Source organism: Cryptomeria japonica, chromosome 4 (assembly GCF_030272615.1).
Source record: "Cryptomeria japonica chromosome 4, Sugi_1.0, whole genome shotgun sequence".
Taxonomy (NCBI): domain Eukaryota; kingdom Viridiplantae; phylum Streptophyta; class Pinopsida; order Cupressales; family Cupressaceae; genus Cryptomeria; species Cryptomeria japonica.
Window position 1 is genome coordinate 241,745,894 of NC_081408.1, and position 72,089 is coordinate 241,817,982.

Sequence of the window (72,089 nt, forward strand, 5' to 3'; positions counted from 1 at the left end):
CAATACACATCGGTTGTGTCTTCTCTGCACAGTACTGGTTTCCTTCTTACACCTTTGGCTCTTCACTCAACCGCTCACCTATCCCTCGGCACTACACTCTACCAATCCTCAAACCTTCGGCTCTACACTCTGCTGGTCCCCTAGCCTTCAGCTCTACACTCTGTCGGTCCTCTGATCTTCGACTCTGCACTCTGTCGGTTCTTTGATCTTCGGCTCTGCACTCTATCGGTTCACTATCTCTCGACTCTGTACTTAGTCAATCTACCTCAAAAACACTCTGCTATACTAATACCTTTTAGCACTTCCTCTCTCTCTGCTTATTGACTTTGGATTGCCTTCAAAAAATTCTCCTTGTTGCAATTTTCATGATCAAACTTTCTGAATGAACTTCAAGAACACTTTATGCATTTTTTGTCGACACCTTCAGGCATTCCCTCAATCAAACTAATCATTGATTTCGGAAGATTTCAAATTCAAAATATACCACTCTTTCTCTGCACACCTTACAACAATTTCGCCAAGTGTTCACCAAATTATGCCACCACATCTCCCAAAGATAGAAACTTCTGAGTCGTGTTCATCCAAATAAGTGTGAACCATAAAATCCGCATGTAATCATGTCTGACTGCATGATAACTGAAAATTGACCTTACCAACACATGATTTGGTGTAGACACAAGCTCACCAACTCATCCTTTGCCACCGCAACTGAATAACTGATCACCACTTTGAGATTTATGGTGATCACCTGTCTTCCTTTTGTCATACCGGTGTACCGGTATGCCACTATACTTCTATATTACCGATTCATCCTTTGATTGCCGGTTTGTTGTGCTAGCACCAAGTCTCTTCCCCTGTTTACCAATGAGTTACCGGTTTGTTTAAACAAACAGGTTTTCTTTCCTGAGTCACCTTTTGTGACTTCACCATCACCAAAGTGATCGATCTTCCTAAATGATAGACCGGTTGTTTTAGTTTATCCTTCCTTGAGTTGATTGAACCTTTGATCATTTAATACCAATGTTGTTTCCATGTATTGTAAGTCATCACTTTTTCTTATTGAAAAGAAACACCACTCTACCTATACCACTTCACCGGTAAGTGTTGGACATCAATGACAAACCTTAACACATATACCGGTTCTCTAGATTGACCGGTTTTGTCAATGCTAACAATCCAACACCTACATCATCACTCAAGCATTCAAGCACTTCCTAGCATAGGTATTATGAGTGAATATATTGAATTCTAAGCATTATGGAGTAACAATTTTTTTAAATATTCATTTAAGTGGTTTTTCCATGTTTCAAGATCTTGTCTTGTCTTCATGTCATGCTATTGCATCATCATTTGTGGGTCCTATCCAAAGATAATTTCATCATCGTCAACAACATCAAGCTTGACGTAATATTATGGTGGTTCATTGTATTACTTCACATTTCATATCTTTTCTATCGATTCATCATTATAGGGTTAATTCAAACTTGGGCCCCTATCAACCCAAAACCATTTTTCCTCTCTTGTGTGTGTCGATTTTAGATTTAGCAAAAAAGGAATATAGATTCATAAAGTACAAACTGAGACAAAGAGCCCCATATTTTGAAGAAGTAAAAAACCCTCCATAGTGACAACTATTGTTAGTGTCCAAAACTTTTCCAACAAAATTTTAGGAAAATTCTCAAACTGACATCTCAATCTCAATTTGTTTTTTAATACTTAAATTGGACACCTTGAGGACAATGACGCCTATTAACATAGTCCATAACTTATAGGCTTAAATTATATACATAGGTTCCTTTTTATCTATGTTTCTAGATTTATACTTAGAATTTTTATATCTAATCTATAGCTTATTGTTTATGTTGATTACTATGAATTTTACATCATTAGACCTAGGTCTCATGTTCTTTTATTAAATCCAATCATCAAACATAAATAATAAGCAATCATTAGTGCCCATCTCACCTAATAGGTCTAAAGTTAGGCCTATTGATTATTCTTGAATGTATTTGTTTAGGTGAATGAGTTTGATTTCTAGTTTACATAATTAGACTAATGGATCCCATTTACCCACCTTACAATAAGTAATAAAAAAACTGAAGATCCCCAATGGTATAACCCATCTCTGATACCAGATGTAATGCCCCATCTGAAGGACCAATACAAAAAATTGGTAGATTTTTTTTTTTTTAAACACAACAAATATAACCCCAAAAATGTGATACAATATGTTGCACTTAAAAGGAAAAATACACACAAGTGTCACAAGGAACACTATGAAAAAGAGGTAATGAGAACAAAAGAAGCTATTCCACTTCATATGCAAGGAGGCACTAGTGAAAGAATAATTATTCATGGGATAACTCACCATGATACAAATGAGAGAGTGGATGACACCTCAATGACGATTGAGTACTAACCTACAATCATGTTCTTTCACCAAAAAAACACAAGTATGGGATGACAAATCATCAACCTCTAATCCAGATCAAACAATGCTTCACAACACTTAAGTAAATACCTGAAGACTAACATTGACAAAGAGGTATCTAGTAGCCAACTAGATGATGACCCTACCGATTTTTGAGACAAGGAGTAGGAGGAGAATACAATCACCTTAATCCACTAATCAACAACCCAATACTATCTCAAACAAAGGCCAACCTACACTAATAGTTTCCTAACAAGGAGGTACAAACTCTCCAATGAATGGAAGGATCAGGATTCATAAGTTTATAAGAAACTTCATGTGTCCCAAGGCAAGGAGATACCCTAATTCTTGGTACAAAAAAAAATTCAACACCATGATGGCTTGAAAAAGATCTAGAGAACAAGAGGGACAACCTTCATACATAGGGTCACCTTGAGAAATAGTAGACAAGGGTTTATTAATGATGAAATAAAAAATAGGCAATCCGAGGACACTAGCACCGAGATAGGACACTAGCACCCAAATGGAATACTAGTGCCTAGATAAGACACTAGTGCCCACACACAATATTCCTACTCTATTGATAGATCCCTGGACTAGTGTGGTTTCATCTGCAAGCACTAGCATCCTAACATAGCATTGTAGTCCCTATGATACATTGGTGTCCAAAAAAGTGAGTAATACCAAGCAAGGGTATGATCCTCAAGACAATCCAAACATTTCAGACTAGCCCAAGAGTTCCCTTAACAAATACAAAGCCAAAAAATGATAAAAAAGGCACAAGGTTGAATGAAAAACTCCATCTCTCTACTGTATAACAACATTAATACATAAATGAGAAGGTAGGAAGATTCACTAAGACCATACCCACACTCTTATGCACTACCCTAAGAAAAAATACATAAGGGTCTAACGGCATGACACATTACAACTCTTACAACACTTTATAAGATGCTACAAGAGGTTCTAATTTGGCCCAAAAACTTCACAAGATCTTACAAAAGAGCATCTAGGACCAAGGCAAAGACATGGTGGGTACACAACACATCCTAAGATGAATACAAGAATCATTACATTCATTTTAATCCAAATTTGAATATTCCTAAGTTCATTTTATCTAATTTAATAAAAAATTAAAAGACATAAAAGAGATTGCATGTACTCGGTACTAACATTGATTCATGTAAAATAATTAATAAAATTAGTAGTACATACATGTGGAATAATTACAATACTTCAAATAAAGAGGTCCAATAAACATTACAATTACAAGACAACGAGATTCAAATATCCTTGATTGCACTTTTTACATAGGAATTAAATTAATTTGATAAAGTAAATGCAAGAATGGGAGAGGAATCCAATAACCAACTCTATCTATAATCTTTCAGTGTTTTGTCCCTAGTAGTTGTTTCCAAACCACCCTACCATCTGGAATCCAAAGATCCACTCCCACCATGCTAGGAGGTATCATAAGGCCCAATCACACACAGAACACATGGGCAAAAGGTAGACATTGACACCAATAATGGATAGACATATAATTAAAATCTAAATCACAACCACATTAGCAATAAGAGTATAAAGTCTTTCTCAACATCCAATGATATAACTTCAAGAGGTGGGAAGAATCAAAGCCATCACAATAGTCTCACATACTTGCGAAGCAAAGTACCACTATACCTCTCACAAGAAACTAGGTAAGCTATTATTACAATTATAATGAGTCACTCAATGATCATGAGAGGTGAAAACTAACAAAATTCCAAAGATTAGGTCAAGGACAAAAGACCGAATCAACAAAAAATCCCATTTCCAGACTAGAAAGCGGTACAAAAAGTAATGCACAATAATTTTCACATTCAAATTTCATAACATAATTTTATTTGGTTTGATTAATCATTTCATGAAGGAAACTCTGATCTCCCATTAAAATTATTCATGAACCTCTCACGATTTCAAGTTTTCTAAAATATTTTCAGTGAAAAGCATATCCATTTTGTCAAAACTCTATTTAATAAAAGCTTCAAAAATTAATTTTTATATCTCAAAAATATGAAGATACCCTTTTTCTCTAGACATGCCCAACATGCATTCTACAATATCAATTTCAATTTTAGGACGTTTCTAGAAATTTGGACAAATAATTCAATATTTGAAAAGTTTAAAAAATTTCTCATGTAAAATAGTAAAACATTTAATTTTAAATTTGAAGTAGTGAGGGCACTTTTCCTAAAAATTTTATCATGTAAAATAGTAAAACATTTAATTTTAAATTTGATGTAGTGAGGGCACTTTTCCTACTTCCCCAATCATATTCAAATAATTTAGGACCAAGAAAAAGGAAAATTGAGAAGATATGAACAAGTTCCTTAATCTTGATAAAAAAAACTCAACTGGCAAATTCTTTGAAAAATGTTCATGCACCCATGTAGAAAAAGGATTCCATGTAGAGAAAAGTTCGTGTATCCATTCCTAAACCAACATAATTAACCTCACTCAATTCCAGTCAAAATTCCTCATCCAATCAACAAAATAATTTTCCCGGGTTTGCATACACATTTTTTTCAAAAACAAAAGATGAACAAAATAGCAAAGCCCCTTTTCTTTAATTTATCCCCTATTCCAAATAAAATTAAATACTATAAGTTAATTTTCCTTCCATTTCATCCCTGAACCCAAAATAGTCATTTAAATATTATCATTGACATTCAACATTATAATCTATCATTTATGCACATATAAGCCTATTTTAATATTAATTTATGAAAAAACATAATTTAAAATCATGAAAGATTATTTTTGCAAATTAACTATAACAAAAATTCTTGATCACAAAGTCCTTTTGAAAAAAAATAATAATATAACTTTACTCATGTTTTTTTCACTCAGACCCAACAATTCATTTAAAACTATAAAAAAACATGTTTTCATATTTAATGTATGGAAAATACTAACAAATATTTAAAAATGCATATATATTGGCACTCACATAGGGTTGGGTCTTTCAAAATCCTACCAAAAAAGTATCTAGTTCTATACTTATAAATAAATAAACTATCACACTCATATTGAGTATGACATGTAAGGTAACTAATTAAGGTGAATGTGACACCTCTAAATAACCACCTTGGGGTATGTCCAAACCCGCAGAGCCAGGTGAATTCAATACTATTGAAATGCTAGTAAACCCATAATGAAGTTGTAGGCTTGAAAGGATCAACAAAGAAAGATACCTTCCACAAGAGAGTGTTGCAATATGAGCCTGCAAGAATATTGAGAAATGATCAATTGATATCAAAATGATTGATTGTGATGTTACAATGTACAAGCACCTTGAATATATAGAAAAGGTGTGATGAGATATGACAACTACCTTTGATACAAATATTGAATTCTCAATGCAAAATAATCACGCCTAAAGAAAATATTAAATATCTAAATCACTAAAATAAAATAATGAGACATGGCCCCAATATAACTAAATTCTAGAATGTAACACCTAGGATATAAGAAATGCTAACTTAACACCTAAGTAAACTTAACATGTGAATAGGTTCCCACTAATAACTAGATAGGAAAAAACCACATTCACACTAACACCCTTGTTCAATGCAACATAGGGAGTGAAATTATTATGCAAATGATGCAAGATACAAATGAAAACGCAATATGGATCCCAATAGCTAAGCCATTTTAGGTACCCATGCACAACTAATCATGCAACCAATCTCTCATAAATGAAGAAAAGTAGAAAACCTTGTGGAATAAAACTCCTCTCCAAAAGAGAGAAAATGTAAATCATGTTCAAGTGATAGAATAGTGATGTATGGTGGTCTCAACATCAATACCCCCCAAGAGCTACATCCATCACAAGAATACAATACAATAATTTCTCCAATGAAGGGAAAGATAGACACTAGATTTCCCTCCATAATGAAGTATCATCAAATTCACTGAAGAATGTTTGAAGCCAAAAAAGAATCCATTGATTAAAAACATCTCCATGAAGAAGTAAAAAAGAAGAAGTCTCACAAATGGAATCTCTTATCAAGAGTCAAGTGCCTCTAAAGATTTCTCATCAAGATTAGGAATAACCCCAATCAAGGAAGGAACAATGAAATGAGGAGACTCAAGAACATCCTCCGATGTTAAAATCTACAAAGAGGATAGTTACCCTCTCAATCATGTTGGCCATAGCTAAACTAGCTCCAAAACGACACAAAAAGTCAATAACATGAAATTTATCAAAAATTACAGATCATTGATCGTGATCAGCAGATATAGTTGTGGCTTTGATTTTTTCGATTTAAAAAAAAAAGTCAATATCATGAGTTTTATAACCATGTTTTGGAGCATGTTTAGCCGCATCCCAATCACACCCTCCAAACATGTAGAAGAAAAATGAAAACCCAAAGTTTGAAATAGCTTAAATAAGGCCATCCTAAAACCATAAATTTGAAAACCAAATATGTCCTATTGTGTTGAAGTACTAGAATCTATGTGAACTCTCAAATCTGATGAAGTAGGTAATGGGGGAATCATGACAAGGTCCACAAACACATTAAGAGGTACTAAATTACTCCCCATAATGGAAGAGGGAGATCAAGGAACATAAGGAACATAATCATCATTCCAGTGGGAAAAGGTATACACCTTAGAGCTAATATCAACCCTACCCGCTACAAGAATTGCTCCTATCTCAGGACAAATGAATATGGAATCAAATTTGAACTCAATTGTGTTGCATTTTTGTGTGATCTGATAGAATAAAAGAATATTATGGTAATCTTGGGAATGAAAAGAACATTAGACACAAAATGTGTACCCAAGTCAATATCTTCAACAATAACAACATTAACAAACTAGATAGATGTAGTCAAAAGTTAATTATAATGTGGTTCTCTGAGAGATCCTAGAACCATGAGATCTAATGAACTATCAATATGTTCCAAAGCACCTAAATCAATAATCTAACCAATGTCCCTATTTATACGAGTGGTAAAAATCCATACACGATGAGAAAAAACATACAATCTCTCTAGTATAAATAATTGGCAAGCTTGCACCTAAGCTTATAAATGAGTGCAAGTCACTTGATCCTATAACTGTACAACAATCTACATAGTCTAGAACATCAAATTCACATATCAACTAAAAATATCTATAAATAGTAGAATTACCTTGATTACCTTATCCAATTATCAATTTAAACCATTGCACAATGGTTTTTGCATATGTTAGCTTAGCACCACCTTCATACTTTAGTTCTTCTCTAACAAGGGCTCTTTTTATACATGCACCTGCACCATCATACTCTCCCTTTCCATGTCTAGCCTCACTAAAATTCAAAAAATGTTGTACACCAGTCCTCATATGCATCCTACTCAACCAATAGAACATTCTTACATTCTTGAATTGTGATGTGTAGTTATCCAACCATATGATGTGTTGGTTGTATCTAATATTCATTTCACTTAAATTCTCATAGTAGATTTGAAAGCATCCTTGCACAAACTTTGTCAAATGACTACATTCGTCGCATATGTAGAAGTGATATTATCTTACTATCTTTCTATCCTACTTTGTGCTATCATGTGCATGCATGAATGCTATGTGTACAAAAATAGATACTTGTTGTGAGTGGTAATTTATTGTAATTGCACTTTATTTTGTTGTAGCATATAATTCTCTGTAAAATCTACAATAAATACAATGTTACGAAGAGGAAATATATCCTTACATTTCTTGAATTTCTCATCCAACCACCACACTCTATGTGTAAGAATCATGTAGTCATAAACTAGTTTCTCCTTAAAAATATTCATAAACTCTGCTATAGGTATATCTTGACTCACCAACTCACATCTCTTCAACTCTTTTTCATCTTTAACCCCATATGTGATTGACTTGTATTTTCCATAAGAGACTAGTGTCTTTCCAATTTCATGTGTACTCTCTAAATGTATACATCTTTGCAACTTTTGCAAACCACTACATGTAGCACATGAACCTTTCAAACACATAGTCTTATAAAAGGTGCATCCATCATCTCTTTGACATAATACACTTGAAAAAAAATCTCTTAATGACTTTGAAGGTAATTGTATACCACATTTCTGCAAAACATCATTAGTGTGCAAAGTACAACATTTATGATGATATATATCATAATGCATGGAAAATTCAATATGCATTCTACAACAACATGTAGTACGAGCATGATTTATCTTAACATAAAAGGGTTTTTCATTTCAAAAAACCTTAGACTAATTCTTATTTAAGGATATCTTTGAATGAATTTCTCATAAAATTGTGTTTGGGTCATATCCAAAAAGTGTTTCGGATGTGGCTCATTATTTCTTGATCCAATTCACCTTTTAACAACATCTCTTTGGTTGGGTGAAACTCTTGGGTTGTCCTACCAAAAATTTTCAATTGCCTTAACGCATCAACAACAACCTTGTCTTTTTGTGGAATTCTACTCGAAAATTCCCAAAGAGAATAATTGTTAGGATCCTCAATTTTTTCACTCCTACCTAAGGCATGGTGTAGTGTTGATCTACTTATCTTTAATGACTTGTTTTTCTTATTAAATGAGACTTTTTAGTTTGCTTTCTCATTATGGTTGACATAAGAACACGTTGAGTAACATTTGCATCTTTAGAGTGTGATGTTGAACCAATTGCTTGATATGCATCAAATATATTTCTTACTATAGTTTTTTCACTATTATTTTTAGATGAACTTAAGCCAATAATTTTTATTGTCTTTATAAAATTCATATTTTTATATTTCAATAATTAATTGGTATCTCATGGTTTGATTTAAGCTCTCAAAATATTTTTCCATAATTTATTAGCCATTCTTCGACAAGTGCGTTCATAAATTTAATCGAGCATTGGCTTCAAAATATTTTCATCAATTTCAATTATATACTTTGGTTTTATATGAATAATCCTAGGAGGTGTTAATATTGGTGCATGTTCCTAGCTTGCATTAAGTACATTTGTTTGATCATTGATAAGCACTTGTTCTTGGTTTGTATTTGATTTATTTGATCCATGCAATTGAGTTGGTGTGGATGGTGTACCTTCTCCTCCCAATTTTCTCATTTCACGTAATTGTTTCATTTGCTCCCTCTACCTTTCCATTGTTGCCTCTTGTGATTCGATGGATCCTCACTTGTTCCTTCCCATTGTGAATATGAATTGTTCTAAATAACATCATATATGTTAGTAAATATTATACAAATTAAAAAACCAAAACATTTCATAAAACTATGAAAATTATTGAATTTGACAATCAAAAGCATAAAAGAAATTAAAAAACATTAAAAAATCAAACTAATTATGCATTTCTCATTTGAAAGCATATAAAATAAAATTCATCATACACTATCTGATAATTTTGTTGGTGAAGACACGGTTACAGTGGATCCTTCACCAGAAATTATGTTTTTTTGCCCATTATGAAACCACCTATAGTGACAAAAACCCGATTGGATTTTTATCATTAAAAAATTGATCGAGGTATTGACATTATAGAGAGAGAGAGAGAGAGAGGGGGGGGGGGAGATTTTTGTAAAATCTATTGTGATAGTAACCTGATCGTGATTTTGACACTATAGATGAAGGGAGAGTGTTGCAACATCTATAGTCACACAAACTTGATCAAGGTTTTGACACTATAGACAAAGAGAGAAAGGGAGAGTCTATAGTGACCAAAACTCGATCAGGGTTTTCACACTATAGAGAGAGAGAGAGAGAGAGAAGGCAGAGGAGGGAGATATAAGGGGAAGGAAGAGAGAAATAGAAAGATACAAAAGTTGAGAAAGGGAGAGGTTAAGAAACAGAGAGCTTGGGGTTGAGGAGATAAAGAGGGAGAGACAGAGAGAGAAAGAATGAGAGAGGGAGAGAAAGAAGGAGAGAGAGTGAGGGAGAGAGGAACGAGGGGAGAGAGAGGGAATAGAGAGGAGGGAGAGTGAGATTGAGATTGAGAGCCTGAGAAAGTGAGAGATTGAGAGAGACTAAGGTTGTGTGTGTGTGTCAAAGAGAGAGAGAGAGAGAGAGAGAGAGAGAGAGAGTGAGGTTGAGAGCTCGAGAAAGAGAGAGGTTGAAAGAGGGAGGTTGAGAAAGAGAGTTTGAGAGAGAAAGATAGAGAGTGAGAGAGTGAGGGGTTGAGAGATAAAAAAATTAGAGAGGGAGATATAGGTTGAGTGAGTGAGAGAGAGAGAGAGTTTGAGTTTGAGGGAGAGAGAGTTTGAGGGAGATAGAGAGAGAGAGAGAGTCTGAGAGAGAAAGAGATAGAGATTGAGAGAGGGGGAGAGGGGGGGTTGAGATAGATAAAAAAATAGAGAAGTAGATAAAGGTTGAGTGAGAGAGAGAGGTTGAGAGAATCTGAGGTTGAGGGAGAGAGAGAGAGAGAGAGCTTAGGTGAGAGAGATAGGGATGGGGGAGAGAGAGGAGTTGAGGAGAGAAAGTGTGTGAGAGAGAGATCTGCAGGGAGGGATAGGAAGGGAGAGAGAGGGGTTAAGGAGAGAAAGAGGGAGAGAGAGAGAGAGAGTGAGGGATAGAGGAAAATTTATATATATATATATATATAAAGAGAGACAGAGAGACAGAGAGACAGAGAGATAGAGACAGAGACAGAGAGACAAAGAGAGAGAGGGAGAGACAGAGAGATTAAGAGAGAGTGATAGGGTGGGGGGAGAGAAAGGGGTTGAGGATAGAAAGGAGAGACAAAGACAAAGAGAGAAAGAGAAAGAGGGAGAGAGGAACAAGGAGGGCAGAGAAAGAGAGAGGGGGGTTGAGGAGTGAAAGAGGGAGATTGAGAGAGAGAGAGAGGTTAAGAGAGAGATCTCGGGAGAGAAGGATACAGAGGGAGAGAGAGGGGTTGGGGAGAGAAAGATGGAGAAAAATAGCGAAAGAGGGAGAGAGGGAGAGAGGGAGAGAGAGGGCAAGGGAGAGAGGAATAGGGAAGGGGGCAGAGAGAGAGAGAGAGAGAGAGAGAGAGAGAGAGATATGAATATATGCATGTCTACATATATGAATATATGTATGTCTACTTATATGAAAATATATATGAATATATCTATGTTAACATATATGAATATTAAAAAACATAACGCGATTGGGTTTTTAATGCATAAAAAGCCCAATCAGGTTTTAAAAAAAATAAAACCGTAATCACACTATTTAAAAAATAAAAGCCCAATTGGGTTATGTAAAAAATAAAATCCCCTATCGCGTTATGGCTAGTAATTAGCCTAGGACAACAAGGTTGAGGCTTGGAAGTCTTATTTCCCTCCTTTTTATGTGTTTTCTTCTTCCAATCTAGTTTCTCAACTTCATCATCATCAGGTTTACACGTTATCAAGTGGGTATTTGTAAAATTGCCACAATAATTTTTCCCATATTCTAATCTTTCTAACCATTTTAAAAAAAATAATTGAACATTAACATATTAATCCTGGATTTCTTTTACCAATGTCTCCAAAGTTCTTAGAGACAAACGTGTACCATTATTTTAATAACTTTTACTTAACTTGTCCAAATTTGAAACAAATTATATATTATTGTTCTACACTTCAGTCTTTACACTTTAAAAACTATAATTGAATTTTCAATTATTTTGGTGCAAGTTATGTGATGTGCATGAGCAAGTACCCGATTTTCAAGATGTGTCTTGTTGGTTCTCAAATCTATAGATTGCCAAACTCTAAGAATATGCCAAGTTCTATAATCAAGTTCAACAATTGATTTGGCCTATGAACGGGATCAATCAAAATGATTGAACTCCCCTAATCATTTATCTTAATTGCATATCATTTCCATAGCATTTTCATCTTCATCTTAGCTTAATTAGATCATTTAATCCTTCAATTTGGAAACACACCTCCATTTTTCATATCATCTTCATATCAATAGCTTTGATAATATAATCAACTAGGATCTTAGTTGCATCCATTTAGATTCTAGTTCATCATTAAAATCTTGTTCTTTAGGTTGTCATCTTAAAGATCAAGTGCTCTTCCAAGTGAGGGCCACCTTGAATCTTGAAGATCCTTGGAGATAGAGGACAATGAGACGATTTTGGGAGGTTTAGATTGACTAACATGCTTTGGTTATTTTGATCTCTAATGCAATGTCTCATTGGTGTGCTTGTCTTGTTTGTATCTCTTGTGCAGATGCAAAGATATGAGCATACATTTTTGGCACCCACCGTGGGGCTAGACCCTTGATTTTATCAAAATTTTAATGTTTTTGCGTAGGCCTGGCCACAAGTTTCAAGACTCTTTTAGCGCATACGCTGTACGCTTTAGTGCATTTGTTCATTGTCCTAGTGCATTTATCTACTATTTTCACGCATCTATCCATTCTTCGAGCACATTTGAAATACAGAGTAGTGCATACATTGTCTGTTTTAGCGTGTTTGTTTGTTTGTGTTTTTTTGGGTCTCTGACAATTTAGCGCATTTACACAGTCTTTTAGTGCATTTGTCCATTCTTCTAGCGCATACACAATACATCTTAGCACATTTGCCTTCTGTTTTAGCGCATTTGTTACAAAGGTAGAAAAATTATAATTCACTGGAAAATTAGGCTTGTCTAGCCCACCTAGTGATTAAGATTTTCACTAACTCTCTTTTTGCACGTTTCTAGCAAATTCTTGTAGGTTGGAGGAGTTTAAAATAAGATTTTGTTTTCTTTCTAGCTTTTTTTTCAAAGTTGGATAAAAAGAAATCACATTTCCATTTTGGTAAAAATAACTTCACACTTCATTTTGGTGTTCTTAAAATAAATCACACTTCAATTTTTGGGCTTAAAAAGAACCTCACTTGCAAGGGTTAAAAAGAATCACAAAATCAAACCTTCATTTTCTTGCAAGTTAGGAACAAAAACACAATCTTTCATTTGGGCTTAAAAAGAAATCTTTTATTTCTTGTAAAGATAAAATTCACAATCAACATCTTTATTTGCAAGTTAAAAAAAACAATCAACTTGTCCCTTTTGCAAAATCGATTTACTTTATAGAAATGTGCTTTCATTTTGTTGACCAGGATTTCCAATTCCTAGTTTAGAAAATTATTGCTACAAAGGAACTAAAAAGAACACCATGTTTGATTAGAGCAACATCTCCAATTAGGATTTAGATAGTCATTGCTTTGAAGGCTAAAAATAACATTGTATGCTTTGTCTTGAGTGATAGGTATATTCTCTCCCCTTAATTAGGTGATCAAAAACCCAAACCCATTCTTTCCATGCTTTATTTACTTTCAAGCATTTAGAACCTTTAGAGGGCCTGCCTTCCCAAAGCCTTGAGGGGGCTAGTGAGAAGGGTACGACCCAAGTGGGAAACAACTTTATCGCCAAGTTTATCAACCCACTATAATCAAATGTGGAGGCTGATGAAAATCCCCTCCAATGGAAGTGTGTATTTGATAGCCTTCCCCTAGTATCCTTTTGATGCAAAAAGTCTTTGTTCTAAAGGTTGGGAAGCCTCTTAATTCAGTTTATCATTTGTCACGTCGAACAGAATCCTTATTACGAACCATAGAAGTAGAAGCTTTGAGCCAAGTCAGTTGCCATACATTGGCAAGGGTGGGGAAGAATCTACCCCCAAGATCACTCACCATACATCTCCCTGGATAACTACCCAAAAGAGGATCAATCCACTTTGGGTTAGTTTTTGGAAAAAAAAAAAAAAAATAGGTTCTCTCTAGGGGGTGACACGACTGTTTGAGCTGAAGGAGTATCAAGTTGTGGGATATGTTATTGTCAATGACCCTTGAATAAAGAGTCTACTTGGCGTGTCTTATTTGTATCCAAACCTGTGAAAATGTCAAAGATTTGAACACATCCTCAAAAGAACATACACTCAATGTTTAGAATTATGATGACCATTGTCTTCATGTGTGCTATGTATTCTTGTCATAAATGCTAAAATATCTTGCAAAAATATCCAACAATCAAGCTCAAAAATTAGTTCAAAACAAAGAGAAATCATAAGTGGAAGATATTTACAAATCTAATAAAGCACCTTTTGAGGTGGTTATCAACTTTTCAACTATCTTTAGGCAATACTTTCATCCAAAATATTAGAGGAGTATCAAACCAAGTGATCAAGATTGCATCATCCAACTATCTCAACGACAACAATACCTAGCTAGCTATTCAAGTTAGTCAAATCAAGTTTCCATATCAGGAGACTTTATCCATATCATTTGACGTGCTTTGTCAGAGGGGCCTATCAAACAAACCCTCTATTCAACCTAGTAAGCTTGAGTATCCAAAATGAAGTATCCATCAAGTCAACAACATCAACCTATCCAAACTGAAACTTTGATCACTCATGTGACCACCCCTTGTCGCTTGAAAAAGGAGAAGCTTGTTCAAAGGAAATGAGTACTAACCTAAATCAAGATCAAGATATCATGGCTCTCCAATCTAATCCCATTTTTTTAATCAAGATCCCACCTATCAAGAATCTTATGATGATGCTCTAAGATTTTGGTATTCCATCCACGAGGATCCCCTTTTATCTCAAGAGGTAGAGTCCCATTCAACATCCACCTCCTAAGAAAGAGCATGATATCTCTTCCACCTCCTTCACTAATCTAATTCAAAATCAAGAGAAAAGCGCAAACTCAAACGATCCTACTCCAATTCAAGATCAAGATCAAGGAATCCTTTCATCCTCCAAATCCATTTTAGGTCCTTTCATTCCAAAGTCAAACTCTTCATCCTCCAAATCCATTTTAGGTCCTTTCATTACAAAGTCAAACTCTCCTTCCCTTACATCCATCTTGGGTCCTTACCTCCCTCCATCTAACAATCCATCACCTCAAATAATCCATAAGAAAGATCAATAAAGGCACACATCTTTGAACTTCTTTCAACCATCTATCTAAACATCTTTCCAAAACTATTCTTCCATCATTTCCTTTATCTATTTTGGGTCCTTATATCCCAAAATTCAATTTTTCTCAATCTCTTCATCACTTCTTGAGTTGTGTACCAACACTCATCTTAAAGACATTTCCATCTATCCTTGCACAAATCTTCAAACATTCCATCTATTATCCAATACCTCTTTTCTATCCTTCCATCCCTTTCATTCAATCCTTTGCATAAATTCATAATCTATGAAATAAGCATTTGTGTCATTTTGTCACATGCTTGCCCATGCTCGAATATCATGTTCAGTCCTTTTCCTAGATATATATTCATGAAACACTTCATAATCTGAGGTTGTTCCTCTTTAACATTTTCTTTTGGTTGGGATACACACTCAATCCAGAAAAGAACCACTTATCGTTTCTCGGTACCAACATCTTTTGATTACTATATCTCATACACTTAATCAATTGCTCTAAATCATTATGATCTCTTAGTCAAAGACATGGCTAGTGGAAAATCTAAAATCTTGCTTCAATGCCACTGAAATTATCAAACCCATGTAAGTTTCATTACTTACAAGCCAATGCAATCAAAATAAGAAAAGAAAAAGATAATTTATCAAAACATCAAAAGCATGATCAAGAAAAGAAATATCAAGAAAAGAGACGAAAATAAAAAATTAAGTATCAAAATACTTGGCTATGGGAACATGCGAGTAACTACATCAGGGCTATGGATGCTCGCTAGCAACAAGGCTCTATCCAAGATGCTTTTGAAGTCAAGCTAACTCATGTAGCTAGCCATGTTGGATTCTGAAGATTACAATGATCACATGAGCCAGAATAAACCCACTTGCATACACATGGGTAATCAAAGACTAAGTACATTGATCCAGTTTGGGATTCTCCTTCCCTTTTGAGTCTACTTCCTAGTTGCTAGATATGTTTGATGAAATTTTCTGGAGGTTCTAAGTGTGGGTTGGGTCTCTATCTTTGAAAATTTTAGGAACACTTATTCGAGTGGTGCTAGATGTTGTGACAATCTTACATATTTTCTTTTTGCAAATAATGACCTTTATGCTTGGGGTCAAAGTTTCATCCACTCTATTCTTCATACCACATCTCCCATTATCCTTCCTCCAATATACATTACCTTATCTAATTTCATCCAGTGCTATCTACGATCTTGCTTCACGCTAATCCATACCATCTATCCTAACTATTAATTTCTTCCATCATCTATCACTATCTATGATCTTGTTTCTCCTATCCATATCCTATCTCCAGCCATATCCCCTTTTCCATCCTTGATCTTGATCAAAACTAAGGACAAAAACATGATTTCAAAAATCTCTTGACGTGTCTCCTCATAAGATACCTTCGTCTTTCTCCTATCCATTTCCACCTCAATGGTTCAGTCATCCATTCATAATATTCCTTGTCTTTTTATACATTGGGGCAACCAAATACATCTTTCTTCTAATCCAAAAAGCTCAATAAATCAGGAAATGTCTAAAAAAAATAAAAAAATTGAAAATCAAAGCATGAACGCATGACCCATCCATCAAATCAACAACATGAAAACTCTCAAAGTCTGCAATCAAACTAATCACATGTCTTGTTAATCAATTCATCACTGGAAATCTACCAACATCAATATGTCTTATACAAGGATAGGTACACTCGAAACTAGACAGATCGGTCTTATACAAGGTACTCTCTTTGAAACCAAACATTCCTATCAATAATCGATTCTTGTTGATCAATGCATCTATCAACATCAACATGTCTTATACAGGGATAGGTACACTTGAAACCAGACAGATCGGTCTTATATGGGGTACTCACTCTTTGAAACTAGACATTCTTATCAGTCATCGAGTAATCAAAAAATGGCATAGATCAGTATGACTACTGTATTTTGTCCTAGTTAGCCATATCTTTATCAATTGATGGCAATACCTATTTCATCTTTCAAAGAATCGAAAATAAATCAAAAAGTGCAAAAAAAGAAAGTGGTGAAAACATAGAAATAGGCTCTCTATTTGTGATAGAGTGGTTCCTCCATCTATTTGTACATAGCATATCCACCCATCTAAGCCATCACCATAAATTCACAATTTCACTAATGTTTATCAATCTTGGACATACTTAGCATAGTCACTATCCTTGATTATCTGAACAGTTATCCGTATCATATTCTGCCATGGCTTGGTGGTCAATATACATATTCCATATCATAAGTAGTATCTATAGTGGGGGCAAAATCCTAACCTCGCTGGGGGCAAATCACTTTTGGGTTTCAAACAAACAATCGATCACAACAAACACATCGAGACGAAAACAAGATCATGGAAATGAATGGTAAAACAAAGAAACATGAACTGATCAAAACTAAACAATGAGGAATTTGCAAGATGTTTTATCTGACAAAAATACATAGGATGGCATGCATGTTTATCTATGGTTGTTTTCAAAAAACAATTATCATATCTCCCAAGTGACTCAAGGATGTCTTGAAACGAGAGAAGCAAGGAAGGAGTATGATATTTTTTTTGTTTGTTGGTTGTGAGTGAAGCCTTTTTACTATGAAATTTTTTCTACGACGTGATCCGGTGGCATATCACCGAGGACATTTCTAATTTGTATAGGACAAAGGTTAACTCTTGTCTATTTACGCAAGCCGCACTCAGGTCATCGTGGTTCAATTATACCTTGACGCTTATGTTATCTTGCAATATCAAAACCCATGTAAGTTATACTCAGGTCATCATGGCTCAATTATACCATGATGCTTGTATCGACTTTCAACATATCAAAGGTTCAATGATGATAAAAAGGAAGCATATCTAATTTGATAAAAAAGGTGACAATATCAAGAACGAGAGTGCATTTTCATATCAGGTTTCATATCATTGTCAAGTGCTTAGGTACATTTTTCAGATCATTCCTAAAATCTGCATTTAGTTGCATTACCATATCATGTTGTTTAGTTGCATATCATCATCATCGTCGTCATCTAGTCACATTCTTCATTGCATCCATCACATGCATATCTATTGCATCATCATGGAATCTTTCTTCACTTTCATGTCTTCATCATTCATCCACCTCTCATCTGTCATGTCTTATACATGATGCATCTTTCCTAAAACTAGACATTTTGATCAGGTCTTATACAAGATATATCATTCCTAAAACCAGACTTTTTGATCATCTTTGTCTTATATAGGAGGTGTCATTCCTGAAACCAGACTTGATCTCAATCTTATCAATTCTATCAATCCATTTAATCTGATCCATTCTATCATGTCTTACACAAGATGTATCTTTCCTAAAACCAAACATTTTGATTAGGTAAGCAAATTAAAACCTTATGCAATCTTCAAGGGTTTATTTGATGAAACCTTCATTCAATATCCTTGTGTTCTCTGTTATGCGTAGACATGAGGTGAAATAGAAAACTGAAAAGAAACTAACTCTTACACCTAATCCTACAACAAGAAATAAAATATTTCAATTTAAATGATGGTTGGAAATGCATCAGACCAGTGCCTTTGGGTATAGATTCAAATATCATAAACTATGAATGAATTTCCTTAACAATTAACATCTAATTAGTAGGTTTACTTCCTACACTAATGCCTTACATCAAAGAACCCTCTTATGCAACCACAAGATTCTACTTTTTAACCCAAATCATGTAACCAAAATCACAATTGTTTATTCAAAGCATATTTAACCTCTCCTCGAGAAGAGAAAAGAATAAAAAAATACAACTACAAGGAAACTGTAGTGACAAACCCCAAATATACTTGATATCAAAGTTCATATAATCCTGATTACAAAATTAGAGACAATCTTATGGTATTTTTCAAATTAACTCTAACTTTGTTGACACTTGTTTCTATAAATATTCAGAGTCCCAAGCCTATTTTAAGTGCTTCTCTTTTTTCCCTACTTGATACAAATTTTCCAACCCCCTACTTACAACCTTGATTTCCTTTTTATAAAAACAAAGGAGCAACATCAGCTTTAGGGTATTCACATTTAGTTACAAACTGAAAACTAATCAATTACCCACAAAAACTACTCAACTACCCACCCAAAAACTAAAAAATAATTTCAATAAATAATGAAATTTACGATAAGACTCTTGGTCTTCCATTTGCAAACAATTTTATCTTTTAATGAAATAATAATTCCAAACAAGCAAAATTATTATCTCACACAATTATTTTTACTCATGCAATATCCATCTCTAGTGTTGACAGTGTAGTGTCCCTCCTAGACTTGTCTTTTGATTTATGCTTCGATAGACTTGATTTGACTCTTATGTGATGTTTGATTTATGTTTAAGATACTATCTATATGAGTTGATGCTACGGATGACGATAGACCTTTTATATTGACATATGATGGCTCCTATGGATGATTGACATATCTTGGATTATGATGATGAAGGATTTACTTTATGATCTCATATGTGCTCATGGTTCATGATGGATTCATATTGCTTATGGGATTTCGATAATATTATGGTCATGTTAACCCTATTCCATGATTATGATGATTGAATTAATGGTACAATGATTGTGATTGTTTTCTAGTGTCTTCATGATAGGGATGATGTCATATCACTCATTGTGAGCATGATATGACGTTGTGATTCTTTATCACTTGCCTGATTATCTATGATATATTATCAAATATGTTGTATCATGATTATTGGTGGTTGCAGGATTGCAAGTACTAGACATCAACTCCACCTGGTCTCACAGGTCTGAACGTGTCTTATCCCAATGGAAAGTTTTTGGATATGGCATAAGTTCCCTTCCTTATACTCTAGGTTCTAGTTGACATCCTAGTCAGTCCAGTGTCGCAGTTGAATTGTCTTGTGGCACTTTGCAGTGTGTTAATCGACTCTTGTGTCGGTTTTCCTTAAGGCATTGAGAGCATTTGATTATTTCATTAATTTTTAATTGGTTAATATAGTTTATTAATAGTAAAATTAATTTATTATGTAGCTTGGTTATTTAATTATTATTTGTCTAATTTATTATTGAGATTTGGTATTTATTTGTATTATTTAATTATTTTATATTGTTTAATATTTATTTATTTATTTCTCTTGGTTATTTTATTTATTTTGGGCCTTTTGTTTATTATTTATTTATTTATTTATATAGTTGTGATATTTAATTTATATTGATTTTGATTTATTAGATTATTGGGTTTTTGTATTTTATTTTGCCCATAAGGTTACTTTATTTAATGGTTTGATTAATTATTCCTCTTGTTTTTTTTTGTTTTTTTTTTTTGGCCAAGCGCTTTTTGACTAGAGCTATAAACTAGTGAGATCACAAGGAGGACCTCATCTCCAAATCGAGGTCCAAGGCATCCTCTTTGAAGAACCCTACACATCCTGAGAGCACAACTGTCAATTTCCTAGCCAACGAACGGAGAGAAATCGACCAGCGAGCATCAAGGGGGCCAAGAACACGCTCCAAATTTATCAATCACTCATCAGCGTGCACCAACAATGAACTACCTCTCTGGACAAAGCAGACCTTTGTTTGGTTGTCTGTCAAGTTAGTAGACTGGTGCAGCAACAGATGGTGTGGAACGACGGGGGAAGAGAGGGGCCAAGCCTCGTGCATTGAATTCACGACCTCCATTGAGGGAGGCTCGCAGTAGTACTGTTGTGCTATGGGATGAACCCCAATTATTCCTCTTGTTACTATATGGTTAATTGATATAATATAATTGCTACCTACCCTTTTATTTGATTGGTTGATTTCATGGGGGTAAGTAAATAAAACCTTTTTATATTATTTACCTCGATTGTATGCATGGTAGGTATAATATATGGTTTATAGGAATTTTTTGATTGGTCGATTTTCTTCTATAGTTTTCATTTCAAATTTATTTATTGAATATTCTGAGAGTGTTGTCAGGTTACCATTCAGGCAAAATTTGCTTCCATTTGGAGTATTTGGACTAGGTTGAGGCTTGGATTATTGAAGAATTGGTGATTGGATTTGGAGTTTGCTTGGTTGGGTTTGTTGGATTAGACTTGCTCTACTTCAAATTTCCTTGCATTTACTTCAATTTTTGTAGGTTGGAGCTTTAACTCTACTTTGGCATTTGAATTCAAAAATCTTGTCTTAATTTTGATTGTTGAAAGATTGATTGTAAGGGATATTTTAGTGCTTAAAGACTCAATTTTGGTTTGGGGAAATAATTTATTTATATATTGTATATAAGTGTGTGATATTAGCAAAAGTGAGAATTTGGGTGTTGTCGGGAATGTATATTTTGCATTTTCCTTTATGGATATGTGTATTCCCTTCCTTGAGGTCTTGTTAGGCTTTTAAATGCCTTCATATTGTTGTTTTTTATCTCATTGTACTTTATTGCATCTCCATATGTTACTATGTGAGTTTGGTGTATTTATGTGCATGATTGTGTGAAGAAGGTGCAGGGATTTGAGGTTGAATTTCATTTGTATGAATTGGTGATTCCTATTTCATGTTTTCATGGCCTTATTTTGTCCTCCCACACCTTTTGGGAGTGTCATTGGTCCATTTTGTGAGCCTATGTACGAAATTGGTCATGTTCGTCACTTAATATCTCTATTTTACTTCATTTTTGCTCTTTGTTCTCTATGCGCTACAGAAAATATCCTATGCACTATAGTGTGCCATGTATGCACTATAGAATGACCTCTATTCTCTAATCTACTCCCTAGATGCGCTAAACTAGCCCTTTGATGTGCTACTCTACCCATAGATGTCAGATTTGTCAATTAGATCTAATGTGGTAACTTTTCCGGATTGGGGGCTTTTACCAAAGGTTTTTTATGATTGATTTGAGTTCCTTAAAGATGTTTATGATGTTATCTTGATCATTTCATGTTTTTATTGAGCTCAGGTAAGATGGTTTGTGCATTACCATTGAGGGTTATGCAGATGCATTGATTTGTTCTAGCAAGAGGATGAATGCCTTGCTATTGAAAGATGATTTTATGAGAGCTCTAGTGAGAAGATTGTGCCTCACTATTGAGGATTAATTTGGCTATGTATGAGTAGGAGGAATGCATGCCTTAATCAAGTTTATTGTTATGCTTTTGTTAGTGAAGGCTCTTGCTTTATGTGTCGGTATCATAGTTCATTTTGTACTTCAGTTTTGTATCAATGAAGTTGTGATTTTGGATTCATTTCATGTTGAGCCTTCATGATGTTATTGTGATGTCATTGTGGTTTATGTTCACCCTGATTTCTTGGTCCATGGATAGGGAGAGTGGGCTCTTGCATGTGTAGGATCAGGGTAAGAGGTTCCTAAAGAGGATGCTTAGGGTCTAGACCTATCATGGAACCACATGAAGAGTTTATGTTTAATTGCAAGTGATAACCATAATAATTAATTAGTGGGTTTGGGTAAAAAGGATTCACTTAATCAAGATAATGAATAGTTGTTGTTCCCCACTCATAGCCCTTGAGGAGAGACTTGGGATGAGCTTGGGAAGACCATTGCGATGGTAAGCCAAACTCCCTTGATTGCTCATAGGATGTGTTGTCCTCGTTTCAGCGCGGCCCCTACAAAACTGGTATGTTTTGTACCTTACGACCTTCGAGAGAGCTTGATCGACTTCGTCGGTTATCTTATTTAGCTTTTCGCTTTTCATTTTTATTGTTTTCTAAGTTAAGATTTTCAATTTTTCCTGCAGATCAGACTTTAAAGTCTGACCTGCAGGGTTCCTTCTTTCCAAAAGGAATTGCACATCGGACTTTAAAGTCCGATGTGCAAAGGTTTGTTTTTCCCCTACAGATCGGACTTTAAAGTCCGACCTGCAGGTAATCCTTCCCCTGCAGTTTAGACTTTAAAGTCCGATCTACAGGTTGTTTGGTCAAAAATTTGCATGTCGGACTTTAAAGTCCGACTTGCAAGGGTTTTATCCTTGCATGTCGGATGTTAAAATCTGACATGCACAACGTAACTAGTAATTAATGGTTGCATTAATTGCTAATTTAGGGCTTATTTATTAATTTTTGGAGTTTATTTCTTCATTTTTGTTTGTGATTTCCCCTCTGCACGTGCCTCCTCTTTTCTCCTCTGTTTTCACTCGTTGGCCTTGTGGATTTATCGAGTCTCCATCAAATTTTTATCTTACCATGGTGGATTGAGGTAGGCTTCTGGTTTTATTTCTATTTATTTCGGGTTTTTTCCCCTTTTCTTTGTTTTCTCTTTCCTTCTCCACCTTTTTCCTTTAGGTTTTATGTTGATTATAGGCATATCAGGTGGAGAAATACGTTCGCTTTTCCCTTTTTCCTCGCCTGCGCGACTAGTTTTAAAACCCAGTCCGTAGGCTGTGTGCGGAGATCTCTTTGCATATCGGACTTTAAAGTCCGATATTCGAGGGGAGATTGTTAGATTGACATGTCGGGCTTTAAAACCCAACATGTCAATCGGTTGTTCTTCCCCAGCACATCAGATTTTAAAGTATGATGTGCTGATCTTTTTTGCAATGTTCTACACCTGCACATCGGACTTTAAAGTCCAATGTGCTAATGATTTTTCCCAACTTGCACATTGGACTTTAAAGTCCGATGTGCCGATGACTTTCCCCAACTTGCACATCGGACTTTAAAGTCCGATATACAAGTAAAGATGTTTTATCTTTGCACATCGGATGTTAAAGTCCGATATGCAAATTTTGGCTTCCAAGGTGCAAATTGGACTTTTTTCCTCGACCTACCATTTTTGACAGTTTTGCTCCCAAGCCTGCTCTGAGTCCGATTTTCTGATCCGATTGATAAAATTTGATTTTATTGATGATGATAACTATCAAAGAAGCTAATCCTTAGTGTTGAATGCAATCATTTGAAAATGTCAAAGCCCTCTCACGACAAATCAGAGCCTTCTTCAAGTCAGTTGGAATCTTCTCTGGGTAAAACATCAGCAAAACGGATGAAGTACAAGTATGATAAGTACTTGAATTTGTACCCAGAAAGTTCAGTAGACTCAAACATCAAGGAGATCAAAGATACAAAAATTGGACATGTCAGTATGCAGGAGTTTATTGATCGAGTTGAGAAAGCTTCGGCCTACCTAACAAACTCGATCAAATCCGATTTGCATAAATATGCATCCTTCCCAGTTGCAGCTCATGATCCAAATTTTGTACTTTCTATAGCAGATCACTTCGATCCAAATACATGGCAAGTTAGGGATGCTGATCAAAATGTGATCATGACTCTGGATAGTGTTTTCTTCAACAATGTTTTCAAAGGTTCTCCAGTTGAGGAAGTAGCTGACATTTCTCAGGAAAGTGCTCAAGAGTACTATGAGAAAAATGAGGTCAAATGCAAGAAAGTGATCAATATTGTGTACCTCTCTGCTACCAGAAATTCTACCACCTCACGATGGCACAAGTATTTTTACAGGAGTGAATTCAATGAGGAGTACAACGATATGGTCAACATGTTATCAAGAGTGAAGGGTTTAAAGGACTCTTGCTACTTTCAAAGCTAGATGTGTTATTACATAAATATAATCAAGAAAGGGGCCGCTGGGATTGATTGGGGTGAGAAGATCAATGATGCACTCTACGCACAGTTGAAAGAAGTCAAAGCGACATTGAAATTTTATATGACTTCTTACCTGGTTTATGCAGCCGCTTCCATGAGGCAATATCCAAGTTTGTCTACTAAAGGTGACAAGAGATTACTGCCTGTCTAGGAATACTATGATCAACTCATGATCAAGAATCAAGGTAGCCACTTTAGAAGAGTTAATGATGCCTTCTTTGTTGTATGGAAGTGCATGTTTGATAAAAGTATGCAGAAGAAAAGATTATCAGAGGCTGCATATAATAGGGTGTCTCATTTTGGATGCATTTTTCTTCAGTTCCCAACATTCACTTACATCCGGATCGGATGTTTCTCTGGTGAACCCTTCATTCTACCAAGGTATCCTTCTGATAAGATCATTCTCATGGAGTTGTGTCGGCAACTAATCTATGTGCATGAAAAGCAATCACAAGCACATAAGACTAGGTTAAAGTTCCCAGACTCAACTGGCAAGTACTCAGTTCTAACTAACCCCAAAGCCAAGAACATCGAGGAAAAAATGCAATGGAATACTATGAGAAGATTCAAGGCAAGAAATAATTTTGATTTTCATGGAACGAAGAACAAGCTTAAGAGGAGTTACACCCATGTCTATAGGTTTGAAGATGTATGGGCAGACTGTCAAAATGAAGAAGATATAAGAAGGATGGATTTCAGTCGTCTTACCCTAGAACAAATTGAAAACTTGGATTTGGCAAAGATCCCAATGACCATGGAAGACACTGATGACATAATAGACCTTGTCTATTATGAAAAAAAGATTGTTGACTCTCCACTCCCACCGGTGCAATGGTCAAAAAAAGAAAGTAAATCTATCACTCAAAGAATCTCTCCTATTTTGGAAAACACTAATGCATGGTTGCTAAAAAAAATCTTAGAATGAAACAACTTCCTGCTAGTTTTGGAGATGACGATAATAGTGATGGCTCAGTTGGTAAGACAACTACGACTGAAACAAGAACCAAGGGCAAAGCAGATTCACAAGCATTATCCTCAGCTCCTACAACGCAATCCAAGGGGAAAGCACCCAAAATCAAGTTCATAATTAAAGGGTCCAAGAAAGCTGAATCATCTTCAGCAGTACAGGAGACAACCTTGAAGGAACCAGAACAACAGACTGCTAGAGATACTGGAAAAGAGAAAGAGATAGAAGAAGGTGAAATTCCTCAACAAGAGGAATCACAGGTTGAAGAAACATCACATCTTGGTGAAGTTAATGTTCCAGTCACTTCACAAGCACCAACTCATTTAGAAGTGATTATCCATTCCATTGATTATGATTCTAATCAAGAGGGAGAGGAATTCGATGATGAGGACCTGGGCATGGGCATGACTCAGTCAGAGACTGCTCAACAATTCTTCGCACTATCCAACTTTTCCATCCTGGATGATATTCCTTCAACCACCATTGAATCTTCAATATTGGAGTTTCCTGAAGCTGTGGAGAAAGAATTCATGGAACAACAAATGATGACTTTACCTTCTATGGTGGTCATAACAGATATTCCATCTCTAGTAAGCACTGAAGTTATTTCTACTATGGCAGTTATAACAGAAATTCCACCTCTGGTTACTACTCAAGTTGTTTCCACTGCACCTTCCACTCTCTCCTCTGTGGCTGTAACTGAAGAGGGGTCAGCATCAGTAGTTGTTGCTACATCAGCAAGTATATCACTAGATACTTCAACATTGATATCAATCACAACTTCTACAACCGCTACCAGTTCAAGCCAGTATGTTGCTGAAATACCAAGTGAAACTCAGCAAGAAGCTACTACTCCACCAGCCAATCCTGAATTGCCACCTTGGATGGAGGTAGTAGCACCTAAGAGGAAGAAACGGGTGATTTCACTTGATGAGTTTGACTTTGAGCAGTTGGTTCCTCCAAAGCCCAAGGGAACAAAGAAGTCGAAGACTGTTTCCCGAATGTTAGTAGACCTGACCTCTAAAAGGAAGTATGTTGAGGTCATGGTGTCATCATCGGATAAGAATAAAGATGATATACAACCTGAGGATTACATCATGCAAAATATAGAGCTTGGGAAGGAGACGCATGAGAGTGTTAAGTTGGATTCTCAGACGACTTTAAACTCTTTGTTACGAAGACTTGACTAAGAGAGGGATGGGAATAATGAATTAAAACAGAAATGTGAACAATTGACTAATGTTCTTCTGAAAGTTACCCAATCCTCCCAAGAAGTTGAGCCCATAGGATCCTCAATGGACACTGAAGCTCTCAATAAATTTGAATAGGTAGGAGCCAAGGGCCGAGTGGTAGACGAGTGGATTGCACAACTGAAGTCAGAAGGGTCTCATCTCCTAAGTTCAACAGTTGGGTTACTGACAGATTTTGAAGTGATCCAAAGTCAGATGTAAAGTGTCAAAACTTTATTATCTCGGGAGATTGAAAATATTGAGAAAAGTACAACCCTTTGGAGCAAAATGGAGGACTTTAGAATAGATGTCCTTGTTGAAAATAAAGTGGTTCCTTTAAGGGAAAAATATATCCAAATCTTGTCTCTACTGTCTTACAGGAAAGAGACAATAAAGTTGATGATAGCAGAGCTGGATCGAGAACGAAAGGAAGGTGATGATGAGATTGATCTCATTTCTGCCAGGATTGTTGACCCCTTTTTATCTGTATGATGACAATCAGAATCTCGTTACTAGTGATTCCATCACACAGGAATTTCTATCCTTAATGGTGCACTGGACATGACTTCTCACTTGGTGCATTCGATAAGTTACTAGAAATCCAAGTTAGTTTTGAGATCCTCGCATCCATGTTGAAGGATGGGAAAAAAAAAAGTAGAGGCTGAGGATACAATCTCCCGTGTTCGTGTGATCACAGATTCTACCCAGATATTGAACCAAGCAGAGATGGAGGCCATCCTGACTAGGTTCGAGGAATTCCACAAATCAAACAAGGAGGAGAAAGATGAATAAAGTGTCCCTTTTTGGCATTTTCTTTCCATGTAGTTGCATTGTTAGATGTTGCAAGTTTTCTCACAACTGCATATTTTCTTTCTGTTGTAGTTGTAGTCAAGTGGGACTGTGCAATTGAATTATTCAACTGTGTCCACATTTTTCTCCACTCTTCTTATATATAAGGGAACTCTCATTTGTATATTTTTATCGTGGATTATGCTAAGCAAAACTCTGCTAAGTTTTTGCCTCAACTAAGATTTTGAGCTTTGTTGTGAAAATTTGATCAAGCAAATAAAGAAAGCGATTTTATTTGATCCCAAACTTTGTGTTGTGTTTAAAAAGAATTGCTTATATGAGTTAATGTTCTTACGTTCATGACTTATATATGTTCTTGAATTTCTTGATATAGGAAGTATTGTTAAGCGGATTAAAGAGCTCTTAAATCGTGAAAATAGACTTTGTGCTCCTTGAATATTTGAGAAATTTTCTATTGTTAAGTGATTAGTAGTAGGCTTTGTATTGCTACTATTGCTTGTAGTTTTTAGGATTAAGGAATTATACTTGAGGACTTTGAGCTACAAGTTGAATTCCTTATCATTGTGATAATTAGTTTAGTTGGTGTTATATTCGAGAAAGACTTTGTGCTTCTTGTTTATAAAATCTTGATACAGTTTGTTGGATAAATTCGTTAATTTCCTTAAGTATCGAAGTGATAGGGAAATTGTAACAAAGTGAAGGGAGAATACATTAACTCTGAGAAAAGAGAGTTATATGCCCAACACTAACCCGCAGATTTTAATTTCTTATTAATTAGAGAAGAAATTTCAAAGGGAACCTCCCCTTGATGAGAGGAGAGATTAATTTCTCAATATAGCTATGAGTGAATCATATATTTTATCATTGGTACGCTAGTGACAAAATATTCACCCAACAGGTTGAAACGACTCCACATGTCTATCAAGGTGTGACTTGGCCCCTTCTTTGTGAGGATAGCATGTGATGACACACTTTCCTTACATGTTTCCATGATCCTTATGCCTTAATTGATTGGTATGCCTCTGGAATTTTATTGATTATGATTAGCCTTGTGATGCAATTTGGCTTATTGTTCTTGGTTGTTATCTTGTGGATGCAATGTTGAGTTCCTTGGTTGTTAGGTGTCAGCCTAGGTCTAGAGTGTGAGTTGGAACTTCATGTCATCTCCTAGCACAGGGGGTAGTTGTTGTTTGGTTCCACACGGTCGGGTGGTTTGATTCCTTCTTCCATTGGGATGTTCTTCTTTGGATGTTAGCATGTGTGGATATGGATCCTATGATTCTTCACTATGCAGATGGTTTATGGAGTTGATTTCTATGTATTGTAGAAAGTAATATTGTATCTTGATGGCATTGTAAATGTAAAAGAGAATGCTTACTCTTATGCTTGTATTCCTATGCATTAGGAAATGATGTAGAAGATGAGATCTTGACTTTGTAATTTTATGAGATGATGTATCCATTGAATGGCTTAAGATGTAATTGAAATGTTCATTATGTAAGTTAGAGATTGATAATCCAAGTTGGATTAGGACTTAAATAGTTAGCTTATGTGTATTCTAGTATTATATGGTTCATGTAATTAGCCTTGTTATATGGAATCCCGTTTTGGGAAGGAAATTAGTATTTTTTGTTAAGATTCTTGTATATGTGCGTGAGTAATTATCTTGGTGAAATGTAATATGATTCTTAAGGAAATGGTCTAGTTCTATTGTGAAAGATGGTTATTTAGATTATGAGGTGATAGATGAATAATGAAAGATTGAAATGATCTAGGCTTATTTGAGGTGCCTTGCATGAGAAAGATAATATCATGATAGATTATTTGAAAGGGGAAATAAGAACATTTGATTTGGTGCTTTAAAATGAACTTAAAGGATAATGGGACATGTTAGAATATGCATATGATGTTAGTGATTCTCATGGTTAATAAGAAAGTAATTGACTGGGAAATGGTTGTATTATGTGCATATGATATTTTAGATGGAGATGTGTTTATGTGTTAGAGTTGTTAAGTAGTGACGTTGAGATACCCTAGGGAATGAATGAATAGATGAATGTATGCAATAAGAGATAGTTACTATGTTGTTATTTTCGGTTGCATTATATGTTGCTATGGATATGGTTATGTTCATGATGTTCTATGCATTCATGTGATGTTAATCTATGATATTGAAGTAATGATAGTTGTATTATGATGCTTAGTAGATATTTTTAAAAAGAATTATCTCTATTTGTTTGTTAGTTTAGTTATTTTCTCTATAGTATTTTGACAGACATTACAAACAACATCATATGAAATGGGTGTGACAATCTTCAAAGTAGCACACTCAGCAATAAAAACCCAGTTGAATCCTCATATTGCCTTTTGATACTGATAATCTTGTCAAGTTTCTTTGCCTCTACCTCAAAAACTTCATTAATTGTATATTGTATGAATCGACATCCTTTTTGGGGAGAATTTTTTTTTTTCAAAAAACTGTTCATATGTTTTGTTTTATGCTCCCACATTTTGCAGACATATCTACCAGGGCATTTACAACTACAACATCTGAAAATCTCCCTTAATGTTTCGATTGATGCCCAGACCCTATTCCAAGGTTCCAATCTCAAATGTCTACGAAGAGGGTGCTGGCAATGGTTGTGGATTTCAGTTCTACACCTACCATGTGCATTTGCCTTAAGGTTTCAAAAAGATTTTCAACAAATCTACTTTTTGCATATCATGCATTCCATGAGACGCCATTTTTGTGAGGAATTTTAGCAGTTTGAATTCCTTGTTGATGTCTTCACAGTATTGAAAGTTTCCAAAAAAAAAAGGTCTATTTTGTGCAATCCCAGCGATCATTGTGTTCCACGAGAGGACATTTCTTTAAGACAGTTAGTCAAGCAGTTTGAATACCTTGTCAATTCTTTCACATTCACATACATGTAGATCTACCACGGCCCTTGCTACTGAAGAATCCTTCAATGTTTCGATGGATGACGGCATTTGAATGTGTCGAGTGTCTCTTTATATTTCATGTATACTCTGTTCAAATGCTCCCATTTTGACACAGTTGGGCAAGATGCTAGCAAAGATTGAGGAATTTTGTTGTAGCTGTGTCTAACGCATTTGCTTGAAAGTCTCCACATCCCTCTTACAACCGAGCTCACAATTCTCTGAAGCTTCTTGTAAAACGAATCTGCATCATCGCGTGGCTAAAATATTTTGAACAAATCTAGTTTGGGTATATTTGAATGCCACGACATATTAACAGGTCACATTTCTTTGGGGTATTTCATCAAACAGTTGGCTTGCCTCATCAATTCCTTCATAAACAAAATCCCCTTTCATTATGCACAGGCCGGAAAGATGCAAGCAAATGGTATGGAATTAGGCTTCGATCCTACCAATTACACGTGCTTTAAAGTTTCTAAAACCCCTTTTCAACAAATCCATTGCTTTCGAGTCTTGGAATCATTGCCTTCCATGAAACGGCATCACACCTCTCTCCGCAGGTTCTCCCCTTGCTCCGTGTGGGATGGCTGTAAGCTTACCGCATTCCCGCGCACTACTCTGCTAAAACCCCCAATCGCTTTGTGAGATGGCTGGTACAATTTAATTTACAAATTATATTTGATTTATAAGGTTCCACATATATCATGTGAGTTGCTTGGTGGTGGAGAATTTATGTTTTTGAAAGAGAGGTCACAAGTTCAAATCTCACAAGGGAGTAAAGTATGTACTATGAACAAGTTAGCTCTGGTACAAATTATTAGGCACACAAACATGCTAAGAAGGGGGTCAACCAATATATCCAAAATCTCAAGCACCAAATATGCATGGAAATGTAGAAAGGAAAAACCACTCACCCAATTCCAACCTACAATTTGAAGTAGGCACCAACCTATTGGAGACACCAATCCCTAATTACATTTGCTTAATCCAAGATTTGAGCACCAACTCAGTATGTGAGACTCTAATCTCACCAAATTAAAAAAAATATAAATTGCACACCTTCAAGGATGAATACTCAACTTTTTCTAATCTAATCAACATCAAAACACCCTCACATAGTGAATGTGATCTTTAAATGAAACTGCACACAATAATTGAGATGCTAGTACTCCTAGCACCACCCACATAATCACACATCAGTCACACCTTCTAAGATATTCACATCAGCTACAAGAATAAACCCTACACCAAACATATCATAGGCTTAGTTCAGGATCCCACACATTACTCTAGATGAAGGGACAAACTATGCATTACCCAACACATGCTCTATAGCTTTACTTTAGTTCCAAACCACAAGTCATAACTCTCAACTACAATAGAATGCAGAGCCAAACATCATGATAGTGCAACTGAGTGCACATCCCATTTTTGAGCGACCAAACTCAGAAAAATACCAAAAATACTTCTTGACAACAACACATGTGATAGACAACCAAGAACTACTAGAACCAGAGTATAGTGATAACATAAAGCTACATACTTCACTTTGTCTTTCAGGAACCCAAATGCTTTGATATGACATGACAATTGCTATCTTCTAGATGCCTTAACATCGATGACAATACTAACCACAACCTTTGACATTAATGATAACATTTTCTCAATAGTTATGGCATCACTAAATTAAGAAGAGAAAAAGGCTACCCTCTATGAAATTTTATGTTAAAATTTCAGGGATGAATGATTGATTGATTATCTAATAAATCAAGCAATAAATAGTTAATGTGAAATAGTTGTTTGATAAATTAGTAGATGTTAGCTATTTGAAACTAACATTAAATATTTGTTGAAATTGAAATAAGAAATGATTGGGGTTTACATATACCTTGCAATAGACATAAAGTAAATTTTACCTAATGACATATCATGAGAAATATTGATAATTAATATTTGAGACTCAATTATGGACGAGAGAGATGAGACTAAGTTAGAATATAAGAATCTAAGTGTTTAGTATGAAATTGGGCATCGATGATGTATTTCCAATGTTTTATCTTATCTAATTTTAATGAGCCTTTCCCCTACAAGAATGGATCCTTGACACATTTTACAAAAAAGTAAATACTAAATTAATAATAAAAGTAAATGAAAGATAATTGGGTGCTAATGAAGGCTAATGCATGGATGGTAGTGAATGCCACTAGGTCAATTGATGGCTTTGATAATTTGTTGTTGCAAGGTAATGCTTGATTGTACCATAGATTGTACTTTAAATGTTTGCTTTGACAATTTGTGTTATCTATTTTCTTGTTGAAGACTTAACCAATGTTGATGTTTAGAGGCTTTGATTAATGTATTTCTAAAAGGAGAGGGAAATATATGCTCTAATGAAATATGTTTTTGATCATTTCATTATGCATTGTAATATGTCTACAACTTGCAAATACAAAATAAATGATGATAAAAAGCCTATTATCTTCTCTTTACGCCAAACTCTAATCTCCTAGGCAAGGATCTCCTATGATCAAATCGTTATTTCTAATCTAATAGGTTTGCAAAAAGGATTGAAGACAACAAACAACTATGAAAGTTATATTAAAATTAAACTAATTTGTTGACGTTAATGCACAACATGTTACCTATATGCTAGACATTTCATTAAAACAAACCAATAAAAATAAATAAAAAAGAATAATAAAAGTGATAAGAGTTTACTATACAACATTACAAATATTTAAAATCTTTATAACAAATCAAACCAATAAATCATTTAAAAAAAATTAATATAATCATGACACATTAATGTAGCAAAAATAAAAAGCCCTACTTCATGATTGAAAATGAGGAATTCAAGAGACTTTCAAAATAATTTCCAAACTAATGAACTCCAATATTTTATTTAATCAATGTGGTGCTAACATAAGGGAAGAGCACCATTTATTGTCCATGTTTTGTTCACTCCTTGGACACAGAATCTTCCAATTACAAACTTTAAAGAAACAAAAAATAAAAAACTAAAGTCCATTAATAAATTTCACATGTACAAAAAGCAGCCCATCTTTTAGCATTTTTGGATCATAATTGGCTTATTTGTGCTCCTTTATTGGTACCCGTAACACACAACTACTGGGACATTTGTGCATAAATATTGACAATTTTAAGTGTACGGTTATTGGAGCATCTTTAAGAAGGTATCCAGTGACACTTTGAAATGTGTACTTTTTGACAATAGCTATAAGCAGTTAATCGCATACCAAGACAACAAAAAAAAAGCCGTCAAAATTCAAAGTAGTGTTTAGAATCTATGAATGCCGTACACTTCCCCTAGTGTGATGATTAAGTTGTGGTGTTCTTGCCACCAAAATTCAAACAAAATACTATTATTAAATATTCATATTAAAGATGAGATCGATTGTTTGTGACCTCCCTTATTTATGACCTGGCATATTCATAACAGAAAAATAATCTATTTAATCTACAGTAATGGTTCAATTTCTTCACGCGGTAAAAGGTCATGAAAGCATTGCAGGCATTTCAAAATCGTGTGCGCGTCAGCCTTTGACCTGTAAAGTCTCCTCTACCCTGCACAGTTCGCAGTTTGCATGTGTTTCCCCACTCGATCACGTTCACCAACAAGATTCCGCCGACGCGTATTTTCCTCTAAATTACAAGCTACTAAGATTGGTAGGCCCTGCGGCCTTGGAAAAAGTCCACATACAGCTAATTAGGTGGAGAACTTCAAAACTAAATGTTTAGAGTAGCATCATGGCTAATGATTCTCTGGCTCGATCACCAGTCATTAGAATCAACAAATAGAAGAAGACAGTTTCAGCGATTGATTTGATTTGATTTGATTTGTCAAGCATGTCGTTCAGGTACAGGCGCAGCAGCAGCAATAAGAAAGAAGACTGGGTTATCAAGGAAATCAGTCAGAGTCCCAGAAGAACTGTTCCCACGATCTCAGAGCCAAGGAAGACTCCTTTCAGGCTCTGTTCTGCCATTGCTATCGTTGCCATAGTTCTTGCCCTCGTTGTTACTGCTACATTTGTTATTCACATTTCTCACAAAAATGTTTTGCCCTTTGCTTTACTTACCAAGCAAGAGAGATTCCTGCAAATGAAAGGATTTGAGATGCAGAGGGAATCAAAGGAAAGCAAATCAAATACCCATTCTGGAAACGAGGCTGTCTATATTGAGGATGTGGTTCTACTTCCTGATGAAGTGGTTGCCATGGTCCTCCTGTCCTCTGCAACTTCTAGTCTATTAGGGCAGAGATCCATGGTTGTATGTGTATATTCTGATAAAATCTTTACAGAGGTCAATGGAATTGAATACTTGGATGGCCGAGCTGCTGTAAGATGCCAACTACCTGAGAAAAAAGAGGCAGAGGCCTATAAGCATTATATAAAAAGATTGCTGTCTCTGAAACTATTGAACAGAGATCTAAACAGACATGTCAGGCAAATAAATAAGCCTTCTGATGAAAGTATCTTAAAGTGGGACTTTTTAATTTATGAAAGCTTTTCTACAAGTACAGATGTGGTTTTGTTTGCCAAAGGATTGAATCACAGACAAGGAGTCAATACAGATCCCGAATCTCTGCGCTGTGTGTACAATGGTACAGTGGAGACAGCTGTGACAGTCTCCAGCCAAGAAGTCTTCAGATGTAAGCATCCAAATAAAGCACACAGATCAGAGCTTTTAGGCACAAGAATTTCTCTTAGATGGCAAGGAAGGCTGATTCCATCTGTGGCTTACTATCAACAGCCTCAGGATCAGCACAGAGAAGATGATTTCAGCCACAGAGAAGTACTCTGTTCATGCACCATGGTATTCAATGTGACAAAGTTTCTCAAGGAATGGGTCACGTATCATTCACATTTGGGTGTAGGGCACTTTTTTCTGTATGACAACAACAGTGAGGATAACCTGGAAGGAACTGTGGCTGCTCTGGGAGGTGAATTCAATGTAACCAGGCATCCCTGGCCATGGGTAAAGACTCAGGAGGCTGGATTTTCACACTGTGCTTTGCTTGCCAGAAACAAATGCCAATGGATGGTATTTGCAGATGTGGACGAGTTCATTTTTTCTCCTGAGTGGCTAGATCTTGTGAAAGAAGATACCCAATTCACGGAAGAAGCAAATAAGACCAAATCTGGGTCAAACCCATCACAAATTGGCAGAAAAGCATTAGAATCATTGGTGATGGAGAGAAGCAAAAACATTACAGATAGTGAAACCCAAACTGGGCAAATATCTATAAACTGTAATAACTTTGGGGCATCAGGGCTGAAGGTGCACCCTGAGAGAGGAGTCACACAGGGCTACACATGCAGAGAAAAAGCCCAACACCGCCATAAATCCATTGTATTGCTTGAAGCACTTTCCCCTTCTTTGCTCAATGTGATTCATCATTTTCAGCTAAAACCAGGTTACACAACGGATCATCTGAGATCCAATGAGGCAGTGATAAACCATTACAAGTACCAGGCGTGGAGTGAATTTAAGTCCAAGTTCAGAAGGAGGGTATCGGCATATGTTGTGGATTGGACAGAAGCGAAGAATGCAGAGTCACAGGATAGGACTCCTGGGCTGGGAAAGGAGGCCATTGAGCCTCCTGACTGGGAAAACAGATTTTGTGAGGTCAATGATACGGCATTGAGAGACTTCAATCTGAAAGTATTTTCTTCAGGCTCAAAAATGCTTTGGCAATTGTAAGGTTATCCATTATTTACCCATCTGTTAACCAGGAAAACAGGAGGAGAAAAAGTAAATGCTTTTTTAGGGTACAAATTTAAGTCCGAGCCTGCAAATATTCATCCCCTGTACTAACCTTTTTGTCCCCAAACTCTTGAAACCATTTGCTTTTTTTGCTGCTGCAATTACGTATCTAGTTATAGATTTGTCATCAATAAGTGTCTTACTTGATAAGACAATGAGCATTCAATTGAGAAAAGTATAATAAAATATTTTTTTTATAAAATTCTTCAAAACAGTTGACTTTGATTTGTATTATTTGTTTCATATTCCAGCATTTTTTTCTAATGGGAAGCATATTTTACAATACATATTAATTTAAATATTTATGTTTCTATTGTTGATCTTGATATTTATATTTCTTTACTCTAGATTAATTTTGTAATACTTGAGTTCAAACTTAAGGGGATTAAGATTGACTTAGAAGTTTTAATTTTAAAATTCAAATTTTCAACTCCTCCCCATTCTTATTAGTTGTTGTGAGTTAACTTGATACATTTTTTTGTTTGGTATTTCATTATCTTATTTTAAAATGAGAAGCATATTTTACAACCCATATTAATTTAAATCTTTGTCTTTATTCTTGATCTTGATATTTATATTTCTTTATTCTAAATTAATTTTGTAATACTTGGGTTCAAAATTGAGGGGATTAAGGTTGACTTTAAAGTTTTAAAATTCAAATTCAAATTCTCAACTTCTACCATTTCTTACTAGTTGTTGTGAGTTAACTTGATACATTTTGCACATGTTATGTTTCCATGCATTTAAATGCATTCAATGTGTAATTAATACATATTGTTGAACAACAAGAAAATCAGTTTAGGAATATTTTGATTTAGAGCTTAATATGAATATATCTAAGAAGAAAATCAGTTTAGGAATATTTTAATTTAGAGCTTAATATGAATATATCTACATCAAAATGAAAATTTATGTCTAGGCCATTTCGTGTTTGAAAATGTTATCTTTGAATCTTCACCCAATACTATAAATTCAATACATCAAAGGGGTTGACCTAAGAGAATTTTCTCCTAGTAATTTGAGAACTCCTTAAAGGTATTTTTCAATATTGATGTCCTCACACATTTGTAGATCCTAAATATCATTGCAAACCAAGTTAGCATAAGTTTATTGTCTACCATATTAGATTTGTGCTTTAGAGGATGAATTGGTATTTCTTAGGATCTACCCTAAGCAAATTGGGATTGACCCATAGGAAAAGTTGAGTTTGAAATACATTCTGATATAATAAGCTGAAATGATGGGGGAGAGATCCTAAGATAAATTATGCAATCTAAAGATTTCAGTTTCCTTCTCATGACATTGGTAACAAGAATAGGCCTAACTACTATCCTCAAAGGAGAGCTAGCTAGGCATTGGGGTTCTTGTTCCCTTTGTTGCAAAAGGAATGAGATAGTGAAGTGCATGCAACATGTGTGATCTATGTAAAAAATGGCAAAATGAATAAGATCACTAGTATGCAAACGGTAACATGCAACAACCTATGCAAATTGAAATAACAACTTCTACATCTTTGCAGCAGAAAATAAGGGAAAAACTTGCAACTTTGTTTTTGGTGTTAACAATATTGAATTGAAACTTGAATTTAAAATTGAAATCTTGAATTGTTTAGAGATCTACGCTATGAGCAATATTGGAAGATACAACTGAAAACTTAACATTCCAAATTGAAAAGTAAAGAGAGGTTTAGAAGATACATTTTTCCAAATGCTAATATTTTGAACTCTCATAACTATACCATCAGACCCATGAGGAGGGTGTTGGCAATTGGAGGAAATTATTATGTGTTGCATTAATGTTTTGTCATTGATGGCAACACCGACTATTTTGGTTGTTTACCGGTTTTCGATAGGTTCCGGTAGAGCGGTTGGATTATGATATTGATTCGGTATACTATATTATGCTTCGGTTTGTGGAATTGGTTTGGATTTGTCATTCATGGTATTCAGATGTTTTTCACGGTCAGTTGATTAAGGATTTGATGACTCGGGAACTATCATTTGTTCTAGTAAGCCTTTTGGTCACCGGTAAGGGTTCTACTGATAGAGCTTTGTTGAAGATCTTTTGATGCACGTGATAAGTGGTGTTGGCATGAATTCTAGATTGCTTTTGGGATACTGTTGGTTATCTTGTTCATGTTCTTGTTGATCGGTGGTGTTGGATTTGGGTCCGGACCTAATGCTATCTTATTCAACTAGGTTATGGATCGATTTATGTAACGTGTTGGTGGATGATCGTGATGCGTTTCCGATTGGATCTATTGATTGGATTATGTTGTTTCGGTCTTAGGCCGACTTGGTTGATCATTGGATTGTGGGTTTATGTTATGAATTTATTGTATTATCATTTAGGTAGCCGACCTAATTTTTTAGGTCCCGGGTTGGTATAAATATGATGTAAGATCTCTTTGTAGATCATGTGCATGTGGGTATTTGGGATATAGGTTTATCTATGTGCGAATAAGGTTGTAATCATATGCAGAGGTTTTGATCGATCACAGGTGATCGAATTGGGTTGGTGAAAGAGGTTTAAGACCTCCGATACCAAGCTTAACCGAAACTGTATTCAGACATAGGAGATGTTATTCTTGCAATTCATTCTTGTTTTCAGATTGTAGTCTGGATTTATTTTGTAGTCAATGAGACTCCTTTTGTGATGAGCAGTGCACTCTAGGTTGTTGGCCTTCCTGCATGTGCAATCCCCTCTATGTAATCACATACTTACTGCATAAATATTATTTGATTGTGGGTAGGCTTCCCATCGTGGTTTTTCCCTTTACCGGGTTTTCCATGTACATATCTTGGTGTTATCTTTTTTGGATGGTTGGTAAATGTTCTGTGGATTATATTTGTGCTTAACTGTTATATCTACTATTATAGTATTTGGTTTATGTATTCCGGTAATAAGGTTTTAATGCTTAAAGTTCTATAATATGTTAACAACTTATTCACCCCACTCTCAATTTTTCATCGATTATCTGAGTTGTCTAACAATTGGTATCAGAGCTTGGTCCTCTCTACAGAAGCTTAACCACTTGAGGAAGATCCTATGGCATCTAATAGTTCAAGTTCATCAAGTTCATCTGTAGCTGTTTTCCAGAGAGAAATTCCTAGGCTTGATGGAACGAATTACAGAGTATGAAAGATTCAAATGGAGACTCATCTGAGATGTCTTGGCAAGGAGATTTGGGAGATCACTGAGAAAGGATATATACCTCATAATCCGACATCTGGCAATCCTCCTCTGACAAGCTTGGATAAGGACATTGAAAATGATTGTAGAGATAGAGAAGTCCTTTTGTGTGCAATTTTTGATCAACAAATCATGGGACTAACCAACAAATCAACTACAAAGGCTATATGGGATAAATTGGAGACTCTGAATGAAGGTGACCCTACTGTGAAAATTGCTAAACTTGATGGTTAGCAGACGAGATATGAGAACTTGAAGATGGAAGAAGATGAAAGGATTATTGCTTTTATGGAGAGAGTTAATGGAATTGTTCTAGGAATTCAATGTTGTGGTGGATCTTTGAGCGAAGATGAATTAGTTTCTAAAGTATTGAGAGCTTTGCCACCGACTTATAAGATGAAGGCTATTGCAATTAATGAGTTGATAACAATGGCAAACACCTCTATTAATGGAGATACCTTGGTTGGGAAGTAATCTGCTTTTGAGCTTGAGGAATTTGGTTCTTCTGGAGTTGCAAAATTTGAACTTACTTTTCATGCATCTACATCATCTACCAAGAAGAGTGATTGGAAAGCCTTATATGCTAAGGAACTAGAGGAAATGAAGAAAAAAGATGAAGAGTTTGAGCAACTTGAAGCCCTATTTACTAGAAGAGTACCTAAGGGTCCGATAGGAAGTAAGTATGAAGGAAAATCACCTTTTAAATAATTTTGCATAAGTATAAGAGGAACAAAGACAAATCATGTTACCATGCAGATGAGGAAGGTATGACTGATTTTGATGATGAATCGGGACAAGATTCAGATAGTGGATCCGACAATGGAAAGGAATGGGCATTCTTGGCTATCAAGGAAGATGATCTGGTACCTGAAGAAAAGGCCCATGCTGCTAAAGTTGAAGAAAAGGATGAATGGGTAATAGACAGTGGATGTTCACATCATATGACTGGAGATACAAGGAAGTTTCTATCTTTGCAAGAATTTAATGGCGGTTTGGTTATATTTGGAGATGACAAAGCATGCATGATCAAGGGAAAAGGAGTTATATCATTGGATGGTAAGCATGATACTGATAATACTTATTATGTTGAAGGTTTAAGGAATAATCTTTTGAGTGTAGGACAGTTGGTGGATAAGGGATTTCAGTTACAGTTCAAGGATGGAAAATGCAAGATTATCAACAGATCTGGATTGGAGATTGCAACTGATACTCAGACTAAAGGTAACATCTTTCATTTGAACTCCGGTGAGAAGACATGTTTGATTGCACAAATTGATGAGAGTTGGCTATGGCATAATAGGTTGTGTCATGTGAATTTTGATTGCATTATAAAGATCAGTTCTACTAAGGCAGTTAGAGATATACCTAAGATTGTGAAGCCCTATAATCCGGTATGTAAGGAATGTCAAATAGAAAAGAAAGTCAGAACTTCTTTTAAGAGTATACAAGACAAATCTAATGATGTTCTTGATCTTATTCATATCGATTTGTTTGGTCCTGCTAGAATCAATTTTTTTTAGGGTGAGAGATATTTTATGCTAATCATTGATGGAGAAGTTGTGAGGAATAAGGCTTGATTGCTTTGTAAAGGATATTCTCAAAAGGAAGAAATTGATTATGATGAAACTTTTGCTTCGGTTGCTAGGATTGAAGCTGTGAAATCATTTCTTTCTTATTCTTCCCATAAGAACTACAAGGTTTATCAGATGGATGCTAAGTGTGCAGTTCTGATTGGAGATCTTGAAGAGGAAGTTTACATTGAGCAGCCTGATGGATTTTCACTTTCAGATGACAAAAACATGGTTTGCAGGTTAAGGAAAGCTTTATATGGATTGAAACAAGCCCCTAGAGCTTGGTATGCAAGATTGGATAAATATCTTTTGAAGCTTGCTTTCACTAAAGGTAATGCTAACAGTAATTTATATTATAAGATCACTGATGATGACATATTGATTGTTGAAGTCTTTGTTGATGATATCATTTTTGGAGGTGAGGATAAGTTATGTATAGAATTCTCTGATAATATGAAGAATGAATTTGAGATGTCTATGATTGGGAGATGAAATTTTTCTTAGGTTTGCAGATTACTCAAACTGATAAAGGTATTTTCATTTGTCAAACTAAGTATGCTAGGGAGTTGTTGAACAAATTTGGTATGGAAAATTCTAAACCGGTTGGTACACCTATGATTACAAGTGAGAAATTGACTAAGATAGATGCATCAACACTGGTAAATCCTACATGGTATAAGTCTATGATTGGAGGTTTGTTATATTTGACTCAGAATAGATCGGATATAATGAATGTAGTTTGTATTGTATCAAGATATCAAAGTGATCCTAGAGAGAATCATGAGAGTGTGATGAAAAGGATTTTTAGGTATTTGCAAGGAACAACTGAATATGGTTTGTGGTATCTTAAAAATGACGATTTTACACTATGTGCATATACAGATGTAGATTGGACTGGAGATGTTGCTGACCGGAAGAGCACATCTGATGGACCTTTCTTTCTTGGAATGAAACTTGTTTCATGGATCAACAAAAAGCAGTCATGTACCTCTTTATCTACTACTGAAGCTGAGTATGTTGAAGGATATAAGGGTGGACTGTAATGAACCAGTAGTTATTCACTGTGATAACTTTGCTGCTATTGACATATCAAAGAATCTAATATTTCATTCTAAGAAAAAGCACATATCTATCAAGTATAACTTTTTGAAGGAGAAGGTGGAAGCAAATGAAGTCAAACTAGTTTATGTGAACACTAAAGAACATATTGCAGATATCTTCACTAAACCTTTGCCTAAGGAATCATTTGAGTACTTCAGAGACAGATTGGGGGTTTCTTCCCCTCTGGTAGAGACATGAGTGATGTTGATTGGCATCAGTCCATTATGCATTTACAGAGCTACTATTCATTCCAGATTGATGTGTTGGTGCTACTACTCAGGGGGAGTAGTCAGCTATGTGGTTCAACAACTTTTCTTTGATGTTCATGTCATATTTTTGTCATTGATGTCAAAGGGGGAGATATATATGTGAAAAATAGAGATTAACAAGGATATCATTCATAGGGGGAGTTTATTAACTTCATTGCAATATCATCTCATGGGAGATTGTTGGTTGTCTTCCTTTGGGGGAGACTTGTTTGGCATTTATGGCACTTGGATGGCTTTTCACATCTAGCGATGTCATCAATGCCAAAGGGGGATATTGTTGGCAATTGGAGGAATTGATTATGTGTTGCATTGATGTTTTGTCATTGATGGAAACACCAGCTGTTTTGGTTGTTTATCGATTTCCAGTAGGTTCCGGTAGAGTGGTTGGATTATGATATTGATCCGGTATGCTTCAATTTGTGGAACTGGTTTGGATCTATCATTTATGCTATTTAGATGTGTTTCACGATCAGTTGGTTCAGGATTTGATGACTCATGAGCTATCATTTGTTCTAGTAAACCTTTTGGTCACTGGTAAGGGTTCTACCGACAAAGCTTTGTTGAAGATCTTTTGATGCACGTGATAAGTGGCATTGGCACGACTTCTAGATGGCTTTCAGGATGCTGTTGGTTATCTTGTTAGTGTTCATATTGATCAATGGTGTTGGATTTGGGTTCAGACCTAATGCTCTTTTATTCGGCTAGGTTATGGACCGGTTTATGTAACGTGTTGGTGGATGATCCCAATGCATTTCTGGTTGGATCTATTGATTGGATTATGTTGTTTCGGTCTTTGGACAAATTGGTTGATCATTGGATTGTGGGTTTATGTTATAAATTTATTGTATTTCATTTAGGTGGTCGACCTAATTTTTTAGGTCCCGGGTTGGTATAAATATGATGTAAGATCTCTTTGTAGATCATGTGCATGTGGGTTTTTGGGATATAGGTTTATCTATGTGCGAATAAGGTTGTAATCATATGCAGAGGTTTTGATCGATCACAAGTGATCGAATTGGGTTGGTGAAAGAGGTGTAAGATCTCCGGTATTGAGCTTAACCAAAATTGTATTCAGGCATAGGAGATTCTATTCTTGCAATTCATTCTTATTTCTGGATTGTAGTCTGGATTTATTTTGTAGTCAGTGAGGATCCTTTTGTGATGAGCAGTGCACTCTAGGTTGTTGGCCTTCCTGCATGTGCAGGCCCCTCTTTATAAAATCACATACTTACTGTAGAAGTATTAATTGTCTGTGGGTAGGCTTCCCACTATGGTTTTTCCCTTTACCGGGTTTTCCACGTACAAATCTTGGTGTTATGTTTTGTGGATGGTTGGTAAATGTTATGTGGATTATATTTGTGCTTAACTGTTATATCTACTATTCTGGTATTTGGTTTATGTATTCCGGTAATAAAGTTTTAATGCTTAAATTTCTATAATCTGTTAACAACTGATTCACCCCCCCTCTCAGTTGCTCATTGGTTATTTGAGATATTTAACAGAGGGAAAGTATCATTAGGGTGCTTTTATGCCCAACCATAGATTTACTAATCCCCCATGCCATATCCAACTGGATTGGCCTGACCCTTTGCAGGAAGGTAACAAAAAGTCTAACTCATGCCATCTGAATTGGTGGATAATCCTACACAGAACCCTAGTCAATCATACACCATAGGATACCCCTAACTAGAATGACCTCTGACTAGATTGTGTATTTGGATTAACAAAATGGTTGACACTAACTCAAAAATTTATTGTTCATAACCTTACTAGGTCGAATTTAAATTCTTGAAGGTGTTCAAGTCATCATGTCTGTCTCTATGCTAACTGCATTCTGACTCTATGAGGCTCTTGGCTATCATTTATGTTTGGACCCAAGTTTCACAAGCTGGTCAACAAACTTGAGGTGACTTATACTCTTAGGGAGTAACCCATCTTTTGGAAAAACCCTAGTTTAATTAAATTCAGAGTTCACACTTGTACCCTTAAGCTAGCAACCTGCTCTCTCACGGATACAAGAATGAATCCATGCTTAATGGATATGTAGAATTCACCATCCTTCTTTTACTGAACCAATGTTCTGTACAAATTTACCAGTCTTAAGTACAATGGTTGAATAGTTCATATTTCACACAATCTCAATGTTGTTTACACAAGAGAAGTAGCCCATACTTGGCCTTTATTAATTGGTATCTTCCATTAAGTTGCAAATGATTAACATATGATGCCCTTTTTCACACATGAATATTACATGAAATATCAAACAGTCAACAGTTCTCCTTATTCTGGCATGTTTGATTGTATCGACCAGTACTTTACCTCATCCTGAGGTTAAAGGCCTTATTTCATTTTAGATGTAAATTGTTCCCTTCTAGTTTTATTGTAACATGGTTTAAACTGATAAACTTACCTTAGTGTGGAAAAGATGAGATAGACAACATGTTGCTATCTCCCTCTTCAACATTAGCTTCTATGTTCTGTATGTATTATGAGCATTTGTGCTACTACTGTACTGGCTAGTGAAACTATATATTTGTATGAATGCCAAACTGCATTAGGAAGCAGTAAAGCTATGTATTTCCATACATATGCCTATCTTCCTTAAGAAGCACTATAAGCTCCCTTGTCTGTCAAATATTTTCGCACTACGGTAAGTTTACTAAATGTCTGAGTGCTCCCATACTATTTATTATGCCCAACTACATTGATGACTACTGAAATACTAATCTTGCTTGTCGTTTATTACCAAACTGAAGATTAATTAACCATCTTGACATATGTTCTAGTAGGGGCACCTCCTTGGCCCAAAGGTTTTCAAATAGCTGCAATCACACTTGTGTGAAATCAAAGTTCCACCCTTCTTGGCTACAACTTAAAGATTATAGGGCATAGGTCTAGAAATGAGTGAGTTTTAACCTATAGTTGACCATATTTGTACTCACATAAGACTCATGTCTCATAAAAGTGTTACATGATTTTAGTTAACAACACTAATTCTCATATGAGGTTTTTGTTTTATCCTTCTCATAAATCATGGCATAAGGTATTAGAAAATATAACTAACCCCCCTAGATTAGCAAAGGTGAAATGGCTTAAGAGCCACTAACTACCCATATAATCTTTAATTTTGAATGAACATCATGCATGACATGTCTTTGTTGTCGTTGCAATGTCTGAGTATATTTTTTTAATAACTCAAATGCTAACTGCATTATAGATACTATTGTTCGGCTCTTACCCATTTTTATTTCCTAATCTAGGGTTTTAGTTTTCATTCACATGCAGGTGAAGGTTAATCTCTTATGAGGGAGCAACTTCGCTGCTGATGGATAATACCCACTTCTAGTATTACATAATGGTTGTGTTGAAGGAACTATCACTTCAGCTTATCAATTTCCATATTAAGTATACAATAAATAGATATGAACCCATACTTATGTGGGCTTGTTTAACTCGAGTTTGGTTCAAGTCTCCATTGACTAACATTAGTATTTCCAATCCATACTATTTATCTCAACATAAGATTTATTCTCTGTTCTATTTCATCAATAACTGAATTACCAAAATCTACTATTCTAATGAGGCCTTCATAGTTGTACAACGTACTGCTTGATAGAGAATACTCTTAGCTAAGAGTTATTCTTTGTCAAAACCTATACAATACAGGGTGACTGCAAAGTTTTTTTTAAAAATCAAAACCATATATTCACATCCTTAGGTACCAGTTACTTAGAATAACACATCCTCATAACAATTAAGTGAATCCCCAAACCCTATTCAACATCCTTGAGGTTTTGCATGATTTTCCTACTCCAGATTGTTCAAATCTTAGTAAAATAAAATATGAACATAAGGTATTTTAGTATATACATTATTCCTACTTTAGCATGCCTAATCCACAGTCAAATTGAATAAGAACAGAAAGTATTTCTACAATTTTCTTCCTTTCAACTAATTCTACCATGAATTTGAACTCTAAGAGAAAGAATGGAAGAATATACAAGATTGTTGAGCTTTGTTAATATAACATGACTTGGAAGTTTGAAGGAAACTCAACTTGACACTATTCTATGTGTAGTTCCCCAACTTCTGAAAACCTCCTAAGCTTTTACCAGAAGAACGAACCCCAAAAATGGTTGCAACGCTTAAAGAAGGAAAACGTTAGCAAAAATGCAAAGCTCCCAATATTTCCCAAACTTTTTCCAATCCATCCTATCTCCCTCCAAAAAACATTCCAAATATCCACGATATGAGGCGGATTATTCATTTTTGGCTTAATTTCTTCTCCTTCACGTGAATTTCCTCCCCTCCTCATGCCAATATCATGCTCATTACTTGACGCCAAGATAAAAATGTTCACACCAAAAACATTTTCTTATTCTTTTTTAATCCTTGAGAAAAATCGGCTCTTAAAATTTGGGCTTTATTTCTTATTAATTTTGAATGCATTTCGATTCACATAAAAGACATGTCGTTGGTACTGCTTTTCCACTACGGCGGTCTCATTATCCATGATATTCACCTTCTTTATGCCCAATAATGTACTATGCTAAAATCATTTTTATTTTATTTACTTTTCAATTATTCCACCATTCGTTAAATTGCTTTATGTCATTGCCTTCTTATAAAGTCTTAATAAATTAAAAATAAGGTAGGCTTTCAAAGTAAACTTTCTCAAAACTTATGGTCTCTGATAATGCATTTATAAAAGACCATATTGAAATCAGTCAAAATATTTAATTCAATATCATATGATAAAAGGGGGTGAGAATTTATATTTATATTTATATACAAATATAAATTATATTAACGCATGAGCGATAAAACAAGTAAATTTTTATAATAAAATCATAATAATAAACTTGGTATACCAATCCACGACTAGAATAGTGAAACCCTAAAAACTCCTATACGGACCAATTTAGGGTTACCTGACGTGACAGGTTGACGAAAGATACATGGTCAACATTAGACAATCTGACTCAACTTACGATTAGGGTTTCCAAATGGCATGAGTTTTCTTTCCTTACCTCCCGACGTGATGATACTTCCCCTCCCTTCTTGGAGGACGATGAACTCCCACACACACTTGGCCAGTTCAAACAATTAGCCTGAAATCTTGTCATAATTTTGATATTTCAAAAGTATTATTAACAAAACTAAAACATCTTAAATATTATCATATTAAATATCAAAACATTAGTTTAACAGTTGTAAGTCATCATTTCATTGTACGGAGCACAAATATCATCTAGGGCATCATCACTCAATTATAACATGAAATACCTAGGGCATGATTAACATCACATAAATATCACATCAAACAACTAGGGCACAAACAACATGGCGTAATGTAGCGTAAAAACAACTAGGGCACAAATGAGATGTAACATATCCTTCCCCTTTTGAATCATTGTCCTCGATGATTTAAAGTATCATTTTTAAATATCATGAAATTAACATTGTTTAACCAACATTAAAAGAAACAAGTTCAACTGTTGAAAACATTAAATAAATGAGGGAAAATTTGATGGGTCTCATTATAATCTTCCCAGGTAGCATTGTACTCAGAGTACTGATCCTATTGGACCTAGCACTGAGTAACCTCTCTGTTATGTAAGCAATGCTTACGTACCTCGAGCACCCTGATTGACTCAATCATCACCCTTGGGTCCTGTACTTGTAAGGAATTCCAATCAATCATGTGTGCAAAATCGGAAACATACTTTTTCAAATAAGAAACATGAAATACATCATGCAACCAGGCAAGGGTTGGTGGTAGAGCAATTTTGTAGGCGACTGGGTTAATGATCTCCAAGATTTCAAAGGGTCCTACATATCATGGTGCTAGTTTGGAAGACTTTCCAAATTTATGGCATTCTTGTTAGGCTTTACATGTAGAAACACTTTCTCTCCACCACAACTGTCTGGGAGTATGCTTTGCATTTGCATAACGTTTTTGTCGATCGCTAGCTTCCGCTAACCTTTTTATGATCATCCTTACTTTCTCTTCCATTTCTGAGAGCATTTTTGGACCGAGGGTTATCCTATCTTCTAGCTTATCCTAGCTAACAAGAGTTCTACACCTCCTTCCATATAGTGCTTCGAAGGGTGTCATCTTAATGAATGACTGGTACGAATTGTTGTAGGCAAATTCAACCAAGGGAAGATAATCTTCCCATTTTTACTGTTGATCCATGTAGTACATTCTTAAAATGTCCTCTAAAATTTGATTGACTCTTCCCGTCTGACCATCTTTTTCAGGGTGATAAGCAAAGATAATGTTCAACTAAGTTCCTAAGGTTGCAAATAGAGTTTGTCAAAATATGGATGTCATTTTGGCATCCCTATCTGAGATTATTTCTCTGGTACTCCATGTAACTGAAATATTTCTTTCATAAATTTATAGGCTATGATAGGTGCTCCATCTGTTAGGTTGCCTGGAATAAAGTGAACTACTTTGGTTACTCTATCTACCACTACTAGAATGGCACTGTGCTTGTTCCTAGACATAGGCAATCCTTGGACAAAGTCCATGATAATTATCTTCCATTTCCAGCCAGGCACTACATTGGGTTGTAACAACCATGCAGGGTGTTGGTGTTTGGCCTTAACTCACTGACATTCAAAATAATTGGCCACAAACCTTGCAACATCCTTTTTCATCCTTCCAAAAATAAAAAGGTTTGATGTTAGCTAGAAGTTTAGTAACTCCTAGATGTTTGTAGTGGGGTGCAAAGTGTACTTCTTTCCACCCTAAATTTCTTAATTTGGTAGACTCGGGTAAATACATCCTACCTAGGTATCTTAGAAGCCCATTAGTTTCAATCCAGATACCTTCATACCTTGGATCTTGGGAATCAAGTTGTGGGGCTTCTTTTACCTGTTGGTAATATCTATCCCCTCCTAAGAGTTGTAGGACATGGTTTCTGTAATCAGTATGTACTGCAGTAATGGCACTGATATGGCACCGACGACTCAATGCATCTGCCACTCGATTTTCTTTACCCTTTATCTAGTTGATCTCAAAATCATAATCAAAGATTAGTTCTAACCACCATCTTTTTTGTGCATTGAGATTGGGTTGAGTGAAGATGTATTTTAACCCTTGTTGATCTGGCTGAAGCTCGAATGGTTTACCCAATAAATAGTGACACCACATTTGTAGGGCATGAACTATTGTTGCGAGCTCTAGATCACGCGATGCCTAATTATTCTCATAGTTACAAGCTTTCAGGACTTATTCTATTACCTAAATGTTCTGCATGAGGACTCTGCTAAATCCTTTCCCTAAAGCATCAGTTACTACTATGAAATAGTCTTTGGAAATTGGCACCTTTAGGATTGGTGTCATGGTCAACTTCTCTTTGAGGAGCTCAAAAGCCGCTTGGCATTTTTTTTCTTCAAACCACTCAAATTTATTTTTCCACATTAAGGATTTAATCCAATTCATTCCTAGAATTATTGATATCCTCAAGTTTTCCACGATTAACTATTCTTTAGCTTTATTTACCTAATTATATTTTCATACTCCACATACTCAACTAATCTAACTGATATTGCTCAAACCCAAGTTTTGACTTTCCATTTTCTAGTTATCAAATAGTTATTCTCTTATCTAAGAGTCACTATCATAACCAGTGGTAGGTTCTTCCTGATCATCAAATCAGAAGGATTGAGAGGGTATTCCAGAGTGAGAAGCCGAAGGTCTTTTTAACCTTTTGCCTCTTTCCTTAGTCACTTTCTTAGATGAGTTTTTTTTTGGTTGACTCGATTAAGGTGTGCTTCCAACTATTTTCTAGTTACTGGGGCCATCTACTCCTCTCTTTCAAAGTCATCAGATAGCTTTTTCTAAGGTTTCATTATCAAGTGGAAAAGAATAAAAGTAATCATACATGGTTATGATCATCCATAGTCAATGGATAGTTCATCCATAACCCTTTTTTAAAGAGGTTTGATTCCATATCCAAGGTTCCCAAAGTGCTTGGTTTCCCCAATTCTATTCTTAGAAGAAAATAGATTACGATCTATATTAATATAAAATTTGAGCATTTTTATAAATTTAACTACTTCATCCAAAATTGCAATCTGACCTATTGCTTTTCAACAAAATAGGAATCTAGCCAATTCATCTAAAGGGAAGTTAGTTCTTTATGACCAAAGCATGGAACATATAGCATTTTTATTAATCACTATAAAAAAGTATTCAAATGGAAATTTCCATTTTCAAGAAACGGTAAAGGTTTAGAGATTAAAATCATTAAGCTTCTATTGGTAGTTTTTGTGCCAACCCCCTTGCAAGTATCAATTCAGAAAATTGAGTGTCAATAATACGTCATGTTAGTCAGTGAGGCTATGATGTCATGTTATCGCACTTAACAAAGTTAGTTGCTTCTTTATGTTTTTAGAGAGCACATAACACGAAGGTTATGTGGGTGTTAATAACACAATATGTTATCAACCCATGCCTTGAAGTAACACCAACATCTCATGCGAATAACACGTCATGTAATTTGCCATCTTGTATTGGCATCGCATGTTATTGATTGCATCAAGCTATTTACCACAGTGTGTTATTCAGCTGGCGGTAATTCCTTTTGTTATCCCACAGAGAAAAATAAGAGATCAAAAGGGTCGTGTGGGATAAGAGACCAAGAAAAGATAGTGCTCCAAGATCAAGGTGCAATGTGACATCGCGCGGGATAAGAATGATAAGCATTTTTATTATCCCGCAAGGCGTAGAAAGGAAAACAGGGGGTCGTGTGGGATAAGGAATAACAAAGCAGGTGTTCTTTTGTTATCCCATAGGGTTAAACTTTAGTGAATCAAGGTTGTGCAGGGTAAGAAAACCATAAGTAATTTTTCTTATCCTGCAAGGCAAAGTGACCAAGGCACAAGGTCATGTGCGATAAGTAGTTCCAAAGGAAGAATATGTGGCCCCACTTATCCCACACTAAGAAGAATACAAGGCTAAGGGCCATGCGGGATAAGAGGGGTGAGGGGTGGATGATGGGCCTGATGACTCAGCGGCCACGCCAGTGATGGTGGATGACCTTGTGGGCCCAGTAGGCCCACCCTTCCTCTAGTGCATCTTAATCGCCAATCTCAACTTAAAATCTGATATGACGACCACAACTTGTTCTTATTAACAAGTTCTGATTCTAATTGTTAGAATGAACTGGAGGAAAACTAAGGGGGGGGATGAATCAGTTTTTCCACAAGTTAAACAATTATTGCAAATTATAACCCTTCTAATGGAGTACAATGAAAACAACATAGTGAAAGATAAAGCATGAAAGTACAAAACACACATCACCAATATCTTTGACGTGGAAAACCACGATGGGAAACCCTACCCACAATTAGATAATACTTCTGCAACAGTATGTGAAATATTACAATGGGGATTGCACTTGCAATCAGGCCAACCACCTAGAACTCATTGCTCAACACAAAAGGGAAGTCTCGCTGACTTACATAAACATTGGACTACAATCCGAAGGAAATGAATTGTGAAAGTAGCATCTCCAAATTCTTGATACAGTTTCGGTTAAGCACAGATGTCTGCCTTGCAATACCAAACTCTCCTCAAACCTTCGTTGAATGATATAACCTTGTTCACACATAAACCACTCTCTTATAATGCAAACATAGACATACCATACAAATTACATGAATATATCACCTCTATATACAAATAATCAACCTTGATAAGCAAGGTCGGCTAAACCCTAAACCCATAACCCATAATTACAAAAAATACATCACACGATACCACTAGACCAATATTATGATTTACATTACATATCATGGACCTAATTCAAATTCCCAAATAATTCTAACCATTAGAAATTCCGCCAAGACCAAATGCAACATGTTATGCCAACCGGTAGAAACCCTCAGTGTCAATAACATAGAATGACCAACTGAATCCAAATAGGATCACCAAATCATCACGCCAACCAATATGAAGCCACCAAATAATTAGGACATGATCAAGAACACCTTCAGCATGTTGGGAACCATTTATAGAAGTCAGATCAAAACCACTTAGCCATCTCATCAAATATTACCAACCGGTATCGCCAAACGGTACCAAGAATATCAACCAGCAAACCAAAACATAAACGATATCTTCCGGAGCACTAAATCATGAACCAACTAAATATGAAAAGAATATAATCATCCCGAACAACTATCCAAAACCGAATCCAACAATCTGATCATACCAGATCAAAATCTCTAAAAACCTCAACCAAAACCAAGCCAAACTAAAAAACGTTAGCAAATAACTGGACCTGGTCAATAACCAACCAGACCAGTGTTGACATCAATGACAACACATAATCAATTCCTACATAATGCTAACAATCTCCCCTTTGGCATTGATGGTAGCAGTGAATGTGAAAAACATCCAACTGCTAAGAAATGCCAACAATCTCCCAAAACTGATCTGAAATATCTCTCCCCCTAAGATTTTATGTTTTTCAAATGAGAAACTCTCCCCCTTTGACATCAATGACAGAGGGTTGATACCGCCAAACCAAACAACTGACTACTCCCCCTGAGAAACAACATCATCCCATCAACCCAGATCAGAAGATATTTCAGATAAGCTCACCAGATTGATGCATCCCTGCATCACAAAGTCTCTTCCGGGGGGATGGTGATCTCTGAGATATTCAAAAGTATCTTTAGGCAATAGTTTAGCTATAATATATACAATTTGTTCCTTAGTGGGTACATAAGCCAATTTGACTTCCTTTGCTTCAACCTTTTCCTTCAAGAAATTATACCTTATAAAAATGTGTTTTGATTTGGAATGAAATACCAGATTCTTTGACATATCAATAGCAGTTGTATTATCACAGTGAATAACCATAGGCTAATCATAATTTACTTTTATATCCTTCAACAATTGCTTCATCCATAAGATCTGAGTGCAATTTGTTGCAACGACTACATATTTAGCTTCAACAGTGGATAATGAAATGCATGATTGTTTCTTTCTAAGTCATGAGACCAATTTCTTTCCAAGAAAGAATGCACTACATATAGTGCTCTTTCGGTCACGAATATCTCCTTCCCAATCAGAGTCTGTATAGGCACATAATCTGAAAACATCATCCTTTGGATACCATAACCCATAATCTGTTGTTCCTGCCGAATATTTGAATATCCTTTTAATAGCATTGTCATGATTTTCTCTTGGATCTAACTGAAATCTAGAAGCAATGTAGACAACATTCATTGTATCTGGTATGGTCTAAGTTAAGTATGGTAATCTACCAATCATTGATTTGTATCTACTTGGGTTCACTCTAGGAGATTCATCTTCGATAGCAATAAAGACCCAATCTTTACTTGAGCTTCCATTATCGGATCCACTTACAGATTCATCATCATCAGAATCATTAGTAATACCAAAATCATCATCACTAGCATAATAACATGATTTGTCCTTATTTCTTCTATATCTAGGTTTGATCTGATATTCTGGATTAGGTTTATAATTCCTAGAAAATCTTTCATGATTCCTTATAGCTCTTTCAGGACATCTAGAAGCAAAATGACCAATCTTATTGCATGAAAAACATTTAAAGGGAACTTTTCCTTGTTACTTGCTTCCAACCGATCCTTTAGGGATTCTTCTAGCAATTAGGGCTTCCAGCTCTTCAAGTTCTTGGTTCTCTCTTTCAATATCTTCCATCTCTTTAGCATATAACTCCTTCCAATCTATCTTCTGCTTACTGGAGGCAGATGCTTTAAATGCAGTCTCTATTTTAGTCGCATTTTGATCTCCAAGATCCTCAAGTTCAAAAGTAGTTAATTTCCTGAGCAATGTATCTCTGGTAATAGGGGTATTTGACATTGTCCAAAGTTCATTTATTGTAGTAGCTTTCATTTTGTAAGCCAGAGGTAGAACTCTCAGGATTTTTGAAATAATTTCATCCTCATTAACTGTTCCACCGCAACATTTGATTCCCATGACAATCTCATTTACTCTCTCGATGAAAGAACTTATCTTCTCATCTTCTTCCATCTTCAAATTTTTTATATCTCACCTGGTAACCTTCAAGTTTTGCAATCTTTACTGCTTGGTCGCCTTCATACAAAGTTTCAAGCTTCAACCAAATATGTTTAGCATTTTCTAGCTCTATGACATTCAACAATTTCTCATCAAATAGGGCACTTAACAATGCTTCTTTTGATGTGACATCATTATCAGTATTCTTCTGTTCATCAGTAGGTGTCGGAGTTCCAGAATTAGGATCATGAGGTGTATATCCTTTTTCTACTATCTCCTAGACTTCGGCTCCAAGACATCTCAGATGTATCTTCATTCGCTCCTTCCATAATTTGTAATTTGTACCATCAAATCTGGGACTCTCATTTCAGTATAAATTAGATGAAGAACTTGATGCCATCAAATCTCCTCAAGTGGTTAGGCTTTTGTAGAGAGGACCTCGCTCTAATACCAATTGCTATCAATTCTGATTCTAATTATTAGAATGAACTGGAGGAAAACTAAGAGGGGGGTGAATCAGTTTTCCACAAGTTAAACAATTATTGCAAATTATAAACCTTCTACCAGAGCACAATGAAAATAACATAGTGAAAGATAAAGCATAAAAATATAGAACACAACACCAATTTTTTTGACATGAAAAACTCGGTTAAGGGAAAAACCAGGGTGGGAAAACCTACCCATAGTCAAATAATACTTCTGCAGCAGTATGTGAAATATTACAATGGGGATTGCACTTGCAATCAGGCCAACCACCTAGAGCTCATTGCTCAACACAAAAGGGAAGTCTCACTGACTTACATAAACATCAGACTAAGGAAATGAACTATGAAAGTAGCATCTCCAAATGCTTGATACAGTTCGAGTTAAGCACAGATGTCTGCCCTGCAATACCAAACTCTCCTCAAACCTTCGCTAAATGATATAACCATGTTCGCACATAAACCACTCTTTGATAATGCAAACATAACCATACCATACAAATTACATGAATATATCACCTATATATACAAATCATCAACCTTGATAAGAAAGGTCGACTAAACCCTAAATCCATAATCTCTAATTACAAAAATTAAATCACACAATACCACCAGACCAATATTATGATTTACATTACATTAGCATGGACCTAATTCAAATTCCCAAACAATTATAACCACCGAAAATTCTGCCAAGACCAAATGCAACACATTATGCCAACTGGTAGAAACCCTTAGTGACAATAACACAAAATAACCAACCAGATCCAAATAGGATCACCAAATCATCACGCTAGCTAATGCAAAGCCACCAAACAATTAGGACACAATCAAGAACACCTTCAACACGTTAGGAACCATTTCTAGAAGTTGGATCAAAACCACTTAGCCATTTCATCAAATATCACCAACCGGTACCAAGAATATCAATCGGAAAAGCAGAACATAAACGATAGCTTTTAGAGAACTAAATCATGAACTAACTAAATATGACAAGCATATAATCATCCTGAACAACCATCCAAAATCAAATCCAACAATCTGATCATACCATATCAAAATCTCTAAAAACCTACACCAAAACCAAGTCAAATCAGAATAGGTCAGCAACCAACCGGAGCAGGTTAGTAACCAACCGAACCAGTGTTGACATCAATGACAACACATAATCAATTCCTGCATAATGCCAACAGTTATTTCATTGGCCCCCTTGGTGTTCTCTTGACGAGATCATGTGCGTCCATCTGCACATGAGATCTCCTAATTGACGACTAGCTTTTGAACTTCCTTTGAGCCATTAGCATTTAAAATTTTGCAGGCGGGTTGTTGTCGACCCAATGGTCGAGACGTTCTTCCTACTCAGTCGGTGACTCATTCTTGGTGAAATTCTCATCCAACCACTGGATTTGGTCGCCTTTACTCTAGATTGGACCCTGCAGGCCAATTTTTTATACCACCATGCCCTTTTCAATGCAGAACAAAGACTTTTTATCCCTGCAAGTGTGCTTACAAGCCACACTTGTTGACAGGGATTGCTTCACCATTGGGTTATTTTTCTCTCTCTGAGGTAGGTGACATCTTACAGAGAGGTTTTTCATGCCACCAGGTCTCTGTATTGATTTGATCCTCCCTCTTTCATATTTTTGTTACCTAACCCTAGGAGGATTAGGATTTCAGTCGGTAGTTCAGTTTTGAGTTATGCCTCAACTATAAAGGCAAATTTTGTATATTTTCCAAAGGATATTCTCCTCTTTTTATCTTATCATATTCTATGACTCCTGCAATAGTATAAATTACCTTGCCTCTGCATTAATAGAATTTGCTTGCCTTACCTTGTTTTAGTTTATGCAAATTTGTGTATTTCTCTTACCTGTTTACATGTGAATGCATCTATGACAATGTTGACTCCTCTTAGAGTGGCAGCTGAGAACATTGTTCATTCCTTTGCCATTGTTAAGAATTCCAACCTTGACTTAGTCTTAGAAAGTTATACTTAGATAGGAATTAGCATATCTTTTGGGTAGTTTTATTGATGTTCTATGCAGTTACAGGTGGGGGTAGATCAAATCTCAGTCTAGGTGCAAACCTTTTTTCCCTTATTTCATGCAAACCTTCTCTCTCTCTACCCTTTCCCTGTTAGAGCATAGATTAGCTTTACCAGTGTCAGGTTGGTCCAACGCCTGCACCAAGATTGAATAGGAAGCCGACCTATTCTCCAGAGAATCAACTTCACAATCTGCAAGTCCCACACTTAGGAGGTTGTTTCCATGTTTCACAAGGTTAGAGATCAAGTATGGTCGTTAAGGGTGCAAACTTTTGTGACAACAGTTTTTGGCACGCCTAGTCGGATTGTTGAACTTTTAGTTCATAGATGACCATCTGGGGTACAAACTCTTAGTCACTGGTCATATATTTGTCGATCTTGTTGTGTGGATTAACACTTAGCCTTTGGAGGCAAAAAATCACATACCTGGTGACTCTCTACAACAAATCTATTGGTTAAGCAGTTTATTGCTCAAATCACCTAAAGACTTGGTGTGTTCTTCAGTTTCAAGCCTTTGGAAATAGTTATTCTTCAAGCACCTATCTTGGTAATCTTAGTATATCACCTTTTCTCTCTGGTAGGGAATATCTTTTTTCCTTTTCATAGCATTTTATGTAACAAAGATCATATTTTAAATGCTTCAATATGAGCTCCTACCATGGGTGAAATTTCTATTCAATTCCATGTTTTTTGAAAATACCAATCAAACCCCACCCCCCCCCCCCCCCCCCCCCGCCCCCCCAACCTACCAATATGAACAAACTAAGACTACTCCTAATTTTAATCCAAATACTTTTGTTCCAGCAGCAAGTGGGGATTTTCCTAATGCTTGCCACACACCCACCCCTACTCTGTCTCCCACTCAGCTTCAAGGTGATGATAGGGCTGCTATCTCTGAAATAAGAAACATGATACTTAGTTTTAATCGACAGCTTGATGAGATCAAGCATCAACAACTCTGGGAACAACAGTAGGAGGATGCCTTTTATCAACAACAACAACAACAATAGGATCTTTCTTATCAAGATAAACTACAATAGAAATAAGAGTTGGAGGCTTAATAACAACATTAGGCCTTCCTTGTAGAGCAACTTACTTTTGTTAGAGAGGAAGAGATCAAGCAGTTAGCAATCGTAGAGGTCATAATCATGTAGGTAGAGGCCTGTGCTCCTTTCCCCCCTAAAAGAAGATTTCCAAGTTTCAGATAGGGGAGACCTCCTAGATCTTTTGAGGAGCCCGTCCTTAAGCAGATCCAACCTTACACTAAGCCTATCCAAGAGAATTGTAACTTCAATGCCCCAAGTTTCATGGAAATACCAACTATGGATGTGCAGGAGCCTATTTTCTAGGCTCCTCAGTGGTCTGGCCCTGTTGAAATCCACCTTTACAAGGATGGGCCTCTTGTCTGGAGGGTAGATGGTGGACATCTTCTTCCCAATTTTGATGGGCAGTCTTCTCATGAGGAGGATTCCATTGTGGAACATGAGGTGCGAGAGGAACAAAAAGAAGACAACTTGCAGCATTTGGACACCAAGAAAGAAGAATGCAACAATGAGGAAGCTTTGATCAATCTTGATCATCTTCCCTCCTTCATTGAGGATGAGGGAGCTCTTCCTTTATCTGAGCCAGTGGTGTATTCTTTGTAGGAGGGGCCTACACTTGAAGAGGTTGGTCTTAGTGACTGTGGGTTATTGGGAGAAATTAGTTATGCTTCCACTCCTATTTTTCCAATCCCTCAAGAGAGCTGCAATAATGCCCAAGTCAATCCCTTGTGTTTAAGAGTGAGAAGGAGTTGAAAGAGGACTCTTTTTGGGATGACTTGGAAATCTTTTGTTCAGGTTTGGACACTTTGCTTCCTTGTCCTATGCCGGTCCAGAAGAAATCAAATGAAGACTTCCAACTTTTGGAAAGCCAAGATGATGACTTGCATGAGGTGGCTATCTAAGGTGAACAAGAACAAAAATCAAAGCTAATTGAGAGAGAAAATTTTCTTTTCTCTGATTTTGATGATGAGGTTGAGGTAGAACATGTGGCAGATGTCAAGTTTGATCTTGACCTTGATCTCCACACATTCTCAAACATAATTGACACTTTTTGTGACAACCTCAATTAATTTGAGTTTATCCCCTTAAGGGGGGCCAATCTGGTCAGCATGATCAAATTTTGATGATGGAGGCGATTGAGCAAGAGCATGCCAACAGGGAGAGCTCAACCTTTGTCAGATCAAAGGGCTTCCTAATAAGATTTCTCTCTTTGATTGGGGCCAAGCAGGAAGTTGCAGAGCCACATACCTAGGTCACAAGTGTATCTCAAATCAACAATGTGTCTTATCAACAAATTGGGGTATGCAATTTTGTTTCTGGGTTGCAGGGTTTCTTGCAACTATTTTTGGTTCTACCTTCACTTTTCCAGCCTTGTATTTTATTTGAGAGCCATATGAATCACCCTTCCCTGTTTAGGGAGAGAAGCTACTTTAACCAATATGTGAAAGGTTTTGTTTAGCAGCCTCAAGTTGATTGGTTAGAATAGGGTAGTGTATGATTTCTTTTCCTCCAAGTGCTTTGACTCATTATATTTCATTTTCAGTTTTCCTTTCCAGAAGTGCATGAGCACAATCTTCTTTTTTAAGTATGGCAAAATTTTTTGATGTAATCCAGGTTGTAGGGGGGAGAGATTATCTTTTTGTTTCAGACCATGACTCTATGCCCAATGGATACTTTAAGACTTCTGGTCTTTCCCTAAGCAGGCTTAGGGATCCCTCTGGGTTGCCATAAATGTTGGCAGTTTTTATGCCAACCCCCTTACAGTTATCAGTTTAAAAAATTCAATGTCAATAATATGTCATGTTAGTCAATGAGGCTAACATGTCGTGTTATCACACTTAGTAGAGTTAGCTGCTTCTTTATTTTTTCAAAGAGCACATAATACGAAGGTTATGTGGGTGTCAATAACATGATATGTTATTGACCCATGCCTTGCAATAACACCAACATCTCATGTGAATAACACTTTGTGTTATTCGCCATCTTGTATCGGCATCGCGTGTTATTGACCATCTTGTGTTATTAACTGCATCAAGCTATTTATCGCAGTGTGTTATTTGGTTGCCGATAAGTCCTTTTGTTATCCCATAGGGAAAATGAAGAGATCAAAAGGGTCATGCGGGATATGAGAGAAAGCAAAGATAGTGCTCCCCTTCCTTACCCCACACCGAGATCAAGGTGCAATATGACATTGTGTAGGATAAGAATGATAAACATTTTGCTTATCTCACAAGGTGTAGAAAGGCAAATGGGGGTTCGTGTTGGATAAGGAACAATAAACAAGGTATTATTTTGTTATCTCGTAGAGGTAAACTTTAGTGAACGAAGGTCGTGTGGGGTAAGTTGTTCCAAAGGTAGAATATGTGGCCCCCCTTATCCTGCACTAAGAAGAATACAAGGCTAAGGGCCATGTGGGATAAGAAAGGCGAGGGGTGGATGATGGGCCTGATGACTCAATAGCCATGTCGGCAGCCACATCAGCAATGGCAGATGACCTTGTGGGCCCGGTAGGCCCACCCTTCCTTTTGTGCATCTTGGTCGTCTATGTCAACTTAAAATTAAATCCAATGACCACAACTTGTTCTTTTGTTGGCCCCCTTGGCGCTCTCTTGGCGAGATCTCACACATCCATCTACATGCGAGATCTCTTGATCGACGACTAACTTTTGAACTTCCTTTGAGCCGTTAGCATTTAAAATTTTGCAGGTGAGTTGTTGTCGACCCGATGGTTGAGACATTCTTCCTGCTCAATCAGCACCTCATTCTTGGTCAGATTCTCATCCAACCATGGGATTTGCTCTCCTTTACTCCAAATTGGACCTTGTAGGCCGATTTTTGATGCCACTACGCCCTCTTCAATGCAGAATGGAGACTTTTTGTCCCTATAAGTGTGCTCGACCATGCTTGTTGACAAGGATTGCTTCATCGATGGCTTATTTTTCTCTTTCCAAGGTAGAGGACATCTTGTAGAGAGGTTTTGCATGCCATTAGGTCTTCATATTGATCTGATCCTTCCTCTTTCATATTTTTGTAACCTATCTCTAGGAGGGTTAGGGTTTTAGCTAGTACTTCAATTCTAAGTTATGCCTCAACTATAAAGGAAAATTTTGTATATTTTCCAAAGCACCTTCTCCTGTTTTTCTCTTACAGTAGTCTATGACTGCTGAAACTGTAAAAATTACTTTGCCTCTGCATTAATAGAATTTTCTTGCCTTACTTTGTTTCAATTTATGCAAATTTGTGTATTTCTCTTACCTGTTTGTGTGAATGCATCTTTTTCTTGTTTTCTCAGCATCTGTGATAGTGTTCACTCCTCTTAGAGTGGCATTTGAGAAAATTGTTCAGTCCTCTACCATTCTTAAGAATTCTAACCTTGACTTAGTCTTAGAAAGATAGACTTAGATAGGAATTAGCGTATCTTTTGGGCAGTTTTATTTATGTTCTGTGCAGTTACAGGTGGGGGTAGATCAACTTTCAGTCTAGGTGCAAACCTTTTTTCCCCCCCCTCTCTCTCTCTCTCTCTCTCTCTCTCTCTCCTTTTCCTTGTCAAATCATAGATTAGTTTCTCTCTCTCTCTCTCTCTCTCTCTCTCTCTCCTTTTCCTTGTCAAATCATAGATTAGTTTTACCAATGTTGGGTTGGTCCAACACCTGCACTAAGATTGAATAGGAAGCTGACCTATTCTCTAGAGACTCAACCTCACAATCTACAAGTCCCACACTTGGGAGGTTGTTTCCATGTTTCACAAGGTTAGTGATCAAGTCTGGTCACTAAGGGTGCAAACTTTTGTGACAACAACTTCCCAAATAGAGATTTTTTGTATCAAGCCTTGGCATAGTCTTCAAGAGGAAGATATTTATAAAGGCTTTTCCTTCATGCCTTAGACTTGGCAGTCTCCTATGTTGGCAACAATAATGAAGGAAAACTGAGAGAGGGGGGGGGAATCAATTTTGATCAGATTAAAAAATTTAAGCACAATTTCAGATCTGATCAGCTGCAACAAGAATAAAGATAAACACAATAACAACAACACACATAACACTAAGATTTTGACATGGAAAACCTGGTTAAGTGAAAAACCATGGTGGAAACCTACCCATAATAAGATGATACTCTGTAGTAGTATATGTAAATATTACAATGAGGAATGCACATGCATTCAGGCACACTTCCTAGAGCTCACTTCTCAAAGTATAATGACCCAAAAGGCTCCAACCCTCAAGGAAGGTTCACTACCTTAAAATAATATTTTGACTATAATCTATTTAAGATGAACTGAAAGAATATCATCTCCTAATGCCTGATGATAGTTTTGGTTAAGAACATTTGTCTGCCCTGCAACAATATCTGCTCAATACATCACACCAAAAGATGAATTCACTTATTCACACATACACCACTCTCTGATAATGCAGACACAAGCACCACACACAAGTTACATGAATCTAACACCCATTTATACAATTCATCAACCTTGACTACAAGGTCAACACAAAACCCTCAACACCTAATTAAAAAATTACATCATATGATACATAAATAAACCACCTGACCAATACAATGCCATAGATGACATAGCATGGACCTAAATCAAATCCTCGAATACGCAACATCACCAGAAATCTCACGAAGATCAACCGTAACATGCTATACCACCAAAAATACTGCATAACATGAAGAATATCACGAGACCCATAAGACCTTCATACCACACACAATGATCAATATGGACCATCAAAACAAATAGGACACGATCAAGAAACACCAACAAACACATTATAACTATCTGCAACAGCTACACCGACACCATTTATTCAGATATTCATCGATCAATACACAAACACTCAAGAACACTTAACAACAATTCAGACTAGAAAGATCACTTGCAGAGTACCAAATCATGACTGATATGAAATGAAGATACACATGAACATCCAAAACACTCTCCCAAATCCATAGCCAAAGATATGATTATGCCTGTAGCATCGTAAATTGTACACCCTTAGTTGGGTGGTATAATTCCACACTTAGGTTAGTACCCACCTTACTGTGTTTGCATCTTGCATTTCAATTCCGCCTTAAGCATTTAATTAATTAATTAAATTAAATTTAAGACCTTCTTTCATCTCTCTACAAATCATCAATTGGGCCCTTTATCCTAAGTGTGCCCCTTTTATTTCATTTCTCCAATTAATCATTTCATCAAATACCCATATTATGTCTTATTTCAACCTTCAAGGCCTGATTTCTCATATTACAATGTTGCAAATTTCCACAAACTGTTGGAATTTTCTTTAAAATCATAATATCTTGCTTCCCCGAAAATTTGGTGAAAAGTTGGTCGGACCATGTGTTCGGACCATGTTGGTACCAACATGGTCCTGACTTTTTCTCCTTGAATTTCAGGAGCATGTTTTGGTAGTATTTTAATATTCAAATCCAAAAGATTAGCAAAAAATATTATTTCTAAGTCGGCCTATGACTCAAAACAAAGTTAGGGTCTCCTACATAAAGCCTTCCTTTCCTCATTTGAAGGATCTAAGATCTAGTGATTAAAGGAGCCTCTTGTCAAGTGAAAGTGTAGGTTATATACAGTCTACAACAAAAAACCAAGAATTCACCAAGCCTACATCAAGCATTTTCAACATCCCTTAGGAGCTTTGAAGACATTGAAGAATAATAGGAGATCACCGACTGATGACTGGCTTGTACCTCTCCCTTAGGGTTTGGTATGGTTTCATGTTATTTTCATGTCTTTGCATGAGCTTCATTTTCAAATTTACATTCATGCTTTAGATCTCTAGTTCATTTTTTTGATTTGAAGCATTTACATTTATATTTACACTCATTGAGGGTTTGCTCTCCAAAGCGTAGGGTACAACTCTAGATCTACTTTCTTGTTCATTTAGGATCTTGCATACACACAAGATTCTTGCACACACGTATTCAATACATTATCAAATATTTGTGGAGATAGAAATCACCAAAACAAGGGGTTTGACTAAGGCAAAACCCTATATAGCCACCTAGACACCATTTTTCCAGTTGTAGGTGCAAGTACAAGAATCCGACACACGCATGATTTTCAGGACCGACAGAGCACATAGATACATACCCAACCTCCAAATTTAGACTCAGTCTTCAGGGACTAGGGCGTAGCACCTTGGTCCTCCCCAGGACTAGGGAGTGGCACCCTGGTCCTCTGTGTTTCTCTGCATTTTTTGGTAGTTCTACACTTTCATCCCTCTGTTCTGAAAGGGAGTAGGACATGGCACCCTGGTCCTGCACAATCAACATCAAATTTCAGTGCTAGGTACACATCAGAATTCCCCTCCCCATTTTGTGATTAGTTTCTCAGTTTCATTTCTATCAGATTTTGCATTTTTAGCTTAAACTTGTATCTTTGTTCATATCCTAGTATAGTTGATTGTGTCATTATATTTTGCACATCTACTCTTCATTTACAACAAAGGAATAGAAACCCTAAGAGATATTTTGTGGCTCTCTCTTCCTCACAAGAAGTATCCAAAGTGAGCTATCTCCCTAGGCTCTTTTGTATTCTACTATGTGTACATGAGAGTGGGATTAGCTCTTAGTCACCCGATTCCTTTTTTATGCATCACATTTTGGTGAACCCAACGTGAATACCTTTTATTCTGATTTATGTTCTCAGATTCGAGTGTTCATGCTATTTCAAATTTAAATTTTCATTTACAAGTTTTATTTCCTTGAATTTTTTTTTAAAAATAGAGGTTAATTTCACTGAAACCCTAATTTATAGATTCAAAATTGGACTTGTGGATTGCTTAATTTGGATCAATAATTTTAGATTTGATTTGGGAACACTTTGTTCTTATAGATCTCACTTTATAGTGCTTGCAATGGTAAAAATTAAACGTTGTCTTCTATTTTGCACATGTTATCATTTGAAAAAGGAAAATTGTTGTCATAAGCATTCATTTCATAGATGTGGAAATGGGTTGGCCTCCCTTGTTTCAATTTACCCCTCTCTTAAATATCCTTCTATCCATGAGGACATTTTAGTGCAAAAAAAAGTTGTTACCAATTCCTTCAAAACTCTCCAATGTTGTGAAGATGAATATTTGAAAAACGATGTTGATAATTCTCCTAAAATGTGCCTCTCCCATGAGGCTATCCTAGAGGAAGAGGATGATATCATAAACACCTTTCTTAAGGTCACCTTACCTTCCTTACATGATGCTTCTCTTCGAGAAAAAATATTGATGGACATTGACTTATCTTCTCCTAAATTTGGTCTTACTAATGGGGGCACATTAGTGAAACAAGAGGTTATGAACACTTCTTTTGAAGATCTCCTTCCTAAGTATGAATATTTTAAGAGTGATGTTCATTTTCCTCCTAAGAATCACTTTCCCCATGAGGATCATGTGGTGCAAGAATATGGTATTATCCCTACTTTTCCTAGTGATAGAATACCCTCTTTTGATTTCAATAAAATTACCACTAGAGATGACACATTAATGAGTGATGCTTGTCCTTTTCCTAAATCTTGTTTTAATCATAAAGATACCTTGGAAGAAGAAGATGAAATCATAAGAAATTTCCTTAATGCTTTCTCCCCTAAAGATCCTATTAAAGACATTTTGAGGCAAGTGGATGAATTTATTAACACATGTGTTGATGCTCTCCCTTCTAAGGATGGAACATAATAGTGCCATTCCCTCTCCCAAAATTGGCCTTAACAATGGAGACATCATCATGCAAAAATACATTTTTAACACCTCTCACAATGATCTCCCTCTTTGGGGTGAACCTTTGGAGAATGATGTTGATGACTCTCTCACTATGTACCTCTCCCATAAGAATACCTTGGTCAAAGAAGATGACATCATAATAAAAGAGGGTGATATGATTGACAACTCCCTTAATAACACCCCACCTTCTATTAATTTCAATAAAGTTCCCTCCAAGGATGACGCATTAATACACAATGCTCTCCCCTTTCCCAAACTTAGTTTTACTCATGAGGATACTCTAGTTCAATAAGAGATTGTTAATATCTCTTTCAAGGATCTCCTTCTGAAGAATGAAGCTTTCAAGAGTAATGTTGATCCTTCTCCTAGATAATCCCTCTCCCATATAAATACTTTGGTGATAGAGGATGATATGATCTTTCCTACCAACACTATACCCTCTTTCAATAACTTTACCTTTAGGGATGAAACATTAATGCCTACTTGTAGTCTATCTCCCAAAATTGATCTTATCCATGATAAAATTTTGGTGCAAAAAGAGACTATAAACACTTCCTTCAATAATCTTTATCATATGAATGATGTTCATCCTTCTTCTAAAATTCATAAGGACACCTTGGAGAAAGAAAATGATCTTAGGTCACAAGGGTTTGATATTCCTAAACCATCTTCAATTAATATGGTACATGTGAATGGTTATGAAACACCTAATAAACCCCTCTTCATAGTTCAAGGTCCAAGTCCTTCTCCAAATTCTCAACCTGTAAAGAATCCTCTCTTGGTAGTTCATGGTGGTTATAGGGATGATTCCTTTTATGCTCCTAACAAATCGGTTATTACTGTGCAAGGAGGTTATCCTACTAAGAGCCCTTATGAGTATGCTATACAAATCATCCAAGAGAGTTACAATATGGTTGCTCACACATATAATACACAAAACAATAGGAAACCTAATCCTCCTTCATTTATTCCTTCTTCACTTCCTCCCTCTCAATGTATTCTTCCACAAGCATCTCGTATATCACAAACTCTTAGTAAGGAGTGTGATCTTATTGAACAACTTAAAGCTACTCCTGCTAAGTTATCTCTTTGGGATTTGATTCAAACTTCATCAACTCATCATGAAATTTTACAAGATACTCTAAAGAACTTAGATGTCCCACCCGCAATGACACCTAATAATATGGCTTCTTTGATTGATCCTATAAGAACTCCTAAAGCTCAAATTATATTTACACAAGATGAGCTGCCCTCCCATGAGTTCCAACACCATTATGATCCTCTTATGATTGTTGTTATTATCAATGATAATTCTATAAGAAGAACCCTTGTTGACAATGGATCTGACCTTAATATTTGTAGCTTGGATTTATTGCATAAGATCAATGTGGATGCATCTCTTATTCAACTTGATTCTCTTACTATTCATGGCTTTGACAATATTGCTAAACAATATTTAGGTACTATAACCTTGCATATTAAGGTGGGACCTGTTATTTGGCCTACACTTATACATGTCATGCCCGATAAGCTCACCTACAATCTTCTATTAGGATGACATTGGCTTCATAATATGCAAGTTGTCCCTTCTACTCTTCATCACAATGTCAAGTTCATCTACAACAACAAGATGTATACTTTGTATGCTGATACTAATTTACATGTCCCATTGCAAACCAAATCTTCTTGTTCAACTACTTCTAATCCTTCTTCCAATTCTCCTACATCTTCAAATATATCTATTTCCATGAATACCCTTGTTCCCTCTAGTGATTCCAAGACTCCTGAAAAGGATTCTAGTCAATCTGAATCTTCTCCCAAAGATATCTTTTCTCCCAAAGGGGTACTCTCAAATGACGATTGGGGATATCTAGACTTTAACCCTACTTTTGTGGGAGAATATAGTGTCTCTACAGAAGGATATAAATTTGAGAAAGAGAAAGCTAAGGAGGAACCTAAAAAGTAACCCACTTTGTCTAAACAACTAAGTAACAATTTTGTGGCTGCTTCTAATTCAAACAATTCTTTGGAAGTTTCTTCTAACTCATATAACACTGAGACCTATGAGGCTCCACCATCTCTTTCTGATTTGGCATCCCTTTATGGTTTTGGCTTTCACATTTTAGGTAAGAGTGGATATAATGACAATGGTTGTGGTGCAAATGAACAAGGAATTAAAGTCCCTATAGAAAATAACATGCATGAACCTTCATTTGGACTTGGATATAATCCTTCAAATCCCACCAAAGCATCTAAAATACAATCTCTCAATGTGAAATCTATATTTAGTAGTGATGATGACCTCATATCCATTAGATCATCCTCTATGTCTCTCAACACTCATCCCTCTCATAAGGAAATTTTGGTGATGAACATGCCTCTTTATGAATCTCCTCAAGAGATTTCCAATCCTGCTTATGAGGTTTTATCTTCTATTCATTCTAATATCCTCTCTTCTAGAAATAAGGCCCTAATGAATTATACCTATCCTTCTTCTAAGGTTTCTTGTGTGCAAGAGGAATATGACTTAGTGGCTTATTCTTCTCCTACAAACTACTCTCTTGATCAAGACTTCTCAATATTTATCATCTTATACATGTTTTTAATCTCTTAGATGGTAGAGCATTTAACATGTCATATTCAAATTCTTCATCCAATTTGTCATATCTTCAAATAACATTAGTGGCTATTACGTTTCTCATCATTATGTGACATTGGTAGCTCACTTACTAGGGGCTCATTGTCATTCATGATGGTATAATTTCACATGCAATAATACTTTGGAAGCAACATAATAGCCTATTTTTGTCCTATCTCTTGTCTCTATGTGTGGGGGAAAGAGTGGTTTCAAACATCTCTCCTTCTTGAGGTTAAATTTTTTTCCTTTTTTGAAGTAGTGTCTTCTATAAGGATCTCTCATTGATTGCAGAGGTGTATATTCCTATTAAGTATTCCCTCTCTCATATTGGAACAAGTATCCTTAATTGGGACCTCTTCCTTGGTGTTGGAAGTATTTAATCATTCATCGAATTCTTTGCTTCATTGAGTGGTATCTTTTATAAGGAACCCTTATATGTTGTGAACATGTGTATCCTTGATGAGGATCTCTTTCCTTCTTTTAGAAGAATATTTCTTTTATAAATGATCTCTCTTTGATGTCCTTGCCTCTATTCTTGGGGGGCAAGGGTGATAATTCAATCTTCTATTCTTTCTCCAATTATTCACCTTTCCTTTGTGGAGTTGCATTTTTCATTTTATGTCATCTCTTGCATAGAATATGGGTATTCCTTATTTAGAACCTATTCTCTGGGAAATGATGAGTCTTTTATGAACAATCTTTCCTTAGTGAAAGTGTGCAATATTTTTGTAAGAATAGTCTTTTCCTACATATTGGAGAAGTTGCGTATTCTTATTTTCCTTCTCCTCTTTTTAAAGATTTTATCTTTATCAAATATTCCCTTCTATTCTTAAAAGGTGGATGTCTTTTGCATAATGATCTCTTCCTCCCTTTTCACAATTTAAAAGGCAATTCTTTGCTAAACCCTAACTCTGCATTCTTCCACTTAATCTTTCATCTTGTGTTAGAGAGCTCCAATCCTCACACTCTTCGTTGTGTTGGAATTGTGGTTTAGCTCTCTTTCTTACCAAATGTTCCATGACAAGCATTGATCTTGTATCAAAACTTGCTGTGAGTATTTGTCATCAATTTATTTTCACAATTTGTTGTGGTAAACACGATGCCCTATTTCTCCTTACTACTTAGCAAGCCAAAACATGGGAGATATATAGCTATCCACAAATTTCATCACTTCCCTAGTAAGCATTAGGTTATTTTATCTAACATGTGGTTTTGTAGGGTGTATTTTCTAACAGTGTACTGTAGATACCACTGGGGGCGTTGTTCGACACCTTATGGATATATCCTTTTTCATGAAATGTTTACTTTTCTGTACTTTAGCTTGCATATGCACGTAGTGTCATATGACCACTAAAGTGGGGGATAAATGTAGCGTCGTAAATTGTACACCCTTAGTTAGGTGGTACAATTCCATGCTTAGGTTAGCACCCGCCTTAGTGTGTTTGCATATTGCATTTCAATTCCCCCTTAATCATTTAATTAATTAATTAAATTAAATTTAAGGCCTTCTTTCATCTCTCTACACATCAAAAAATTGGGCCCTTTCTCCTAAGTGTGCCCCTTTTTATTTCATTTCTCCAATTAATCATTTCATCAAATACCCTAATTATGTCTTATTTCGACTTTCAAGGCTCGATTTCACATATCAAAAAATCGCAAATTTCCACAAACTCCTAGAATTTTCTTTTAAATCACAATATCTGGATTTCCCAAAAATTTGGCGAAAAGTTGGTCAGATCGCATGTTCGGACCATGTTGGTACCAACATGGTCTCGACTTTTTCTCCTTGAATTTCAGGAGCATGTTTTGGCGGTATTTTAATATTCAAATCCAAGAGATTAGCGAAAAATATTATTTCTAAGTTGGCCTATGACTCAAAACAAAGTTAGGGTCTCCTATATAAAGCCTTCCATTCCTCATTTGAAGGATCTAAGATCTAGCAATTGAAGGAGCCTCTTGTGAAGTGAAAGTGTAGGTTATATGCAGTCTACAACAACAAATCAAGCATTCACCAAGTCTACATCAAGCATATTCAATATCCCTTAGGAGCTTTGAAGATATTGAAGAATAATAGGAGATCACCGACTGATGATTGGCTTGTACCTCTCCCTTAGGGTTCGGTATGGTTTCATGTTATTTTTACGTCTTTGCATAAGCTTCATTTTCAGATTTACATTCATGCTTTAGATCTCTAGTTAATTTGTGATTTGAAGCATTTACATTTACACTCATTTAGGGTTTTCTCTCCAAAGCGTAGTGTACAACTCTAGATCTACTTTCTTGTTCATTTAGGATCTTGCATACACACAAGATTCTTGCACACACATATTCAATACATTATCGACTATTTGTGGAGGTGGAAATCACCAAAACAATGGGTTTGACTAAGGAAAAACCCTATATAGCTACCTAGACACCATTTTTCCAGTTGCAGGTACAAGTACAGGAATCTGGCACATGCACGATTTTTGGGACCGACATAGCGCACAACTACAAATCCAACCTATAAATTTGGACTCAATCTTTAGGGAATAGGGCATGGCACCTTGGTCCTCCCCAGGACTAGGGCATGGCACCTTGGTCCTCTGTGTTTTTTTGTATTTTTTGGCAGTTATGTAGTTTCAACCCTCTATTATTGTAGTTAGCGCCCTGGTTCTGCACAATCAACATCAAATTTTAGTTCCATGTACACATCAGAATTCCCCTCCTTGTTCTGTGCTCAGTTCCCAGTTTTAGTTATGTCAGATCCTACATTTTTAGGTTAAACTTATATCTTTGTTTATGTCCTAGTATATTTGATTGCGTCATCATGTTTTGCACATCTACTCTTCATTTACATCAAAGGAATAGAAACCCTAAGAGATATTTCATAGTTCTCTCTTCCTCACAAGAAGTAGCCAAAGTGAGCTATCTCCCTAGGCTCTCTCATATTACATTGTATGTACATGAGAGTGGGATTAGGTCTTAGTGACTCGATTCCATTTTTATGCATCACAATACCGAAGCACAACAGATCAATCACCAGAACACTACAACACTGAACACTAAAAACTATTCTTCATACCAAAATCCACAACTTGAACAAATCACCACATAGCATCATAGAATCAATAAAGAATGAAGTATCTCTAATTTATTCAACATCCCAAATAAATAAACCACCCAGATAAACTCACTGCAATCACCAAATCACCAAAATGCTCTCTACAACACCAAAACACAGGAATATGTTGACATCAATGACAATAACATGTCCCAGCAGCAACAATATCCAACAATATCCCCCTTTGGCATTGATGGAAACATATGAATGTGAAAAATAATCAATGCAAAG

At 35.9% G+C, this 72,089-nt stretch overlaps 1 protein-coding gene across 1 annotated transcript; it reads left to right on the forward strand.

Annotated features, from left to right (window-relative positions):
* Positions 1-34,567: 34,567 nt before the first annotated feature.
* On the forward strand, positions 34,568-36,844 carry LOC131065512 (glycosyltransferase family 92 protein RCOM_0530710). Its single transcript, XM_058000015.2, has one exon. It carries the CDS (start codon positions 34,735-34,737, stop codon positions 36,586-36,588), a length of 1,854 nt encoding a protein of 617 aa, XP_057855998.2. The 5' UTR covers positions 34,568-34,734; the 3' UTR covers positions 36,589-36,844.
* Positions 36,845-72,089: the final 35,245 nt, after the last annotated feature.

What these genes read in the sequence shown, in the direction of transcription:
- LOC131065512 (XM_058000015.2), top strand. Translation starts at nt 34,735, where the DNA reads ATGTCGTTCAGGTACAGGCGCAGCAGCAGCAATAAGAAAGAAGACTGG.